Source organism: Echiichthys vipera, assembly GCF_963691815.1.
Source record: "Echiichthys vipera genome assembly, chromosome: 15".
NCBI classification, from domain to species: domain Eukaryota; kingdom Metazoa; phylum Chordata; class Actinopteri; order Perciformes; family Trachinidae; genus Echiichthys; species Echiichthys vipera.
This window is the reverse complement of record NC_139840.1, coordinates 19,206,958-19,260,173: the sequence shown is the minus strand read 5'-3', so window position 1 is coordinate 19,260,173 and position 53,216 is coordinate 19,206,958. Positions and strand designations below refer to the sequence as shown.

At 40.3% G+C, this 53,216-nt stretch overlaps 4 protein-coding genes across 5 annotated transcripts in view; 2 read left to right on the top strand and 2 right to left on the bottom strand.

Annotated features, from left to right (window-relative positions):
* Positions 1–4,395: 4,395 nt before the first annotated feature.
* Positions 4,396–8,966, top strand: LOC310958149 (DET1- and DDB1-associated protein 1-like). The gene is made up of 5 exons (XM_083928980.1): positions 4,396–4,700; positions 5,976–6,056; positions 6,229–6,280; positions 6,494–6,555; positions 6,676–8,966. Exons 1-5 carry the CDS (start codon positions 4,692–4,694, stop codon positions 6,778–6,780), a joined length of 309 nt encoding a protein of 102 aa, XP_083785106.1. The 5' UTR covers positions 4,396–4,691; the 3' UTR covers positions 6,781–8,966.
* A 795-nt stretch (positions 8,967–9,761) lies between these two features.
* Positions 9,762–22,931, bottom strand: ano8a (anoctamin 8a; the record flags this gene model as incomplete). Its single annotated transcript, XM_083928886.1, has 18 exons — positions 9,762–10,511; positions 11,036–11,146; positions 11,487–11,618; positions 11,737–11,928; positions 12,065–12,202; positions 12,536–13,033; positions 13,957–14,031; positions 14,133–14,188; positions 14,451–14,577; positions 14,948–15,100; positions 16,015–16,176; positions 16,527–16,654; positions 16,776–16,892; positions 17,001–17,097; positions 17,254–17,392; positions 17,977–18,109; positions 19,391–19,501; positions 22,727–22,931. 18 exons carry the CDS (start codon positions 22,929–22,931, stop codon positions 9,861–9,863), a joined length of 3,225 nt encoding a protein of 1,074 aa, XP_083785012.1. The 3' UTR covers positions 9,762–9,860.
* An 8,284-nt stretch (positions 22,932–31,215) lies between these two features.
* plvapa (plasmalemma vesicle associated protein a) lies at positions 31,216–36,679 on the bottom strand. 2 transcript variants are annotated; one of them, XM_083928734.1, is made up of 6 exons: positions 36,018–36,679; positions 35,446–35,509; positions 34,603–35,324; positions 32,902–33,706; positions 32,200–32,257; positions 31,216–31,515 (listed from the first exon to the last, which is right to left on the bottom strand). In XM_083928734.1, exons 1-6 carry the CDS (start codon positions 36,411–36,413, stop codon positions 31,482–31,484), a joined length of 2,079 nt encoding a protein of 692 aa, XP_083784860.1. In that variant the 5' UTR covers positions 36,414–36,679; the 3' UTR covers positions 31,216–31,481. The 2 variants fall into 2 exon arrangements, with proteins under 2 accessions (XP_083784860.1, XP_083784861.1); XM_083928735.1 differs by having other exon boundaries at positions 34,603–35,321.
* A 12,270-nt stretch (positions 36,680–48,949) lies between these two features.
* LOC310957903 (nuclear receptor subfamily 2 group F member 6-like) overlaps positions 48,950–53,216 on the top strand; it is an 8,950-nt gene continuing 4,683 nt past the window's right edge. Inside the window, exons 1-4 of the mRNA XM_083928643.1 lie at positions 48,950–49,211; positions 49,576–50,397; positions 52,284–52,378; positions 53,013–53,101. Coding sequence (XP_083784769.1) covers positions 50,126–50,397; positions 52,284–52,378; positions 53,013–53,101 — 456 coding nt within the window. The 5' untranslated portion in view covers positions 48,950–49,211; positions 49,576–50,125. The remainder of the gene's footprint in view (positions 49,212–49,575; positions 50,398–52,283; positions 52,379–53,012; positions 53,102–53,216) is intronic.

The following is a 53,216-nucleotide window of genomic DNA, read 5'->3' as shown; positions in this document are numbered from 1 at the left end:
ATGGCACGCATTGATGTCTTAATAAAATGGTTTAAAGCCAAGTAGCATGCCATGTGGCCTGTAAGGAATTTGCCCTCAGCAAACAAACTACATTGTAATAATATACATTGTACCTAGAACTGACAAAATTACTTATTATTGTCAAATATAATTCAAATACAGGTTTATTAGTACAAATGTCTTAAAGCTATACCCAGGGGTGCACAATTGGCTTTTATCAAGATGCACATATCCAATTTCCTTTCCAACTTTCAAAACATTTGTGAGGACATCCTGGCAGAACAATAAAGGGGGTTTTACCACTCGACAAAGTGTTTGGTAAAGTAACATCATTTTAGGTTACACAACTATTTATAAATAGGATATAGTCTTTTGACTGTTGAGGGGCGCAGTTGTGCATTGATTAATACAGTTATCTCTTGTTTGTTTTTTTACATTATTTGGGTGAGTGATTTACAAGTTAAGCGGACTACTTCACTGATTTGTGACTTGTGTAAAATCGTTACAGTGACTGGATATCATATACCCTGAACCACCTTTGAGACAGAGCTTTTCTCACGCTGCATACCAAATAGCTTGTTTGTTTTGTATCTCTCGTTTAGCAGTCATTAATCTCAAACCATACCTGTTAAAGTATGAGCAATAAATCTTTTTATTGGTAAAGTATGGTGGTGTCGGTCGGTAAACTGCTGTAAACCGGGGTCATCTATGTTTTTAGGCCAAGGAGCCCTTGGCTGAAAGAGACATGAAGCAGGGACCCCCTACTATAAATATTGTATTCAATTGAGTCACATATTAAATTGGTCCTAACAGCTAGGACGACCTGAATACATAAATACTGTGTCTATACACACACAGCTTTTTACGGTGCACATAATACTAAGGTATTACAATTTTCTTTATTAACATATTAATATATTTACACATCATATTTATTCATCATATGCAGATAGCAAACATACATTTGAAAGGCACATTGAATTCCTCATCCCTCACAGGAAGTTACCAAGGACCAAGGCTGTTGCCTAGCAATGGAATTCCATTAAAAATGTCGTGTAAATGTATTCATTTATTTATTTCGCATATTTATCTTATAATAATAATAATATAAATATAAGAATAATAAAATAATACGTTGTAATTATGTTGATGTATATTTTTCAGACGTATTTTGAAAAAAAGGATAATTCAGGGAATTAAAGTCACTCCAGCATCAATCGTTTCAATTGGCTGAAAAGTCTGAGCCAATCAGGTTGCTTCTTATTCGCAGAAGAGGCTGGCAGACCGTTGACATTCACTGTTCTCATGTGTGTGTCAACTGTGTAAATATCTGAAGATGAACATCATACGCGCGTCTTTTTCCCGACTGCGTGGAATAACAAATGTCACCAGGTAACAGAGTTTATGTATTTCCATACTAGACAGACGGCAAAGGTTTGTTTACGATGCCAACCGACAAGCTAACGTTAGTTTAGCAGTGCCGTTAGCAGCGCGGCTAGTTAGCTAGTTAGCTAACGTTACTGATTGGAAATGTTGATAGTCAGCAATGTGTTGGGGAATTACCTTATAACATATAATGAACGACGTTTTTACATCTATAGTACAGTATTTTCTGTAATTGTAACAATATTACCAGTGCGAGTTAAAGCAGTTCAATGCATTTCCAATCTGAACTTCCATGTTGACAACCCTAACACCAAGTAGTAGCACCAAAAAGTCCTCTTTTTTAAAAATCGTTTAATGATTTTGAAAGGGTTGTACATGCTTTTATCGTCCAGACTTTACTTCTGTCATGCTCTTCATGTTGTTGTCAACCAAGCCTCCCTGTCACGCTTGCAGTTGGTCCAAAATGCTGCAGAACATTTCCTCCACACTAGCCTCCCTTCACTAGTTCTTGTACGTTTTTAGGATCGATTCTTAAGATGTTATTGTTTGCCTACAAGTCCCTAAATGGGCTAGCTCAGACCGACCTCTCTGTCCTATAAAACCACACATCCCATCTTGGTCACTCGGGTCCGCTGACCAGCTGCTTCTGGTAGTCCCAGAGTCCAGGTTGAAGCACAGAGTGGCTGTGCTTTTGCATGTTAGGCTGGCCCTTACACTGCCTGTTTTTAAATGCCGTTTTAAAACACACTTCTATTCCTTTGTTTTTAGCTTAGTATGATGGTTACCTTGCTACGTCTTTTGTCTGTTTGTTTTTTTATTGTGGGCTTTTGCTATTTTTGATTGTACATCACTTTGGTCAACTGCTGTTGCTTTTAAATGTTCTTTATAGATACATTTGATTTGATAAATGTATAACAACATATTGTCATCATGGCATAATGTTGATATTTATGAATAATATTTGTTCATAACATTTTTTATCTGTGATTTATCAACAGCTTTACTACAGGGAATCTTGCAGTAAATGGCAGCTCTCATCTTAGATTATTCAGCGGCTGGATTGTGCCCAGAGCAGCCGCAGGACCTCAGATTTCCAGATATGGGCCGCTTTCTTCTCAGGCTGAGGGTTTAGGAGTGTTCCAACAGCTTCCGTGGCAATACCAGCAGGTACGGACACGGAAAAGAGGCACAGAGTATCAGCCCAAGAACATCAAACGCAAGAGGACCCACGGCTGGATCAAGAGGATGAGCTCACAAGGTGGCATCGAGGTGCTTCTGCGGCGCATGTTGAAGGGACGGAAATCACTCTCCCACTGATGGATGCTGTTTGAAAACCTACAAGACTTTCAGAAAACCGACACTGGTTCAGAAATGCTGTTGTTGCTCAAGGTGCTCAGCAAAGACCTTGTGTACTGGGTTAACAGGTGATACTGGGTGTAGGTTGGGTTTGGCTTTCCCACTGCATTAATAATAATAATGGGCGGGAGGATGAAAACCGGCCTTCAAAAAACAAGTTGCATCTGCTTTGGGCTTTGGGTAGTTTCACCCAGCTATTTTTGATCCGTGAAGTTTTGTTCATAATCATTAAATGTTATCCGATGTAGGGATTTCTTTGTTGTGTGGAATCATTTGATTCAAATTCTTCAAAGATTACTGTAATCTTAATTGTTCTCAAATGAAAACACCAATTCTGGTTGACTTTGAAATAAAAATCATCCCTGCAGAATATACATGTATGCATTAGTAATTGAAAAAACAAAACTGTGCATCCCAAAGAGTTTGTGGACAAAGGATTTGTTCTTTGTTGCCCCAAGAGAAAAAGTTACACCTTCAAAGTTTGCTGCCATCTTCTGTTTGTTACAGAGTTGTAGGTTTATTCAACTGAAGGCAGCATAAAGAGAAAAGAGTTATGGAAAGTATTACTTTCAGAGAGCAAGTCCTTGTTCAGACCCAGAGTTCCTGAGCTGCCTTTGATTTAAAAGCTAAAAGTTTGTTGAAAATGAGAAGTTGTGACAAGAAGTCAACACTGATGCAGTAATCGATAATGTTATATGCCAGAATGAAATAGTAATGAAACATTTTACATCAGAAACATTCTCTCGGATCTTCACTTTATAAGATTTTGGGGGAAATTTGTTAGGAATTGATTAACCTACAGATTAAGTCCTTACGTTTATACAGTTTTTTGTATAAACAAATTTTAATGTATTTTAGGAAGCTGCAAGTACAATATATCTCTTTTAGTGTCCAGTTACTAATGCCGGCATTGTATATGAACACTTAAAACATAAACATGTTGAGTAATTACTTATGACATTTAGTCACAATTTTAATATCAATAATTTAGAGTTGCCTTGCTGCTGTTCAGCTTCTTTTATAAAACCAGTACAGACACTCACCAGTCCAACATACTGTAGAAAGCGATTTTTTTTTTTACAGGAAAGATTCAATATAAACATTACTGTTCCAGAGTTATGCACAATACCAAAAATATATTTCTAAATGTAGAAATAATAACATACATTAAAATGTACAAAAAACAATATGAAGTCTGCTAAACAAAGGGAGTACATTTAAAATGCCTAAATAATAAATAAACAGTTTTTGCCAGTTTCTTATTTTTTAGTTTTAAGTTTTCCATTGTGGTCAAATATTAAAATCTGAATCTTTAAAAATATAAAAAGAGGTTTGATAAGCCAAATCATTTATGGGTATACTATTTTGCTAAGATAAGGATCAAATGTATTATTCAATTTCATGTTCGGAATATTTGGGATTGTTGAGAATTAGTAATAAATCCATCTTTGTCAGATTCTGTAGAAAAAACTTGTGTTGTTTTCATCAGAGCTTCGTGCCACATTGGGAGTCTGTTACATAATCACCCTCTAGCCAATCAGCGCGCTGCTTTTTTCTTTCGTCACGCGTCTATCACGGTTTAACCAATGAGGTGCGTCGAATCCCGGAAGGTAACGCCCACTCGAGCAGACGAACAATAAAGATGGAGTTATGAACTTGTAGCAAGTTAGCTTCTTATAAAGAGCGTTTCAGGTACAGCTTTTTTGTGTACTTACATTTTACACGAGTGGAAGTTTCTAGCTGATTTAAGTGGCGGGATGCGAGCATGTCGAAGTAATACGCAGTTTATGTTTAACAGTTAGGCGTAAGAAGCTGTCGAGCGGGTAAACAAACCGGTGTCTAGGCTACGACAAAGACAACAAGGCTTAGTAGCTAACGCAACGTTAGCTAAAGCTGTTAGCATCTGCTTGTTTTCAAGTTAACGAACCAAGTGCGTGACTCGGACAGAAATGGAGAAGGTAGGTTCACTGCTGGGTGCTTTTAAATTGTTTACCGGTATATGCGTGTTAAAGAGTGAGTATTTTACGGACCTCCGTAGATATAACGTCATTGCTCATGTAGTGGCAAGTAAGTTACTGTAAATACTCTGTCATCTACCACATTATCGTGTTCAGAGATCTCTTACAAACGGGTCCTCAGAGTTACTGCAGGGGTCCGCAACATTGTAGTATTTCCTTCTTTTCGATGAATGAATAAAACATTTACACAACCTTAATGGTAGGCCATGCACAGATACAATTGAGCTGAAGGAGTCAACGTGCCTCCCACATGTATGTTTAACATTACATGTTAATAATAATCATTGTATCTTATTAGTATTCTTAGTATATCTTAGTATTGTTTACACCATTAAAAAAGCTGTGTGCATACCTTTAGGTCACCCTAGCTGTTAGGCGCAGTTTAATATGTAACTCACTATAATACATTATTTGTAGTTGGGGTCCCTACTTCGTCTCTCTTTCAGCTAAGGGGTCCTTGGCTTACAAAAGTTTGAAGACTCCTGGCCTAGTTAATTGTAACAGATAGGAGTTGTTCTTGACCGAACTTACGTTTCCCAGTTCGTTTCAGTTTAATTTTACTCATAGTGCCAAATCATAACAAAAGTTATCTCAAGACACTTTACATATATAGTAGGTCTAGACCACACTATGACTTATTTATCATTTACGGAGACCCAACTATTCATCCATGGGCAGTAACAAGTCAAACCATCTATAATAATTAAATAATATTATCTATATGCAGTATCTACTAAACAATTGTCCTGGAGAGCTACTGCCCTGCATGTTTTAGGTTTCTCCCTGCTCTATCACACCTGAGTCTAATGATTCGCTTGTTATCAAGCAGCTGAAGCTTGTCACAGGTTTGATAATCATAAGAGTCAGGTGTGTTGGAGCAGCGAGAAACCTAAAACAAGCAGGATTGAGCACCCCTGCAGCAAAGCCATCTGTCTTGACCGGTTGTGGAGAGAGAAAGAGACAAGCACACAGACTCAAAAACAGACAGTAGGACACATACTCAGACAGTCAGTAAGTCAGTCAGTCATAGGGATGCAAGCTACCCCAGGATTAACATTAACTGTTGTAATTTCTATAGTAATGTGAATATGACTAACACGTAGACATACACTAGAATGATATAAATAGTAGTAATAATGGAAGTTAAGGTTATTGCTGTGGTAGATGACCTAAACCCCTTGTGTTTTTGTTTATATTTTTCTTTTCTGCTAACAGTCAGATTTCCTGAAGGGACTACCAGTTTACAACAAAAACAACTTCAGCAGGTTCAATGCAGACTCTGTATGTAAAGCATCAGTAAGTCATCTGATTTGTTCCCAAAGTGCTGTGATAAAATCATGTTATCAGTTCATTATGGTGTCATTCAGGTCAGAAAATTCAATACCTTTTGTCACATGGTAGTACTACTTTTTGTCTGAGATAAATCAAGCCAATTTATAGACTGACACGGTTCTCAATACTGTTTTAGAACCGCCGACCATCTGTGTATCTTCCAACCCGGGAATACCCATCAGAGCAGAGTAAGTGTGTTGACTTTTGTAAAAGCTTACAGAACGGGAGATAGTTTTTTTGCTTTGTAAGTTTCAGACTTCCATTAGCAGAAATCAGCCTTAATTCCAGGGTGACAGTGTTGTCATTACTCAACAGCTCATTTCAACTGCATTCTTTCTTTTCTGCACCTTTTTAACTTTGTCTCTCATGATATAATCAGTGTCTGTGTTGTCTCTCCTCAGTCATAGTCACAGAGAAGACAAACATCCTATTGCGATATCTTCACCAACAGTGGGACAAAAAGGTAACGGTTTTTGTCTTCTAGGAAAATAGTTGGTGCTAATTGTATTTATATATGACAGAAGATACATTTTTGTTTTGTTGGTTGTATTTTGCTAAATGTGTTTCTTTCATACTTTATCAGAATTTAGCAAAGAAGAGAGAACAGGAGCAAGGAGAGGGGGAGAACATGGCGCCTCCAAGGAAAATTGCCAGAACAGACAGTCGGGAGCTGAATGATGATTCGTGAATTGGTGTGCTGTCGACGAACACCCAGCATAGACTGTCGTATACAAGCAAAATGCACACAGAATATGTCTGCAAACCCAGGCCGTGACACTGAAGCACATAAGGATCGATGCATCGGACATGACGTCACTCCAAAGCATTGGTCTTAATGTTTGACCTCAGATTTCCTTCTTAACCAAAACAATTTTCCCTTAGTCCATTTAATACTTTCACCTGGTATTTTCTGCCTCAGATTTCAGTCTTTGTAGTTTTAAAGATAAAATCCATCTACCTCCTTATGCCCCAACCCCTCTGATTTCCCTTCACCTATGCTCACAGTTTTTTTGAAATATGCAGCTGCCCCGCTGCTACTTAAGGATTTACAGCTGTAGTTCTTCAAACTCTCTGACATATGCACGTTTTGATTTAAGTCTACATAAGTGGCATGCCATCTTTTGTGGTTCCTACTTCATTAGGAATTCTTAGCTTTGAATTACATAATAGAAGGGGTCCTTTAAAGTTATTTTGAGCTCATCCTTTATTTACTGTCATTACAGTAACTGAAAATAAAACAGTGTTGTGTTCATTGCTTAGATTTAACCATCCAGTCAGGGTTTGTTGTGGACGGTTGCAGAAAAAGATGAGTGCTGAGAGAAATTGTGTTATTTCTCCTTATGAATAATGATTTATTGCCTTAAATGGAAGTGAGTGTTTTCACAATGTCTTGGTTTACGTTGTTGTTGTTCAGGTAAAGAAATGAACCACTGTTGAAGTGAATGGGTATTAACGTGTCTATAAAAACAAATTCAGGCCAATAGAGTCGTACTAGAGGGTGCAAAATGATTTTGTACTGTGTGACTTGCAGATTTTGTAGCCATATGCTCAGTAGTTGGACATCACCACTTTATAAGCAGTACGCGTGTCTTTGAAATTGCAAGGTTAGCGCAATATTTGATGACTGATTAGGTATGCTACTTTTCAAAAATGCATCCATGTTGAACAGTCCAAAAGTATTATAAATATGAACAACTCTCCCAGCCCTGCATGTTTTAGGTTTCTCTCTGCGCCAACACACCTGAATCTAATGATGTGCTTGTTATCAAGCAGCTGAAGCTTGTCACAGGTTTGAAAATCGTTAGACTGTGTGTTCAAGCAGGGAGAAACCTAAAACATGCAGGACAGTGGCCCTCCAGGAGCAGCATTGGGCAGCCCCGCCATAGACGATGAATTGGGTACATTTGAGACAAATGACTAGTTGAGTACAGCTCCTATATCTTGTCTGGAGCAGCTGCAGAGATAGCATTGACATATGACTGAGAGAGAGAGAGAGTGTGTAGCTCATGTTTACAAATATGTACTGAACTTTCCCAGGTCATGGAAATAACATATTGGAATTCTTAAATTTGGATAGTATTATCCTTTTAAATTCACAGTTTAGGTGTATTGCTGTGTAGGCTACTTATAAATACTGCTGTCAATCCTTGTTATAAATGTGCCATTCACACTCATTTCAGTGACATTGAGTAAATGCGTGTTTAGATTTACAAGCTTTTGACAGCAGAGCTAAATAAACAAGTCTGTTTGCTGCTCATGAAGTTGGTGACGCTCATCTTAATGAGTCATGTCTTGTGTATATTTATGTACAGTCTGTATGTTGTGATTGTTCTGACCCTTTTACCAGGCTTCAAGACAACAACCCACTCTGGTATTGTCTTCCCCAGGTTAGCCCTATTATTATTTCATTTTGTATAGTCAGTTTGTTCTTGTACATTGGGATACAAGCCAGAGTTCAGTCAGTACAAGCAAAAGCATTATGCTTCATTTGCTTTGCACCTTTAGAAACCTCACTTTTTGCGCATCTATAAAGAGTAATCTGCTGCAAGGTTTTTTTTGTCACATTCTCAATAATGCTTGGCATGACCGGCAGAGATGAGTCTGTGTACATTTTTATTTTTGTTACATATTGCTTTGAAGATTACAGAGTATATGTGCCGTTTGGCTGCTTATGTAAGTAGAATACATCCTGTAAGTTTGTCAAGTATGACTTTAAACCAGAGACATGCAGTTTTATTTTCCCTGCTCTTCATAGAGGAGTGTGCTACTTCTTCTTTTGTCATATGATTTGTATTCCATCAACTTATTAAGTTTGGAATGTGTTTATTGTTAAATACTTTGAGTTTATTGTATAAATGTATTGTCAATTTCAGATCTCGTTCAATAAAGACTAAAACTTAAAAGTTAAGAGCAACATTTTTTGGGTGAAACTGAATACATTTTCATAATGCTGTAGTAGAAATTGAATAGGAAATAATCATCTGGCAATGTGTGTCAAGTGTCCATGTTCTGGTCTCACTGTTAAAACTTTCCCTAAAAATGTAGTTTACATCATAACAACCCACCATTCTTATTTTTTACTGCTACAAAACCAGCCAATGCTTTATCTTTTGATAGATGTTTATTCAAGTGAGATTTATTTGCATCATAGAAGTACATTCACTAATTTATGTAGTAAAATAATTCATAGAAAATCAAAGTTAAGAAAAATAGAATATTTTTGATGGTCACAGTGAATATAATCTGACCTATTGCAGAAGAATACGATGGCTTTGAAAGTGCTTCACTACGAAAAAGATGTGACGGACATGTAATGCATGCACGTGACGCATCATGCATTCAATACTGGCATTAAAATGAGAAACAATCCTGGAATGGAAAGCTGCTGTCCATGTCCTTTGACAAAAAGGCTCATTGATTGATTTGAAAAAAGATCATTTGCATTAATATAATCTGTTCTGGTGCAGTTGAAAACCAGGCAGTCATGCAGTATTTTGACCTTAAGTAAAAGGTTCTCAAGCCCCATTCAAGGAGTCACACTTACTGTACATATTTTACATGGAAGCTAGATAATCAAGTGTTTATAGATACAGTATAATACTTTGTGCAAAGTAAGTTGCATCAAGAGTGAAAGTCTAATGCTCGCTGACCTTACATGTGGTCCTTGTGACTAATGTATTGTCTTACGGTACAGGTGTGTCTCTGTTGCCTGAACATTTGTACATTGCTCTCCATTCATAATATCACATTGGTATAGTAGAATATTTATTAACTCTTTAAGTTTTCTGAATCAGTCAATTGTTTTAGTTCTCCTTTATCTGACTCGTTAGAGGATAGTTCCTCCAGGTTTGTGTTTAAGTCACCCCTGTTGGGCAGAGTGTTAGCAGGCTGGGGAGGTGGTTGTGTCCCATTCACGCATACCACAGTCCCCTCTGATTTGCTGAAACTGAACAGCTTCCCAGGACTAAATGTCCTATTGGGGGACTGTGACCTCTCCTGGCCGCTAGGTGAAACAGAAGAGGTCGCTATTGAGCCTGGTGCTCCAGTTGCCACTGCTGGCTCTTTCTTCACATCAGGTGATTTCAAGAACTTCAGAAATCCTGGGAGCTTTGCCTCCCCTCCTGTCGGGGACTGGGCTGGTGAGCGTGAGTTACCCGAGGAAAACTTCCCCTGGAGAGGGATGATCTGCTTTAGCTTCATCACATTGTTGTTTCCCAGGAGAGAGCTGGGTCTCTTAGGCTTGTCTCCTGCCTTGCCTCCCGTTGCTTTGTCATGGTGGTGCTGGTGCTGGGTGTCTGCTCTGTGGTCACTCTCCTGACGGGCCTCGGCCTGCAGCTCAGCCTGACGCTGATGCTCCTCCTCTTCTCGCCGGCGTCTGAGCTGATGTTGGAAGTGCTGCTGGGCCTGCTGTTCGTGCTTCTGAATGGGGAGGCGTGTTCAAATGAAGACACAGAAGAGACGAGAGAGAAAGAAAAAGAAAGATAGCAAAAGACAGTGAAATAGGGAAAGAGAGGAGAAAACTGGATAATGAATATACATTATAGAGTATACATTTCTGTGAGGTAGCAGTGCTAACAATTACAGCTTTCTTAACATCAGAGAGTTTACTGAGAGGAACTGTGCCTGGTTTTTCCTCCATCATGTTGCATCTTAACTGTAAGTTGTCGTCATATCCAGCAGAAAGCTCACACAAACAAGCTACATTTACACTAAATGTGCTTTTCTACCTTGACAAGACATGATACAACGCTGCAGACAAACATAGTCAGACACATACATTTATTTCTTATGGACAGTCAGAAAAAGCTGCACTAGTGTACATTTTTGGACAATGTACAGACCCAGGGACACAGCGGTACGTATTTAGAAATACGATATAAATGTGCAGCCAGCAGCAAGCTTTACGTTGGCCGAAGGACTTTCAAGCTATGATACAACTATACCTTGAAAGCTTCCCTTCGTCGGTACTCTAGCTTGGCCATCTCTTCTGCAACCCAGCCAGGGATATCAGGGATGGAAACATGGATGATGTACTTTAGGAGGATTGCAAAGTGCTGTAAACCACCGAGACGACAAAGGGACAGGCTGAACACACATTTACATCAAGACACGATCACATTCTGTTTCTGTTTAGTTTTTCACAGACCAAACATCACATCTCATACAAATTTCAAAAACTCTTGTGAGGTTTTGAGTTCATTAATGAACCTGGATAGAAAAATAATATTTTGAAGGTTTTACAAGGTCACAACAAAAAGTAGCAGGCCATGCACATTTTCACTTCTTTTCGTAATACTAAAAAACATCATTTTGGGGAATTAAACTACAGTCTCTTAAAACAACAATAGTCATCATGGACAAACCTGCATGTACCGTACACAGTGCAGTGCCTACCTCCAGTAAGACGATGGAGATGATGGTCATCTCAGGACTCAACCAGGGGAACAGACGCTGTAGCTGCCCACACTGGCCAATCAGGTAACAGTTAACTATAATGGCTATCAAGCCCATGGCCTCCATTACAGTCTGATGTTGAGGGAAAGAGAGTGAGAAATACACTTACAGGCTATCAGATGTCCCCCAACATGTTGAACGCAGCCTGGAGGGCTTTTCTGACATTTCCCCAAAACAAAAACACACCGACCTGCCATTGTCCAATGTTCTCCACCCTCTGTCCAAAGGGTCTCTGTAGGCCGGTACACAGCTTCAGGGCGTCGCTGCGGATCTCGATGATGTTGTTGATAAGAGCGCACATGGCTGCCAGGGGAAACGCAGAGGAGAAGAGCACCACATAGCCGAACTGGATAAACATTTCCTGGTAGTCCTGAAGCGTGTCCTGTTGGGGATCAAACCCCGTGGAACAATATTAGTATTTTCTTGGGCACACTGTTGTGAAATTGGATGTAGATGATTTTGTGTGATGCAAGATACTTGCTAAAGTAAAACTTGCATTTATTTTCCTTAATTCTCACCTCATATGTCTGCATGCAGCTCTCAATCTCAGCCTGGGTCAGAGTGACAGTTTTTGGTTCTTCAGGTGGATCAATCCATGATTTCTTTTGCTCTCCTTCACTAACGTTCTTTCTTCTCTGACAGAGAGAGTCCGAATCCTTCGAGGGACACACAGGCAGCAAAACATCTTAAATTCTGCAGCGTTGCTATGGATCATTTCATTTTGATCTGTCACTGTAAGATCAACATGAATGGCATCAATCTCCACAGACATGATATAACTCAACATGTGAAACTTCATGAGACAAGTTGAACTGTACTGTAATGAGGTGGAATTATTTTAACATAATGAAAGATTTCTGTCTGTAAAAAGTTGAAAAGGTATGACAATTTTAAACAAAACCACTGGTTAAGCTGGAGATTTGTTGATAAAGAAAGTGAAAACACAAAGTTAAAACAATAGGATGATGAATCATAAACAGACCACATACCTGAGCCAGCGATTCATAATCACTGTCCTCATCACAACTGTCAAAAACACTGGACGGGTCCATCCCTTCCTCTACCATTGTGGGACTGTCCTCAAGGAAGCTGCGATCCACCACCTGCGCTTCTGCCATGACATCCTGGTAGTCGACCTTCTCGGTGAAGCTGACTTTACGTTGCTTCAGATTGCTGTCGCTCATGTCCCACTCTTCTTCTGTCAGCCTGAATCCGGCTTTCAGATCCCCTCTTCTCTTCTGCTCTTGGTTACCGTTAGCAGTGTGAGTGACAGGGATCCCTCTGGGACCCAGGAAGGAATAGGCTGTCATTGAGGCCTGGGCCTTTCCCAGAGCCAGGCGGCCGTACTTGAGTACGATGGTTTGGAGGAGCTCCCACAGCACCTTAGGGGTGAAGACGCCCAGTTTGTTTTGTTCGTAGATATAAGGCTGAAGGACCTCTTTGATGTTCTGTAGAAACTGGCGGAAGATCAGGAGAGTGGCTAGCATCTGTGAGGAGCAGGACAACATCTGTTACTGTGCTGAATTTTAGAAGGGCAAAAGACACATGCATTCCAAAAGTGTTTAGCTGACATGATATTCAGTCTGACCGAATGTACAAACGCAGGTCACTGCCCGACATGGTCCCAGGACATTTACAACATCTCACAAACCACACGAAATTAAAGCAAGACTGTGTCATTTTTGAAAGATGAAATATCTTCCTCTTACAAATGAAAAGTGCTAAAGCCTTATTTGGTGTGTTATGGTAGCTAATTCAATGCTACATTGTTCTGTAATCGACCATTTGCTACTTATCTGGTGTGAAAGCAGCCTTCAGCTGCGGCCATTAGCTGGCTTACCGGCTTACTATTGTACATACTGTAGAAACTGATCAAGGGAAAGATTTGCTAGTGTAACTACATTAGTTTCCTGCTACAAGTTACATTAAGTTCATGATTAACATTATGTATACTGTAGTATTTCACCATTGTGTAGCTGGTCCTGGATGCTATCAGCGTTTACGGTAATGTTAGCAGCTCTATTCTGCTCTTTATTAGATGACTCCAGCCAACGTAACCCAAGAAAGAAAAACACATTGGCACAATGAAATAACTGAATTATCTTAGAAATTTCCTTATCATACATGTTCTAGGTCAATTTCTATATTTGCATGTCTTCTAAATGGATTATGAACTTGTGGGGATGTTGACATTTTGCCTAGAGTTGCAGCTATAGCTTCAGTCTTTGAGCACAATAGTATGTCTGTTGCCATCAAGTGTGTATTTAAGCCTTTTTTTTTTTTTACAAGATTCTTGTATTGAAACAAGTCAGCTGAAAAGAAAGACAGTGTTTCCAACCACGTCATGGAGCTAATTTTAGCCTCAATAGTTTATCTTCTTCTTTGTGATACTGCAATCAGTTTTTGTTACCTCCTTCAGTCGCTCCATGTCCTTGAGGTAGAATCCGATGTAGAAAAGGCTCAGGTAAGAATTGATGAATTCAAACTAAGAACCAACCAGAGAACATTAACAGGAAGTCAAACGCCCACTCAGTCAAGAAGAAGCATCTCTATTCTTCCACACACAGAGGAGGATGCATGACTTACAAAAACCATCTTGATGATGAGATTATTCTCATAGGCACTCTGAAGTCTGTAGTTCTCTGCATGAAGACATAAAGAGAAGCATATGTCAGTGTGCAGCTGAATGAGAAACAGGATGAATGAATGAACTGCATCATAGATCATTTATAGAGAATACAAAAGCATCATATAACAGTAATCGGTTAGCATAAAAATAGACTCGCTAATTACAATCACAGGCAAAAATGTTCCATTTTAATTGAATTCCTCATTAAGTCACTCCCTCTTTATATATCACAGAGTATATTGTAACTATTGTGCCCAGATGGTTCATTCTCTCACCCATGTCATTTAGCCAGTATGCAATCTTCTTATAGACTTCATCACAAATGGTCACAGTGATGGCCAGAAGTATCTTAGGAATGAATCTCGTGATACCAGGTAGCTCCTGAATCTTCATCACCACTTCCTGCAAGGTGCATTAGAAGCATGATACATATTTAATAAGTCCTATTCATCAATATCTATTCCCACAGCTATTTTTAAAAAGGCTATTAAATGGATGTGACCTGGCAAGATGTATTATTGATTGCGCTTTGTTTGAACTGTTTTGAAAAATAATATGTTTCGCACATTTTCAAACTAAACTGTAGTTTTTCTGGCATATAACAAACTGTAATTCCACTTTTTCTCTTTTGCTATTTTTTAACTGTCGGGTGATTATTGATCTTTCCAGTAAGGGTCGATTTACCACCCTTATCACCCCTTTTTATCAGCCCCAGATTGTATTAACTCCATTTCTTGTCATTAAACATGACTTTGTTGTTATCGGTGCAGACCTGCAGTTCCAGGCAGAGGAGCATAGCGAGGAAGACAAAACAGAGACAGAGGAGGCAGATGGGAAGGCTGACCAGCCATCTGAACAGAGCTCTCTTCCAGGGTGGGTAGTAGAACTCCTCACAGCCCGTTATGGGACTGCAGCGCTTCACTCCCTGCAGAGACAGCAGAGGAAGGGAAAACAAGAAACCAAGGACAGCATTATAGACTTTTTTGCATGGTTTCAACCATTTTAACTGAAAAATGGATTGGAAATGTCAGTGCAAAATGTGCTCCATAATAACTTGCTTGCTTCCCTGATTGCATTTCTTATTTTTTGCTGTTGCATGCAATGCTTTTGTGGAAAATATCAGACATTAAAAATAAAACACCAGGTTGCCTGTTGTTTACCTCAATCAGAGTTGTTCTGTTATTTCAACTTTCTACAGGAGCTGCACGGATTCAGAATCTACATACACAACACACCGACCAATCCCACACCAGTGACTGCAGTGTAACAATTTCTACATCCTGTACTCACAGGATTTCATCACATTATTCTGAACAACCATGCTGTTTGCCGGGTGTGCCTCCTCAAAAGTGTCATCGCCCAACGTGGGGCTCGAACCCACGACCCTGAGATTAAGAGTCTCATGCTCTACCGACTGAGCTAGCCGGGCATACTGGGGTCCACAAGTGTCTATATCCCGTCTCCCAACTTTTGAAGGGGGGCGAGACGAAAGGCTGCCTGCCCCCCTCTTCTCTGAGAGCGTGGTATGGACTCACGCCTCTTGTAAACACAGTGACACATTTCCAGGTATTGTGTGCCGTTCCACCCACTGCAGTGTTTTACAAGAAATGCATTACATACACTGCACCTTCACCTGAGGACAACAGATTTGCTAAATTGAAATAAAAATCTGTTGATGCATGAAACTTTGTGAGAAGTTTTCAGCTCTATTGACAGGTGACTTCGAAGGTAAATCTGAGCAAATACAGCAGGATGTGAATACAACCTTTAGTACGACACAACAAAACAGCAAGATGCTTTCCCGTCCACACCTGCTCAAACTGCAGTCACAATCCTCACCCTGAACTGTGGCCTGGGCTCCTCCAAGGACTCTGCGGGGGTGTCCAGGGTGCCCCACCTGTAGGCCAGCTCCGCCTCTCGCCTCTTCCAGCGCTCCAGAAACAATGTTGCCCACACAACATTGAAGAGGGCAAAAACCACACAGCAGATATCCTGACTGGTCTGTGAGCGAGCATGAGAGAATCAAAAGACAATTATATAACCCTTATGATTATGCCATGCAGTTTTCAGTTGCTGAAGCCAGTGTACTGTCTCATCTCATCTCATCTCATCTTCAAACGCTTATCCGGGGTCGGATCGCGGGTGTACTGTGTGCTGCTTCAACTTGTTGTAAACCTTCTTATCTTTATAATAATATAATAATATCCCTGGCATAAAAATAACAACAATATTATAAGACTACATATCAGCATCTGTACTCATACTGTATAGTGTAACAGTAAAATGTTGATCTTCATTAATATTCCAAGTGCTTGTATAACGTATCTTATTATAGAACAGGTTTCAAGTACCTGGTCAGCCTCTGCCAGTATCCAGAGCAGAAAGCCGATGACAGCAGGGTAAAGCATGGAGTTTGTGTAGAAACCCAGCCAGGCAAAGTACATGCCGATCTTCACGCCAAAGTAATCACAGATATCATCTAGAAAGCAGATGAAATGGTAAACAGCTTATAGTGAGACTCGAAACTTAAACTATTTTACAATGATCGGGCCTGCTGTTATCAGTGATTTCCTTCAAAATAAAATGTTTGGATTTCTCACCCAGGGGCTGCCTTTCACACACAGCCTGGACCCAAGATGTCATCAGCTGGTTGAGGATCCTCTGCTCGTGGAGAGGAAACATTTGATGGATTACCCCCCGAGCTTCCAGCTCCGGAACTAAAGATGACACATCATGAAACATTTGGACATGTTTTGGCAAAATTCAAATATAACTTGTACTGATGCTTTTTTAAATATGGAAGAGAAAAGCAACAAACAGCATACTGATTGGCTGTCCCTCCAGGAAGTGAATGTTGTGGAGCATCTCCCCCTGTTTGGCCCGCAGATTGTCCAGCCAATACTTTATAATTCCCTGACGCTCCTGAAAATCAGTGCAGTTATGGTGAGAAAGAAAAGTCATAACACTTCATTGTTTTTAATTCCTGAAATATAACAGCAAAAGACAGACAACAAGAATCTTCAATCATACAACAGCCTTGGCAAACAGCTCACATAGCCAGAAGTTTGGACCTCTAACCTGTGAGGTAAAAAAGCACAGCTCGCTCTCTATGTTCTCATAGATGTTGTCTTCCTCACAGGAAAAGCGCCGCATCCCGCCGCCAAACTGCGGTTTGACGGCCTTGTGCATGCCCATCTGCTCGGCTCCCCGCAGTAAGCTGAGGGTGGGGACAGAGGGGTAAATGAGCAGCAGGATTAAACCTGATGGAGCACTGACACTGTGTTGGCGCTGGACTGCAGATGTTTGATAGATTTATTGCATTAAGGGGATACACACAACAAACTGTAACTGGCTGATTACTCTTAGTGGTCTCTGAATTCTGAATTTTCTGAAGCATGCTTAAAAGTAATAGTTTGACAGTTAGGGAGATGCACTTATTCACGTTCTTGCTGAGAGTAAGATGAAACTATTATTATTTCCACTCTCTTGTGTGTGCATGAGAGTGGAATCAATCTTCTCAGATAAAATGGCATAACTGGAGGTTTGTTTATAACCTGCCTGACTTCATTCATTCTAGAAATTTTGCTGCACCCTGTGAATGTGAAGTTTAACACTGAAGAAAAGTGTTTTCAACAAACAAGAATAATATGTATATGCCTAACCTCAGTCCTTATATCAAGTAATAGCAGTAGTCAGGACGAGCCAAAATGTCTTCACTCAAAACAGTTCAAACAGAGAAAGAAGCACAAGAGCCCACACATGCATGCACACACATGCACAGTTTGAGTTTCGAAATCTTACTTCTCAAATGTCGTCGTGATGAAGAAGGCGTGCGCCTGGGTGTGTTTGTGCTGTCGAACCTGAATGCTGACTTGTGGGATTCCAAGACGAATCTGATTCAGGAGCCACAGCATAGTGTGGTCATCTATTGTATCTGGAGGAAGAAAATCAAAATACATAATATGAAACTGCAGTTTCTTTCTTTCAACCGCTTTAATTCCTCACACGTTTGCAGAGGCTGGACCAAACCCATCCGTCACCGCCCTGACAGAAGCAGTGGGGCAGTGGTGACAGAAAAAGGTCACTACAATTAAATCCCTGTCTAAATATATCACAAATGTTTTTTCATAGGTTGAGAGGACAATATCTAACCCAGACTGATTCCAGTCTGATCCAACAGTTTCAGCCAGCTGCAGCATATTGTGCCTCAACATTTTAAGGTCATTTTATACCTAAAATTAAAAATAAACAATTACTGAGACTTTGGATCAGGCATCTACAAAGCCTTTAGTTCTGGAGTAGTCTGCGTTAACAGATGCACAGTGGTGGCATCCTGGCATCCGGGTCTCTCAGCCTGTTGCCACATACGGGGCATAGTGTCACCCAAAACGTTGAAATTGGTTTAAGAAATACAAACAACCCATATCGTTTTTCCCCCGTATCCCAGAATGTTAACTGTCATTTCTCCAGCACTGACACAGTGCTGTGAAGATAGGTCTGGTAATGTGAGACTAGTTCTTGAGTTATTTATATTACATACACAGGTCCTGTATGGGCTGAATGTTAGTTAGCAGCATAAGATAACTATTTTCTGTAAGAGACCTGTCCATCAGCACTTTGTATGTTGTATGGTTTCAGATTTGTAGGTAATATTCGTTATCATAAACCTATATACTATGCCATTTAAGGCTACATGTTTATCGTTTTAAAGTAACAGTCAACCAGAAATGTCTGCTGACACTGAAATTTGAAGTTGCAAACACTGTAAACAAGTTAAAAGGTCTTGTTGGTGTGCGGGAGTTGCAGTATAAGTTGAATCACTTAAAATAAGTTTCTGTTTAAGTCAAAGTACTCAAATGGTTTGAAGTGTGAGATCTTAAAGCATTTTTAATTTCTGTTAAGGCATGCAGGCAGTTGAATTGACAGTTTGTATGTAAGCGCTGAAAGCATTTGAACTGTCAGTGTCATCGTTAGTTTGATTAAACGCACCCAATCCACATTAACTTGCCCACATTAGCAGCTCCATAAGATACGAGAGAAAGGGTCGATCTAAAGAAACAGGTTCCGTAAATGGATCAGATCTAAATGTCCCCAGAGAACCTTTTAAGTCCTAGTCATGCGTCTGAGTGGCTGGCTGACCACCAAAGACATTTAATGGAGATGTACTGTTCTCTCTACAGGACAAACAGTGAGGACGGGCTGGCGCTCACCGTACCTGGGAATGTCATCAGGATATCACAGTTTTCGGTTGGCACCATCTTCAGCCAGGACTTACGAGACATAATGTAGTGTCTGGCCTGCAGAAGGCGCTTCCCAAACAATTTATCTAAAAGGAAAAGCAGCGGTTAATGAAGTTTGAAATGATTACAGCGAATAAAACGGGTTACACGAAGTCTGTGTGTGTGTGAGAGAGAGAGAGAGAGAGAGAGAGAGAGAGAGAGAGAGAGAGAGAGAGAGAGAGAGAGAGAGAGAGAGAGAGAGAGAGAGAGAGAGAGAGAGAGAGAGAGAGAGAGAGAGAGAGAGAGAGAAAAGGGGACACAGATGGCAATATTTTTTCATCAGGGTGATCAAGGACACAGATGACAGGTTAGTACTTAGTATCGCTCTGCCACTCTTATCATTGATGTATCCATATTTTCTTTTATTTTGCTCTGTCATGTGAAACTAGAGAAAAAAGAGAGATATGTCCAAAGTAATTGTTCAGCCAGCATGAAGGTCGACTGTGCTGCATCAGTCATATGACTCTGAACAAATGCTGTACACAAATAGACGATCTGTAAACTGGGTGGTGTGTGAATTGCCAATACAAAACTGGCGTTTCAAGTCCGTCTCTCAAACCATTAAACGTAGGCAAAGCAGCAGGCCTCCGCAGCAGTGATATCCCACAATACAGTGTGAGCTCTTATCATTTTTACAGCTTCTTCTTCTTTCACACGTTGGTTCTCGCTCTCAAGTCGCACTCTCCATCTCTCGCAGGCACAATAGACCAGGCGACTGACCGATCTCTTTATTGTTCAGTGAATCGCCCCGCGACACTCTCTCAGTACGTGTCCGTGATACCACATTCTGCAGTGAAACTGAATTATCACATCACCTACTCTCAGCACGCCTCATCCCACTTGCTGAGAGTCATCACTGCTGCTGTCATCTCTCTGTCATAGTATTGTGTTTTAGACCAACTCAGTGTCTGTAACGGACACTTGATGTACTGTAACTATAATACATGTCAGACAGCAATAAACCAGGATCATGTCCTGCTCTAATCATGCTGCAGATGTTTACAGAAATTAAATGAGATATATAAATCACTGAGCAATTCCACTAATTCAACCATGTTTGACTGTGTTAAAGAGTGTGTGTGTGTGTGTGTGTGTGTGTGTGTGTGTGTGTGTGTGTGTGTGTGTGTGTGTGTGTGTGTGTGTGTGTCTGCGTGTCATAATGACGCAATTCAAAGTCAATGGATGTTTTTTTCTTTCACTTGAATCTGCTGTATGTTTATGCATCCGTCAGAGTTATTGTCTCTCTGACAGTCAAAGACATCACAAGAAATGTAGATACAATATATCTCTCGTGCAAATCTCTAGGTCGCTAGGCAGCGACAGGACTTCAACATAACCATATATGACATGACTGAATGTCCATCTGCAGAACAGCTAGAGTATACTAGACATTTTTTTATTCTTCCTTTTAAACAGTTGTGGTAATCTCTAGACTCGGCCACCATCTTTTAAGTTACCTCACACGGTTTAGGCAATACATTATAGCTATTGCTTAACTATTGTAATTGCATCATGTTTTATTTTTGCATTGTCAATTTATTCTGTATTGACTGATTCAAAGCTATTTCTAAGTTAGACCACTCTCAGGTTAACCTCCTAAATGCTGTCTAACATCCACTTACAGCTTGACATATAACATATAACTTTAAAAAAAAAAAACAGAGCAATCAATTCTCATCTTGAATAGAGACAGGCTTGGATATTGAATGATAGTGATTTTGTCATATATGTATATGATTTTTCCAATATCACTCAGATGATTGATAATAAATTACATTTATTGCAACTTCATGACTGTCTTGTGAACCTAATTTGGCTCCTATCACAATTTTCAATAAATGTCTATGAACTGAACAACCATCGACATCCACCCAGGAGTTCAACCTAACTGGTCATAATGTAACAAAAAATATCAGCAGTGGGCCAACATGAAAAAGGAAATTGATGTTATGAATAATAATTATTATTATTATTGTTATGAAGGTTAATCAAATATTTTAATCTCCATATCACTCACCACAGTGCACCCCACTGTATGTGTCACATCTGGCAGAACCACACTGGGTTCAACACATCACACAATATAGGCCTACATCTACTTTTAGCATAATCATTTTCCCCTACATGATTCACAGATGAGTCACAGATTTGGGGGTGGGGTGGTTGGTCTGTTGCCTTTCCCAACATGCAATGGACGGTGGCCACAATGTCCACTTCACCTCACTTACATCTTGGGAATAAACTGGGGAGTGGGGCATCACCACAGAGAGCACAAACTGTAACAGCCAGAGAGTTTTCAGCGAATTCATTAACAGCTCTTTCACTACAGCTGAGGGAAGGTGTGATAATCTGTCGTAGCCCCATAGGCCATGATGAAAAACAAAATCCTCATGTAGAGTTCAGCTAAACCCTTATCGCAAAGCCTATCATATCACACTAACATTGTTGAGACAGATGTAAAAGGGGGCATTAAAGTGTAATTAGTATGTTGTAGATCAAATCACATGTCCTCATCCATAAAACGTGGTTGAGACCGGTTCCAAAAGGTTAACATTGGTTGGCTTGAAGTCAAAAATGCAAATTAAAGCAATAACTGCAGTTGTATCACTCAGACTAATATTGTAATGGTCATATGGCCGCATCCAGATAACCAGACCTCTGCCTGAGTCTCAACTTTTCAGGGGGCCCAGATATGGGCAGGGGCCATCTCAGAGCCCCCAGCGAAGTAACATAAATCCCTTTTGTTATGTTTAATAATCCTCATAATGCAATTCCAGAAATGACCATAACAGCAGTCATTTGCTTACTCACCACTGAAATATTCCTCCATCGAAAATCCTCAAGTCTTCAACACCTGAGACAAAACGGACACAGCTGATATCTGAGCCTGCAACACAATCTTTACTCTACACCCAAAGTGTAGTGTGGCACAGATGATGCCAGATGACTCCTGCATGCACCTGTGGACCACTACAGCCTGACTATTCCCCGGGCCTGTCTCATCGGAATGCGCACTATGTAGCGGGAAAAGGGAAAGACGCACAGACATCAAAACCCACTCACAGATTGACCCCATAAGTGTCCTGTGACTCATTCAGTGAAGTCTATCAAGCATCAGTGACTGCACCATATTGCCCATGCACCGTTGCCTAATCTCCTTTATCCCCATCTTTTTTTTTAAGAACACAAATACCCACCTTCCTCAGATCTCCATTGTGCACTCTCGGGGAACACACTGCATTTTTAAAAACATTTTTCTCTGTGACACTCACCAAGCACCCCGGATGGCGTTAAGGACGTATGCTGCTGCTGCTGCTGGTTGTTGTTGGTCCTGTCCTGCTGCTCGCTTGTCACAGTCCTCTCCATCCTCTCCCCTGCCCCGTCGCTGTCGTCGACGTCTGCGGTGCTGCTGCTGCTTCTGCTGCTACTGTTTACAGTAGCGTCGGTATCAGCAGCTCCGGTGCTCGCCGCTTGCATGGTGGTGGTGCACAAATACTCCAGGCGGTGAAGGGGTGCTGGAAAACCGCACTGCACAGACTCTATTTTTTTATTGCATGACCGTTTCATGTAAAGGGAAACCCTACTAGTGTATCTGACAGAGGAGGAGGAGGAACATGATCATAGCATCTAAACACACGCACTGGTCGTGACTGGTCGGTGACGACAGAGTTGAGGGAACACCGTGCAGCCTACAGGTCTGCACATGCACAACTGCGGGTGCTTTAATGGGTCGCCCATGCCTATCATACTGACCAGTGATCCGGGTAAATCAGCCACTAGTGTCCTGCAATGTCTTCACACAGGGCCTGCAGCTATGTGTACTTCAAGAAAGTCCGGAAATCTATCTATGCCACTAAAATTGATAGGCTATTTGGCCATTTTTGACACTTCACATATTTGCTTTTCACATTATAATCCGACCGCACCGATACAGTTCACTCATTAACATATTATAGACTGTCTCACAGTAACATAAACATTCTAAAATGTGTCCCAGTATACTTCCTCTTACAGTGCGAATAATGACATCAGCTGACAGGAAGTTAACAAGGACCCAGGCTGTTGCCTAGCAGTGGAATTCCATTGGAAATATCTTCAGTGTTTTAGGTCAGTCTTAAAGTAATTTTGCTGCTACATTAGTCTCCACATGTTCCTGCCCCCAGGCTCACTTTTGTTATTTGGATGAATCATCCATCCATCTATCTAGAGTCTGATGAGCAGTTAGGTCTAGATCTATGCCAAGTCTATCTTTGTGAAACTGGCCCCTGCACGCTACAAAAAACAAAGTGTAAAAACGAAATGACAGGATGCTAGGCAACCAGTGGAAACAAGAAAGTCACTTTGCACCATGTTTGTTACAAAACCCCCACAACACCACAAATCTTGCTTATTTGTGGTGTAGCCTAAACATCCTGCACATACTCAGTTTGTGTAAAAATGAAGCATACAAAAGGGGTCCAAGAGTTAGATGAGAAGAGTCGTCATATTATATGAAACTAATATGTTTAGTTTAGCAAAGCAGAGAAAGACTACGACAGTATAGGCTATAAGCTGCCATATCTCAGCTTTGGAGGTGCTGTGGCCGTGTGGCAGATTTTGTACTAACAGAGCCATAGTAGCCTTAGTGCTAAGCTAAGCTTACTGGCTGCTGGTGTAAAACTTAACATACAAAGATGTTGAGAGTGGTATCAATCTCCTCGTCTAACTCTTGGCAAGACAGCAAATAAGCCAATTTTCCCCAAATGTCAATTGATTTAAGCAGTTAATAATAGGCTGTGAATGTCAGTGGTACAGAATTACCAACAAATGTGCAACTAATGAAATTGCCAAAACCCACTGACATTTTTTTTAGGAGCCAGGGGCAGTTTGCTTTGTCTGGTTGGTAATCCAGCCTTGCATGTCATTTCAGAGTTTAAAGGATCTATGCTTGGCCCCTGCAGAAGTGCTGCTTACAGCGTTCCTGAGAACCACTCATATGAATAACTTATACAGTATATACTATATAGTCCTATATAGTTAGAGGACGCTGCAGCAGCGTCACCTATTGGCCAAATGGCACCAAACTTTTATATTGTCACATAAGCCCTGCATACACTTAGACTCCTTGCTTTCATAGTTAGATGATGCTGTATGTAAATGTGCATATCTCAGCAACATTTCCTATTCCTATTTCCAGCAACAAAATGAATAAAAACTGAAATTTTAAGTAGAGATAGTAGAGAGAGAGACTAATTTGATTTCTTGGGATCAATTATTCATTCACACCTTCTGCTGGGGCCATCACCCAAAGGCAAGTCTGTCTGCCTGTCACAGTTTCTTACTGTCATGTCAGGAACACAGACAAGTTCTGCTGCAGGTTTTTCTGTTGGGAGAAGGTGTTTCGCTGCTTCAAGCACAGTGAGAGGTGAAGACGGACAGGAGAATAGATCACTGGGACTGTGGGCAGGATTCAATTGAGGCCTGAGTGAAGAAAAAATTTATCAAATCCTTCAAAATAATAAAACAAAGAAAAAATAAAACATTAACTTCCTTTACGTGACATTTTGCAAGTAAATATACTATGTGGTTAAAAAATGGAAACACAATATCCCGCCACATTCCAAAGCTTCCTCTGAATTAATATTGGTTTTATTATCCAAGAAATTCACCTTGCGTGTATAATGTTTAGAGTGTTATTAACTTTATGCTTTGTAAATTACCAAACCCTTTAGACCTGTAAAAAGAAGAACCAAAGGGACATTTATTTACACATTCATTCCCCTCTAATACACTGCTATGGACACTAGATGGAAGCAGTACACAGTTTATCACTTAAAGCCATAAGAGAAGAGTCGGGCTGATGCCATCTTATTAAAAACGATGTCTTTTAACCGTAACTATGAAATGTAAACACTATTATATTTCTGTCAGGACATTAGATGTGGACTGTAGGATAAAACCTTGTCTCCCCTCTTTCCCAAGATGCAGTTTTAAAACTAAGTTATTTTTTATATTTATGTCAAAAATCCGTCTCAGGTGGCTTTACAACATTTAAAACAATGTCAAAATTTCCTGAAAATGTAATTACTTAAGCTGAAATAAAACCCATAATGTAATCATTTGTCCACTGATGTAATAAAATGCCTTGAACGATACTTATTACAGATTCTGACTGATAAGTTAATAATGTTTATGATGATTTGAGGATTTTTTTTTATTAAGATGTCTTCCATTTATGCAAATTTCTTTTGGTTAGATGAATATGAGAAACTTGAGTTGTGCTTTAAAAAGGGAACGTTTTTTGTAGCAAATTTTCTTGTTAAAGCGTGGTAAAGAAGAAGTAATATGTTGTTCAGAGATCCAGCTGTATAATAATCTGTATTTTGAATGTACTGTATTATGTGATGGTGTCTTATAAACCCATGAGGGTTGGGGACTTTGTGTGCAGGACACAAAAAAACAAAAAGAAAAATGAAATAATGTAGAAAAGATATGCTATTTCCTTGAAATGCAAAATGTGCAAGTGTACAAAAAGACTGTTAGTGTCATGTTCGCTTACTGAAAAAAAACTTTAAAAAGCTTAATGTAGAATTTGAAATATACAACAGATAGCAAGTGGCGCGCTGTTATCAGGCAGAGATGCATTAAACTAAAACCCCTACGGGAAATGAACCCTCCCATACACAAACTGAGAGGTCGTTGTGCAAGGATGGTCCATTAGACCACAGTGGATCTGAGATTAATCACCAGCAGAAAATGGCAAGAGCTGCAGATGAAGTAATGTGGGCAACACAGTCGGTTCAATCTCCATGAAATGTTTTTTTTTTTTTTTATCTGAGTCATCAGTGATTCTTATTAAAAACATGTTATTGCAATATCAGGAAATCACATTATTAGTGGAGTTATCAGGATGTCGTAAATCACAGAAAGGTTTAAGGTCAAGAGCCGAGGTTCTGGCTTCTCGTAAATTACTGAGGCAAATTATTGGGTATTTCTCACATTCAAATTTTGAGAACAGAAACAAATCCTGTTTCCATAAAATAACAGAGGAAGTCACACAAAAACGCTTTATAAATGCCTGTTAGTGTAGAGTTTTTTTCTTCTTTCTAAATCATGCATCTATTTGCATTGTGTCAAGTCCCTGGACCTCTCCAGCCTTTATGAAGCCCTTTGCCTTTTGTTTAGACTTGTTTTTATAGTTTATACCTGAAACTGCTGGAGTCAGTTGACCTTCTAAATTAACCCCTAGAAATTTAAGAAATCACCCCTGACTTTTGAATTGAGTTTGGGATATTCCCCTTCTCTTGGTTTCACTCTCCGTATTACTCTGTGGGTTTTATATAAAAAGAGGACTGATAACCTCTAAACTATTAACAATCAGGGAAGAGAATAACTTCTGGTCCCACGCACAATTATGTTGAAATCACAGGGTCAAGAGTGCACACATCCTCCTGCTGAGCCAGGTTTCTCCCATCACCTCCCAGCTGTCAAGTGGGTGTTTATATACACTTTGTGCAATGACGGATGTCTCTCAGCAGGGGTGAGGGATTGAATCCAAATAACTGCAGTGGCTTCAGCTCCATTGCTCTCTCTTAGACTAGATGATCTGTAAGATCCCTGCCTGCGGTGTGGCACCATTACGGCTCTCAGTATGTGATGGATAATCAATGACGTGGATAAATAGGATATTGTTGGAGCAGGTCAGGGCTCAGAGCTCAGCTCATGACATCAGTGGCGTCAGCAACCACCGTGATACAATCACTAATATGAAGATGAAAGCTGTCTTTTTATCTATTTGAAGAATTATGAAGCACCTAACATACTGTATATAAAGATACCTAACACTTCCATAGGTGACTTGGCTGGGAACCGGAGGGTCGCTGGTTCGAGTCCCTGTGTGGAGCATGAATGGAGCGTGGACTGGTGGCGGGAGAGGTGCCAGCTCATCTCAATGCCGAGGTGCTGTTGAGCAAGGCACCGAACCCCCAACTGCTCGGGACGCTGAGCCATTGGCAGCCCCCTCGCTCTGACATCTCTCCATTAATTGCATGAGTGTGTATTTAGGGCCTGTGTGTGTGTAACATGAATAATATAATAACAGAGTGAAAAAATTGAATTTCCCTTAGCGGGATAAATTCTTCTTCAACAACAAAACATTGTTGTTCAAAATGCAAATAGTACCGGTATTAATCTATGCACATCAGTTATTTTGTAACATTAACTGCAAAATAAGAAACCAAAGTATATCAGTATGTGATTCTTTAACTCTCATATTGACATAGTTTTAAACTAGCCTCAATATTACAACAGCAACATTAGACAATTATGGCTTTTGGTTTTGGTGTGCCAAATGAAGATTTTCTGTGTGAAACAATGTCTGGAAGCGCCACGGCATAACATTTACAATGTTTAAAACAAATGATGTCATTGTTCCTCAGTAAAGTTGTTTCCAGTGTGTTTAGTTTTACGCTGGTACTTAATGTAGGTACGGTTGAACATAAGAAAGGTGTTGGTGTAAAATGTGGAACTGTTGTGTCTCTTACATTAACATTGATGACAAAATGGTTTGTTTTTTAATTGTATAGTTGTATATTATTATTAAATTCGATTTTCTGATTTTTCATTTAGCAAAAAATTCCTGTCAGCCCCAGCTTTACTGCGTGTAAGGCTAATTATTGTTAACATTGTAAAACACTACGATAGTGAATATGGTTAACATTAAACCTAATAGACATCAACATGTTAGCATAGCGACTGTAAGCATGTTAGCACTTAGCTTGGCTCAATAGAGCCTCACAGACACTAAACTAGTTTTGTCCTGTAGACACTAAACTAGTTTTCTTCAAAAAATGGGTATTATGTACGACGATTTTGTCATTTATTTTGTTAATTATACATTTTTTTTCTTTCAACAATATCCTTAATGTTGCCTAACAGAACACACAAGACTCTCCCAGGTAATGTAACAATCATATAGCTTTATTTTAGGACTGCCAGTTTCAGTTATTTTAACTTTACCTCAGAAATCACATTTTATCTGTCATGTTAGCATAGCTAATGGCTCTAAATACTACAACCACCACTGCAATTGCTGCATTTAACTAAAGTTGAGCCCAAAATGAGAAGTGAACCAATTTTGGAGGCAAATTTAAATTCACTTTCCCTCGCTTTTATCCATTAACCAGATATTTTGTAACAGAGTTATCATATGTTGGACTGATGATTTAACTATGAGTCTCCCTGAACTGAGAACCATGGGTCTCGTAACGTTGTAAAAGGGACTGCAATAAGCCTAAGAGTACGCTGTATTCTGTTATGAAGACATCACATGTGCAGGATTTGCTCATGAAACTGACGCTATATTAGGTCTGCTCAAACACGGGTTACATGAAGTCAAACACACCCTCTTGAAGCAATTAAACAGATCCTTGTTTTCCTTTCCATAACTCTTCTGTAGAAAGAGGTCAAGGTGAAAAGTCAGGGTCGAGCTGAAGGACTTCAACACAAAAGGATGTCACTGCTGGGGTGCATTTTCCCTCCCAGCTGTTTCCAGTGCTTACCACCCTCCCTCTCCACACTATAGTACCAGCAAAAGAGAAAGGGGTTTTGCCCCTTGATGTCTTTCTTGCATGTCATGGGACTGAGGGAGGTCAGGCAGATAGGAAATGCAATTAGAAGTCACAGTAAAGAAGGAACATTAGCAGCTACAGACAAAAGAGTTCACAGTCCTGCAACCCCAGGTGAGGAAGGAGGTCGTAATCTTAAGCACCCGTTCCCTTTCCTGCATCAGGAGGGGGACGGAGGTGTTCAGGTATGCTGCGACACAATGGCCCCAAGTCTTCATCAGTGGTCTCAGTGCTGTCCACAATGCTGAGGGTCAAGATCACAAAAGAAAAGCCAGCAATGAGGTTATTAATGTGTCATTTATACTCAAACTGATCATGTACTGGACGATCCGGATCCCAGTGGTACAAATGGCCTAAAAATTGATCCACTTGAAAAATAAAGACAAGCATGGATAGGCGAACAAATAATTAGTTTTGCTTATTGTTGGCAGTGTTGCAAAGGTCTTGCCAGTGAAAATATTAAATAGTCATGTCAGTAATTTCACAAGCCAATTGTGTTGAGAAACATGTAAAAGCTACAAATGGAAGAAATAATGTGAGCTTCAACATGTGCCTCCCTTCTACAGGGGCTAATTTGTATTGTGTGTGCACTGTGTAATGTTTATCCAGTACAAGTTTAAAATAAACATGGCCAAAGTTTTCATTTTCTTAGTGCTTATTAAAATGTCTTATTTTCCACTAGATGCTAACAATTATTTTAACCTTATTTGTAAGTTGGTATTGTTTGTTTTGACTGGACCTACACTACGATTTATTTTGTCTTGTACTAGTTAAAGTTACATTTACATGTGATATTGATATAATTATAAAACTGTAACTTAAATAAATAAATACATAGATAAATTACAGGGGGGTTGTTGAAGCCTCAAAGCATAAAGTGCATAAGTTCATCTCCCCGTTCTGGAGCCTTAACTGTTTCTGTTCAAACCTTGTCTGAACCCAGACATTTATAGCTTAACTGTATATTTTCTGTCTGTAGATGAGTTGTTTGGTCTTCTCCATATAGTGCAACAAAGTGAGTGATGAGTGAGTTATCAGGGTCCCCTGTGTCAGTTAAAACAATAGCCAATTGCGTCAGTTGTGTACGGGGAATAAAGAAATGCCACGAGTCGACAGGAAAATGCATTGAGATGACGGGAAACGGAGCAGCATCATCGTGATGGTTTTCCAGTGAAGATTTAACATGTCCTGTATCTCAGACAATCCAATAAAGAAACTCCCTGAAGCATCCAACCAGTTGACCTTTAATATCCTTGCAGCTACCCCTGCAGTAAGCTGCACATCCCAAATGTGGAAAAACACTTGATGTTAAACAAAGGATATCCTTTAGACAGGAAAGAGCTCTGCCTTCGCTCAGGACTAAGTGCTGTATTTATTAATTGGCGCCAAACACAATGCAGTCTTGGTTCTTGAATTAAAAGTGCGTTCCCATCCTTTCACAGTGCAATGAACAGGATGTTTGTCTTTTCTCATTATGGTTTGTTTCCCTGCGCCATGGTAATACTGCACTGGTCCAAAGTAAAGTAAACGCACTGAATTCTACGATCCATGTCCGAAATATGACTTTAAACTCTTTAACAGAGACGTAAGGAGCGTGCTATTCATATCTCAGAAATGTTGGAACATAGAGGGATTCATTTGTACACTCCAACAAACAACCATGTTTATATTTTTCTATATTAATATCCGTCTCTTTGTTTTATAAACCAAACAAAGATTAAAAATACAATATGTCTGCTTTTTTTGCTATTTCAGGGCTTGTTTTGGGAAAGGTCAGCGCACTCATCAAATACCACCACCAGCCCCCCACCCGCCCATGCTTTATGAGATATATTGGGATTTTATTTAGGCAATGGATATCCGTGTTTTCTACAGTTAAGTGATGGCACATTGTTTTTAACAACATCGTGTTTATAAGAATGCTTCCAAAAGTTCCTCAGCTGACCGGCTGAGAGGTTGGCAGGTAAACATAAACACGCTGGAGGGATTAAATCATGCTGCCAGTAAATCTTAATTAACCACACAATAGGTGACGCACAAAGGGACAAACAGTTGTTTCCTGGGTCTGTATTGGATAATATCTTAAACAGATTTGTTTATAAAGAAGAGACAGGCACAGTTGATGTGCTTTTGTTTAAACAAAGCTTTAATTTTTCTGTATTTACAGTTTAAATGTACAATATGGGCTTATTCATACTTGAAGATACATATTAACACACAAATTTCACATTTTACATTCAAAAGTGCAATTGTTATTGAAATAACTTTTCTAAATGCATATTGCCAAACATAATAAACTGTGTATTATAAACGGTACATTTATTGATATAAAATATGTGAACTCAATATGAGAAGCTTGCATTTAGTTGTGCTTAATAAATGCAGTTAAAGATAAATCTCTTGATTTTTCTCATCAAGGAGGCTAACCCAACAGCCTGGACAGATCTTGTTTCTCCCTGGAAAAAAAGAAAAGAAAGTAAGAGAGAAAGTTATTTCTTGATGAACTTTAAAAAAAAAAATGTTAACGGATACTTTTGGTGGTGTTTTATATTTGTCTTATTGTTAATTAATCCCATGAAATAAACCAAAATAACAATGAATCCGTCTGAATAACAAGTAATGTGTCGTCAAAGCCTGATTCTGTTTATTATTTTGGGCTGTGAAGCTAAATCTTTGTCCCAAAATAATTTAAAACACATCAATGAGTATTACTATTAATCACTATTACACTGGGGACGTGTTCGTTCATTACCAGTCAATCTTACACATACACCATCCTGTAAATACTCACTAGAGCACCTTATATGTTTGAATCTGCAGCTGAAAATAGTGAAACATTTTATTAAAAAAAACAAACTAAAGTGCTCAGCTGTCTTAGAAAATGGAAGAAAATATATTATTATTATTATTTTTTTTAATATTTACGTCTTCAGTGGGAACTAGTGGTTTTGGGGAAGAGGGGAAATATAGAAATCAAAGTATACGGAGACAAACTAATGCTGTTGATTGTTTTATTTTTCTCCGTGTCATTTATTAACAATATTTATTCAAACTAAATATTGCTTTGTGCACCCACTGTTCTGCCTGCAACACTTTCACGCTCACTCTCAACCTACAGCTAAAAGAAGCGTAATACTCACTCTGGGGCTGAGGGGTTGATGATGCGCTGAAGATCTTTAAGGTGCTGAGCCACACTGACTGTTGGTTAGACATAAAAAATGTGTCATTATTTAGCCATTATGTAGTCAATCAAGCTGCATTCAACACTACAGAAATGCTAACAGTTCTACTGAGATCTACAAAGGTTACAAACATCAGAGTCATTCTTTCAAAGTTTGATCAGGAATTGTTATAATGAAGTTTGAAATCAAATACATGCTTTGAATATAAATGGGTGGTTGCAAACAGATTACTCTTGATGTTTGTTTAAAGGTTCAGTTCACCCAAATGATTCATCTATCTGTTAATGCAGGTAGTTTTGGTTTTATTTACCCAGGTTTTGATTGAAATAAATGCCTGAGACAGGTGGTGAATGGGATTTAATTTGTTAAATAATTCACCAGCAGCTTGTGCCTCTGTTACTCTGGATAATCCACTTTCCTCCAACCATTCAGGAAAGACACTGTATTTTCAATGTTTTAAGACAAATACGTTTTCATTGACGGGGACAGAAATATCAGAAATTGATTTTTCAAAACCTGGACAAATGAAATCTAAACCATCTGCTTGAACAATACAGTACCAGTCAAGGTTTGTGTGTCCAAACTTTTGACTGGTACTGTATCTTTACTGAAAAAAATCCCCCAGAATGGGAATAATAAACTGCAGATATATATTCTTACTTGAGCCACCTCCCAGTCCACTCGTTCTTCCTGTACCAATAGACGATCCGCTATTCCCAGTTGATGGCACTTTCCCTGTTCCACTTCCTGACTTACTTTGCCCCGTGTTACTGCTCCCCCACCAAGAAAATCCGGAGCCGGTTGACCCACTCTTACTAGTTGATCCAGTCGATCCAGTCGAACCAGAACTTGAGGGGCTTTTCACACTTGATGTTGGCTTATTTGAGCCTATCCCGCTTGATCCAGAGGATGTCCCCAAGCTTGATGAGCTTCTCCCACTCAGTGCTGGCTTACTTGAACCTGTCCCACTTGAGCTAAGATTTGGAATTGACCCTGTTGATCCAAGGCTTGAGGAGCCCGTCCCAGTCGATCCTAGCTTATTTAAAGTTGACCCAATGGAGCTACTCGACCCAGAAGACGAGTGGGAGGTGCTTGACGAGCCCGTCCCAGTTGATCCTAGCTTATTGAGAGCTGACCCAAATGGGTTACTCGACCCAGAAGACAACAGGGACGTGCTTGAAGAGCCCGTCCCAGTCGATCCTAGCTTATTGAGAGCTGACCCAAATGGGTTACTCGACCCAGAAGACAACAGGGACGTGCTTGAAGAGCCCGTCCCAGTCGATCCTAGCTTATTGAGAGCTGACCCATACGAGCCTAAGCTTGAAGTCAACCCACCTGACCCTCCCCTAAGAAGCTGACCCCCACTAGAAGAGCTGGATCCCCCACCACTGAGCAAGCTCCACCCAGGCTGAGACTGTGTGCCTAACCGAGAGGTCGAACCTCCTGAAAATCCACCAAATCCTGTCTGAAATAAAAATGAGAGCAATGTTAAAATGGGGAACAACTGATTGGAAACCAATTACATTTTCTGTTTTAAGACTCAATCCCCTGATCTTAAGAACATCATAGAGCTTCATGTCGAGGTTCTTGTCCTTACACAACAGCAGACACTTAACAGAACTAACAGAACCCTTTGCCCAGTTCTCCCCCTTCAGTACTCTTGTTCTTTACTGGAAGACAATTTCCCTCCCACACCTCCTCCTCTGCACTTAAATTTGGAGGATTTCCAACCACCTGTAAGGCAGCTTTGATCTGATGCACCTCATGCAATGTGTTAATATAGCCATGCACTAAGATAAGGGACTTGTAGATAAGATGAGGATTTGTTAGGATGTAAATGTTATAAAAGAAAATATGTCTTCTGATACTGCAGAGACGGAGAGTATTATTGATGATAAAAGCTCAAATTTATGCACAAAAGAGACTCAAGTGCGGCACAAATGTATGCAGCTCTTCACATAAAACAGGGGTATTAGGGTCGGTCAGTAACAATGAAATGTAATAATAACCTGTATAGTCCATGTATACATTACATTGTACTATATAAGAGAATCTCCAACAACATTTCTTTCATGGGCTGCTGCTGTTTACAGCTCACAATTAGTTCCCTGAATGAATTCTCAGTCTCTTCCATTTGAACTGCCTTCACTAAAAAGAATAATCAATATTGTTCAGGATATTGAACATGATTCTTCTTGGTAACCATAGGTCTAATCTAAAGCAAAATCTTAAATATTTAAATCTTGAGTAATCAAAGGCTAAACGAAGTATACAATAGCCCCTAGAAGCCATGCCGTTGATTATACTTCTGCAGAGCTGCAAATATGTTACACTTAATCAGTCATAGCACGTTTTTCTTACCTTAGACGTGCAGGACATGTTCAGCTGCTTGATTTGCTCTGTCAGGTGATCAATCGCTTTAGTTTTGTACTTGACATTGTTGTTCAGGACCTCTATGTCTCCATTTAACCTCAGCTTGTCCATCAAGAGTTTCTCCTTGTCCTCGTCGTGTTTCCGCTGAAGCTTGTCTAAGTTCTGCTTGTGCTGCAGGATCATGCCCGTGCGGTTCGTGCTGCACCAGCGGTAGTCGTCAGACAGTCGCCAGTTCTCTGCCTTGAAGCGGCTGTTCTCACCCTGGATGATTGACACCTGTTCTCCCACATTATTCAGGTAACGCTGAAACTTGTCCTCCACTTCCCTGGACAGGCTGGTGCAGTTGGTGCGGATCTGCTCTAGGTGTTCCCTCTGTTTTGTACAGGTGAGCTGGAAGGCGATGTGTGAGGGGAAGAGGGAACTGATCTTATTTAAGAAAGCCTTAGAGACATTAGAGATACCCATCAAGGACTGGGCAAAGTCGTCTTTGCATTTTTGTCTAAAGAACGCCACTTCCTTTTCATGTGTGGATTTTTCCCTCCGTAGACGGATGACCTCCAAGTTAATGTTGTCTCTCTCTTTGGCAGTCTGGTCCATTTCCATCCTCATCCTCTGCCCTGTTTGTGTGAAGTTGGACTCCACAAGCTCTAACCTGGCTTTCAGTCGTTCAGTCAGCAGCCCACAGTTACAGTTATCTGGAAGTGGCGCTACTTAGAAAAACAATAATGGACAAAAGAGAAAAATAATAGGCAAATATATCTTTCTCAAAAGCATTAAGTGTCCACAGTTTTGACAGCACAAGAGTTTGAGAAAGAGAGATGTCCTACTTACATGTTTGGCATCCGGCATTAAAATTTTTGCGGTTGCAAATGAACAACTCGCTATAGCACTGTTGCTGTTTATATCAGAGAAAGAGACGAGATTAGAGTTTTAGTTATTTTTGTTCTGGACCAGTTGTGAAATAGAGAAAAACAGGAAAAACAATTGATCATTTACAGTTTACCTTGAGCACCAAGATTCTTGCTATAGTCAAGTGCTACTCTGCTGGGTTACTATAAAAGAATATTGAACATTTTTCTATTTATTGAAAAACACTTAAATACAATTACATTCTATATACTGTATATATGAAGCACCTTTTATGAACATTTTAAGAGTCTCGACTAAAGCCTCACAGGTATATTGAAAGCATTTTTCCTTTCATCTAACTTTGCTTGCATTAACAACAGTTAGTTTAACCATACTGACACAAACATATCCACACCTTCCTTTCTATGGCTATTGAAAGGTTAGGAGTTTAAGTCCAAATAAGATGTTGAAGCTAAGTCACACATGAAAAATGAACACTACTAACTGGAACGTGCATTTTAGATATATTCAAAAGGCTTAGCTGAGTTTCTCACCAGCTTCTTGTCAATATCTTGGATAAGGACTGAGGAGATGTTGGAGAAGTAGCGGAGGCTGTTGAGGTCCCAGTCGTTGCGGGCCTTCTCAGTCAGGGTGGTGTTGAGAAAGTTGGTCAAGTTCTTCCTCTGCTTCCTCAGGGCGACATTCTCTATGGAGAGTCGGCTGAAGCTCTCTTCCAGGTCCTGGATACGAGACGTGGACGCCGAGTCCTGCGTCTTACCGTAGACCAGAAAGAGCACAAGGCTAACTATGATAAGAGACTGAATGAGCGAAGAAAAGAAGAAGACAATGCGCATGTAGTAGCCGCAGCTCTTGCCCTTTGAGCGGTACTGCATCTTCTTTAGAGCCTGCGGGCTGGATTTGGAGACCTGGGAGTAGCCACTGCTATACATGCTGATGGCAAAATGAGGGTCAGAGAGAAGTGGCAAGGCTGGCCGAGTTCAAACAAGGTTCATCTCTTAATCAGACACGATAGACACGTTCCTCCTCAGCACTTTGCGAGACAAATGGACAAATAATACAATGCTGAATTATTTCAAATCAGCCGGTGGATTTCACAGTCCGTTTCGTGTAAAGCTTGCGCCCCTTCCTCTAACAAAGCCAAACGCACTACAGATGCAGACCAGACATTTCCTCTCAGAAGTGTTGATAGCATGAGAATTGGTCAGATTGTGAGTGTGTTGTAAACATGGTAGGGATTTATAAACTCCTCTGGGCACACACTTCCCATCATGGGAAGCTTGCTGCTCCATTGGCTGCCCCTCCCTGTGCAGAGGTTATCAACACACACACACACACAAACACACACGTGACCAGTATGCATGCATGTGCAGTACAAGGCTACCCCCCCCCCCCCACACACACACACACGTTTTTATTACCCTGATTTTCTGTTTGACCCATTACAGTGTTAAAAATGTTCCCAGTTACAGCAAAAAGACAGGTTTGTGAGTCTCAAAGCTTTGTTATCCTGTTTTTAACTGTGTGTCTATTTTTATGTACATTGAGAGCAAATACCTCCAGTATATGTAAACACTTACTTGCTTAAGTGTGTACTAAGCTGAACAGATCACTGTAGGTGGACATCGTTATTCATAGCTTTATAAAATACACAGGAATTTCGTACGTATCACACACAAACTATCTGCGCATAGACAAACTGTAAGCAGTGCTTCTTCATTCGTCATATCATGTTTCTGTATTAATGATTACAAAATAGAACAGCGTTATTTAGTACCAGGTGACATTTACACTGACAACACCTTCTGCTTTCTATTGTGAAAACAGACAGGCCGTTAGGACCTCACGGGACTCACTGTGCCAACTTTTTTTATGGGATCATGAACAGTGTTTTCCGGTGCACGGCAGGCCAGGAGGACAATGGCTCATGTTGTTCTTCTGACGTTCTCATCTAGTGGCTCTTTGATGCACAAGTCTCACTCTAACATGATGACGTGGGTAAGCTGTCCCCAGTCTCACAGGAGACACACACACACACACACACACACACACACAAACACACACACACACACACACACACACACACACACACACACACACACACACACACACACACACACACACACACACACACACACACACACAATTAAAATGAAATAGATGAGCCTGACATTAACAGCCACAACTTTTTCCTGCCAGGCATTGTTGACGTGCCAGGCTTCATCTCGACAGGAAGCAGTAATTCATAGAGGAACTGTTGATGGCCAAACCCGCAGCAACTTTTTAGACAAGATCCTAGATAAAAGACGCCAAGAAGTGCAGGATATCAGAGACAAATACAAGAAATAAATATTTACAGCGTTGATTCAATTTCAGTTGAGGTGGGTTGTTTTTATCGTCACTTCTAAACACAAGGTATTGAAATTTTTTTGTTTGTTTTTTTAGATGCATTTCCATTTTGGATCCATTCTGGAATGTCGCCAAACTGGCTGACACAGCAGTGAAAAATCAATAAGCTTGTTGCATAATTCATACACCTCACAAATCTTTTGTATCAGTTAAAGAGTTCTCATGCAAGAAATATATATGATTTAAATTAAAGCAGCAAGCAGCGATGAACAGGCCCTTGGAGCTGGCTGATGTCTGAAAATATAACTATTGGGAGGAAAGAGCACACTTCTCTATATTTACCAATATTATTAGTTATGACTAAAACATGTGCAAAATTAAACACTTGATTGCAGGACACCATCTGTGCATTTTAGAGATGGAATACATTTTGTAGCAGACCGAAAACTGCAGAATATACTGCCTGTAAGACTGTGTGTGTGTCTGTAACTTTTGCAAGGGAAGAAGAAGCTTCTCCATATTGAACAACGTTACTAGTTATGATCTTATATACGTGAACAATTAAACACTTATCTGTGTGTTTAAGAATGGGGTTCATTTTGCAGCAGATTGAAAATGTCAGAAAATACAGCCTTTAAAGACTGTGTCCCCCTATTAACTTTTGCTAGGAAAGAAGAAACTTATCGATATTTGATTGATATACTTACCAACTTTACTATTTATGATCTGAAACAAAACAAAAAACTAAAACTATGATCCGTGCAAAATGAAACACTTGATGGTAGGACATTATCTGTGCATTTTAGAGGGGGGATACATTTTGTAACGGACTAAAAACTGCAGAAAACGTTGTGCGGGCTTTAGATGCAGAGGACCCAGAAACGGTTTCAGACAGAGGGCATATTAGACAGGTATATTCATACAGATAGTGTGAGAAAAATTATGTAAGCATGTCAACATGATCTATTAGAAAAAAAAATATGAACATGAAAATTAGCGTAATATTGGACCTTTAATATCTCAAAGATGCTCTCTGCTTCAGTCTACCACCTTAACTTCCTACTGTCTTTGTGTGCCTTACACTTTGAGCTACTTAAAAAAAACTTCTACAAAAACAAGTAGGCGTATCGTCAAAGGTTTAACAGTGTCATCATCTGAAACGGATATATCCGGTAAAGAAAGGATATAAGTGTATCCTGTATAAAGGGTGGCAGCCAATTGTGCACACCAACTGTGCTCTCATGCACTTTGAGATGGAAGCTTCTTACAATGTGTGCACCTCAGCAAAAGAGAGCTGCAATAGTACATGTGACAGTAAAATGCCCTGTTGTCATTGATCCCTAGATGGGCCTTTATATGGTCACATACAGTAGCTACTGTAGGTGTGTAGCATCTAATCCTGTTGATGTTACACAGTTTTTGGAGTGACCTCTGGTGTCACAGACTGGACCAGGTATTGAGGGAACAGAGCTCTATTGTGTTGGAGGTGTTTGGGGATGAAATGTTCTCAAGAGCTCAAGTGTTTACTGGGATGGTTTCCTGTCTGCTGAAGAGGTCTGTTGAGATGTTCTTGACCTGGCGTGGGTGGTCTTTGTTGAGCATGAAGTCGATTTCCCTGAAATTACCTTTACACTTCAGGCTCATGATGTCATGCAGCTAAAAAAAACTGTTTTAGAGTTCCTCACAATCAGTTGAACATGTAAATGATATTTGAAGAGAACAATCTGAACTTTTAAAGAGGGATTTCACCAAACTATTAGACACACTGAACAAATTAGACATTAAACGATTCATCAGTGGACCCCTACCTGCAGTTGACGGGGGAGTGAATACGTTCAGTTGTCTACTTGGACTGACTACATGGCTTTGGGACTACTGGACCACTACTCATCATTGATCATATTTACCACCATAATTATTATCAGTGTCATATTCTATCACCTTAGCTGTGCTTGTTTCCATTATTCTGCTGTATTAAGTGCTATAACATATAAGTCATGTTTCCATTAAAGTAACTGTTACGCTTTGGTTGCTTGCATCTCTGGAAGTGTGTCTGTCTGTCTCTCTCTATCCATCGGCCCGTCTTTTCTCTCTTTCTCTCTCCCTTTCTTCCTCCCCAACCCCTCAAGACAGATGTCCGTCCTCCTCAGAGCTGGGTCTGTCCAAAGTTCCTGCCTGTTATAGTGAAGGTTTTTTGTTGCCAGCGTACTCTACAGAGGAATTGTTGGGTCTATGTAAATCATAAATAAGTCATAGAGTGTGGTCTTTACCTACTCTGTAAAGTGTCCTGAGATAACTTTTGTTATGATTTGGCACTATAAATAAAATTGAATTGAATTGAAGTGAATTGAAAGGCTTTCCAAACTCTGCGATGAAAGAGGAAGGAGGTACGCCATCACCAACAGGTCTGTCTCAGGACTAAGGGACAATTTTCTTATCTCGCTTTCCAACACATCTGCCCCAACCCAGTGAGATGCAGGGCACAATATTGATGAGAGGAAACCGCTTCACTGACTCATTCTCCCCCATCAACGCACCCTCATTTCATTTAATTTCTCAATGACATATTTCCTTATATGTTTCATAATCAGTGATACAGCGACGCGTTTTTCCTCAAGAGAAATACAGAATACAGTAGTTGTAGTTTGATTTAAGGTGGCTCGTATTATTCACATCAACTTATGTACAAGTAACATTAAAGAAAACATTCGAGGTGTTGTAAAAGTGTATGTGGACAGACAGGCTGTCACCCCGCTGCAGTAGGTGTGTGTGTGTGTGTGCATTTGTGTGTAAATTGGAGAGAGAGAGAGAGAGAGAGAGAGAGAGGTGAAGGTGCACCCTCATTTCATTTCATTTCTCGATGACATATTTCATTATTTTTCATAAAGATGTTTTCTGCTAATTTAATTAACTTGTCTCTATATGAGATAACCACATGTAGCACCTTTTTGTATATTCTTATGTGAAATAAAAACATGACAAATGAAAAGTAATGTATATTCTCCTTTAATTAAGAACTTTGTAAAATGAACAAAATATGCAAGGATCAGAAAGTGTTGGTAAATGGCTGCTGTTTTTTTCGACATTGCAATAAAAGAAATACAGAACAATATAACAATAGGTCATTTTTATATCCTTTTAAAGATATAAAGTCAAATGGTTCAGCCCTTCTAGCAATGCAATAGGCTTAAGGGCTTTATTGTATTTAAACTGATAATACTTTTTAAATTGTCACACACACACACACACACACACACACACACACACACACACACACACACACACACACACACACACACACACACACACACACACACACACACACACACACACACACACACACACACACACACACACACACACACACACACACACACACACACACACACACACACACACACACACACACACACACACACAAACATTTTTATTATACACAATATACATGTCCAAATTTGTATTTGTATTCCCCACTGTTACCTGGTAACTCATGTTTGGATGAGTGATCACAGTTCTTCTATTTGATACAAGACAAGTGTGTTTCAAGTAATGATCATAATGATAGCAGCCTTTGGACTGATGGCACAGACAGAGGACAGTCTCGGTGCAACATCATACAGTCTGTCTGCATGACACAGTGTTAATTGTCATGGAACACTGCCACCTAGTGAGTGATCGATAAAACTGCAGCACAGGCCTATGCAGTCTATGCAGCATTTAGCAATGGATATATTTCGTGAATGCATTATCCTTCACTAAAAGCAGTGACAACATGGCAGCACATGGGGGATGCTATAAACAGCTGTGTCCTGTTTTCATCATGTTAAAAACTTGGATTTACTTGTACTTTATGGCTTTTAATGTTTAAAGCAGATTATTTGTGTTAAATATTTGCTGGATCCAGTCTCACATGCAGGTTATGCTCCTGAATTGTTAAACTAACGATAGTCCTCCAAGTATGAAAAATGTAAACTAACCTAGAATCTTGAATATAATCATTTTACTTTCTTATGTACTAGGTGTAACAGTAGTTCAAGTTCCAGGCCAACATTAACAAATGCTCAGCAAAGTAAACTCAAAGAAATGGTTTCATATTTTGGGAAATACCCTTGTTCATATTCTTGCCAAGAGCCAGATGAGAAGATTGATAGCACTGGAGCCATCTTAGCTTAGCACAAAGACTAGAAACTGCTAGAAACATAGGTAAACAGCCAGGCGGGCTCTGTCCACTAGCAACCTGCCTACCAACACCTCGCTCACTGAAAAACAAGTTAACTGAGTAAAAAGTTGTACATTTTATTTTATTTTATGATGTGTTGTGTAAGAAAGTAGGGAAAGGACCATTATAACACCTTTTTACGCCCCTGGCCCAATTTGGCGTCGCAGTTGGTGTGATCCCATCGCAAGATGGTCTTACTTTTGTCTCTCTTAACTCTTGGCTTTCACTAATTAACATGTTGTATACACTGGAGATCAAAATTAGAGAACAAAGTATTAATACTTGATTTATTCTGAAATATCGTTATTTTTTATTGTTCTTAGCCATTACTTTGTTGCCAGGGATTTTCCAGAGATGCGCTATGGGGTTTAGATCTGGACTCTGGGCTGACCATTTCATTGTTTCAATATTCTTAGCTTCAAGGAACTGCTTAACCTGTTGTGCAGTGTGACAGGGGGCATTCGGCATGTTTCCATTAGCCCTTAAAAATGGCCTCCCGGAAGGTTTCAGGGCACACCCTTTGAAATGGCCTTTCACTCGCTGTGTTTTCCATTAAAAAAAAGGCCCAACTCCTGAGGTGATGTATCACTTTGGATCACCGGTGATCAGCTGATCAGTGATACAGCGGTGCGTTCTTCCTAAAGAGAAATACAGAATACAGTAGTTATAGTTTGACTTAAGGTGGCTCGTATTATTCACAACATCAACTTATGTAAAATATCCGAGGTGCTGTAAAAGTCTATGTTGACAGACAGGCTGTCACCCTGTTGCAGTAGGTGTGTGTGTGTGTGTGTGTGTGTGTGTGTTTGTGGAGCTACATCCAATCAGCAACCGGGTATACCTCAGGGGACCAAAGCTTTCTACCTGGTCAAGCGGCCTCCTGAGCTACTCACATGCAAATTAGGGGGCATTTGTGGCAGATAGACCCGCCTCATTCAGGGTAGTAGACCATACTGGAAACGCACCTATTGTCTTGCATGAAAATTGCAGCTGATTGGGAGAAAATTAGAGTGGAGATATTGCATGTTGTTGAAGGAGGTTACCATAAACATTTGCATTCACCCTGACATGTAGATTTACAAGAGGCCCAACTCCTGCTGCAGAAAACATGACATAAAGTTGCTAAAGTTCAATTTATTTGGGTCTGATGGGAAACATCATGTTCGGCGTATGACGGGGAAAGACTAAGCCTAAAGTGCGCAGATGTGCTGAAGTCATTCAAAGCAGCAGCCTCTACACTTCCTATACATTTTAATCATATAGCCCTAAGAAAACATTGTTTAAATCTTCTTTTCATACACAATGGTTACTGTTCTCTATTTGCCTTGGTTATTTAAAAAAAAAATGCCAGTAGTGGTATAGCCACAGCTGATAATCTATCAAATTCTGAACAATTAAAAATAACAAAATTTCTGAATAAGTCAAGTATTTACAATTTGTTTCTCTAATTTTGATCTCCAATCTGTATAAAACAGAGACGCAAAAACAGTTGGCTCTAACAAAAAAAATGTGTTGGCTGGGAGCAATAACTTCTTGGAGTCTCTGTTGGTTGCCTAGCAACTGCTCAATAATTGTATTTCCTAAGATCTCTTACTACGCCTAGAAAATAGACCAACTTCTGTTTTCTTTTTACTCAAGCACTTCTGACTCTACTGACCTGCCATATTGCTTAACCTGCCTTTACGGAGCCAGCTTCCTGATGACAATGCCAAAAAAACACATAGAATCGCACCATGAGGCTTCCCTCCGGAGATGTTTGGCTAATTGGTCAACTGTTCTGAAGGATCTGGTTACCCATATCACAGCCGTGTGCTGTATCAGATGGATAGCCTGAAGAAAAAGGTCTCTGTTACTGAGAGAGGGGGAAGTGGTAAATACCGGAGTCAACCACCAGACAAAACAGAGACAAATAAACATCAAGGTGCTAAATAGCTGCGTGTGCCGAGTTTGTGTTAAGTGAAGAAAGAATGCACTCTTTTGTTACCTATGCTCCAGCTCCTGAGTGGGCAACGCCCTGTCTGACAAATTTAAATGACACTCTACTGCTTCAATAGGATTCAAAAATTCAGACGCTCATTTATCATGACAATGCATGATGAAATGAATTTTCTCAACTGGCAGCATGATGTGCAATCCTCTCGGATCATTTATTCAGGCTCAAATTCAATCTCAAAGTGAAAGGCTGGCTGTAACCAGTGGCTCCTGTGGTGATGTGATAAGGACTGCAAAGAAATTCTCCCTCATATTGAATTTATCTGCTGTCTTTTTAATAATTTGTTTCTTGCTGAGCCAATTGAGGCAGCTAGGCCATTAACGGGTAAAATAAGAGGGATTTGGGTCGCGGTGATGCGATGTACAGTGGCTTTCTGCATTCTCCCATCAGGCACCACTCATCAGAGGTGGCTGAAAAGACCAAATGATGAATCTCTGAGAGCAAATCCCCCTCTTCTCTCGGTGTCCTAGGCCTAGCAGATGTTTTCCCTTTGACCTACACAAAAGGCCTGTGTTTTTGTTTCCAGGCTTGTCCATTCCTCAAAGGTCACAGGTCACTCTGGTCTCAGGGTGAAGCTGTCACAGCAAGTCTAAACATTTGACAGCCATCAGAGCGTGGTGCAAACACAGTCCCTGCGAGAAGGCTGCCCCATGATTACTTTAAGTAAAGACCTACTTTCCATATGCTGATGTGGTTGAGAGCACACACTAACGCCCTGAGATTGAATTACAGTGTTTGCGGGGGATGCCTCAGGGAGAGGGCTGGCCTAACTTTAGACACTTGGACACACAGGGGGTTGGGAGGTTGTGTTTGTTATGGGTCAGTCCACTGTAACAGACTTTAAAGGTTAACTTAAATGTTAACTGAATCAATCCGGCTGTTAAGTCGTGACGTAACGCCCTTTCAAAATATGATTCCCGGGTCCAAGCCTTTTATTTCTACAACGCCGCAGTGCCATGTTCCCCATTGTTTGAACAGATCTGAGTTTTTAAAAAAGAACGTAATTGTCATTTTACCTCTTTCTCATCATTTAAAATGGTGTTTAACAGACGAAAGAGGTGATGTAATGGTTCACATGTTTGACCTTTGTGTCTGTTTTGCTTCAACGGAGCATTTGGACCCAGAAATCTTATTTTGAAAGGGTGTTACGTCAGACTTAACAGCCGGATAGCTGACCGAGTCATGTTTGGGCCTGCCCAGAAAAGCAAAAGGTGGGGTTTAATGACCCATCCTGTAATCTTGACTTTAAAAGAAGTCTGACAATGTAAAGCCCAACAAAACTAAGGGTTGTTTCACATATGACTGACTGATAGGCTTTCTAAACATCTGCACATAATTTAAAACAGAAATGTATTAATGCTTTTATGCCATGAAAGGTTAAATTACACTAATTAAACTGGGGTCTGTTGAGTAAAAAAAGGCCCTGATCCAGTCTCAAACATCAACTTATATGGTCAAACTAAATTCTAATTGTGAAGAAATTAGACATTTGGATTTACATATCTATGAAATATGGCTTAGATCAAACAATTGCATGTGCATGAATATATGAAAAATGTACCTTATATCACCTTATGGACCTCTTTTATACTACAAGGTGAACTCATCAAACCAGCTGCTTGACACTGGCTCCAGAGTTGAAAGAAAGATAATGTATACTGTATATTCACAGCAAAAGTTCACGTCCTGTGATCCCAATCAGGCACACTCAAACTAAAAACATAAGCCTTTTAAGTTACAGCCACAACTTGTTAATTATATTCCTCAATAAAGTAAAAGACAGCTGGACAAAGACACAAAGTTTGGACAATGGCAAGTGAAGCTGCGTCCTCTGAGTGCTCTGAATACATTACAGTGCTGATGCTGCTCCAGTCACAAAAGAACAATACCATCAAGACAACGTCACAAAGCTGGATGTATACAATCAAATCAGTCAGACCTTCTGGCAGGGCCATGGACAAACATGGCTGTGCATACAAATGTGTGTATAGGTGCTTATGTATTTACACTCACTGCTGGTGGTGCAAGAAGACTCAACAGGTGTGGGAAACCAGAAACAGAAGTGAGACAGAGTGAGAATTAGAATTACAGAAACCTGAACTAACTCAGGGTATAGTTTTTTATATTTCAGGGTTTGAGATATATGTTTTTGACCAAATTCTGGGTTTAACCATGTGCTGCATGACTGCTTTGTTGTTGGCTGAACGCTGAAACAAACCTTCAGTCGCCAGTTTATTTGGTGCAGTCTAATACAAGTGCCATGCAATACAGCTTCATTAATGTTATTTAATGAATTTCTTTCTTTCAGTTTTGTAATTTGGGTAACTGACCCTTTAGTATATTTGATCTAAAGAGTGTTTCCAAACTGCAAGTTGCTGTTGAACTGCTTCATCGTCAGCTGTCTCTGTGTGCGTAATACTGTCTGTCTTGTTGGGTTGGCAGACATAGTTTTGCAGTCTTGCATTTCTCAATTCCTCCTTGGGAGCAACCGCATTGCTGACCTTCGGTTCAAAGGCCACGTCACTCCCGCCCCCAGCGATGTCTCTCAGACAGACGTGCACCACCATGAAGTGGAAATGATAGACAAGTCCAGCATCTCTTTGAATCTACTGTTTATCTCCGTTAAATGGGAAATATGCAGTCTGTTCATATGAGTACAGTGTAGCAACATAGAAGAAGTCCAGTATAAAGGGGTTGAAATGCACAGGAGCACTGGAGCGAAGCTAAGACAAGATTAGGCAAGCTTCTTGTTGCTGGGTAGCAAATTAACTGACTGAAATAAAGGTCAATATGGACTTAACATTACCGTCAGTATGATAGCATTGCTTTTGTCACGGACATGTGACTGCACTAGAACTAGGTATTGTGATTAGATATTCAACTTTATATCAAAAAGATAAAATGAAATGACTCTGAGATGATATTGACTTAAAAAAACAAACTACAAACAACAAAAATGACTCAAATGTACTGTTTTAGGTACAAAACTATTAATTGACAGCTTTGCAGATACGTATCTCATCATCTCACAGACAATCCTTTACAAGCAGCCTCTATTTGACAAGCCTAATCTTTCCCAACACAAGAAGTGACAATAAGCAGGCACAGGGGCCTAATTAAAGGGGACTTTCATTCAAATTAACACACACACTCTCTCCCTCTCTCTCTCACACACACAAACACCCACACACACACAACCCTCTGATGACCCATTAGCTGCACAATGGCCAAGACAATGCTTCTCAGTCACGCACACATATTCTGTTCTCCAGGGGGTAGAGCCGGGTTCAGATTCAGGAATGCCATAAAAGTGTTTGCGGGGCGGAAAGAATGCCTCTAAAGATCTCTGTAAACGCTCTCTAGATAAGACAACAAGTTGCATATAGTGAATCTCTCAGGTGACTTTCATCTCGCCATATCCAGGACTGCAACCCCCATAGAGCTGCACGTTTACAAGCAGATTCGTCACTTATCTCTTAAAGCTCTTATCCAAGCTGCTGCTGTGCATCCTCTCCTCCTCCTCTTTATCTGCATTTGACCCCAGGCTGCTTTAACATAGCAGGGGTGTGAAAGTCGGTCTGACCTCTCGGAGGTAACCTCGAAAACACAAATCACTGTGTGCTCTTACAAAGCGCAGAGACAGAGGGCCTTGAGCAAATGAGCGATGACCACGAAACGGTAACCTTTATTTCCAACACAATAAGCTGGATCTCAGGCGGGCTGCTTGCACACATACGTGAGATCAAAGGGTGTTATCCTCCCTTTGAGAAATAAAGCTCACCTCCGCTGATTTGCACCACTTATTAAAATCGCATACAACAATGTCAAAACTTTCATTCCAATTGCTTTCTAAAAAAGACAAAAAGGGGCTTGGCTTGCTCGAATTTGTGGGTAATCTCGGGCTTCAGGGTAATCTGGTATTGTCGGGGTGTTTTTTTGAGGCCTTGGGGTCATGCTCTCTGCATCTCTGAGGAGAGAGATCCTCCACATCCTTCCTGTGCGAGTGTGTTTGTGTGTGCACGCTGCCCCACACAGCCCACTCTCTTTGCTCTTTGACTCCAATGGCCATATAAGGCAGCCAGCACCATGGAAACCGCAGGGCTTGAATAGCAGTGTCAAATCCCTAGGAGCACACACACACACACACACAGACTGCCCCCTCCCCCTCTGCACACACACTCTCGCCCTCCCTCCCTCCCTCATCTCTCTCTGATCTCTCTCTCAGACACACACAAATAGGTTGGATGAAAACAGACAAGGGAAAAAGAGATGGGCGAAGATAGATAGAAAAAAAAAAGGCAAACGCTGAGAAATCCAGCCCGTCTCCGGCTGTGGCCATTTTATTCAATCATAATTTGATTTGTGGACTCTGAAGCCTGAGAGAGAGAGAAAAAGGGAGGAGGGGGGAGAGAGAGAGAGAGAGAGAGAGAGAGAGAGAGAGAGAGCAGCACCCGTCCCCTTCCACCCCCACCTCCTGTTCGCCTGAGGCATAGGATAGGGAAAGGCTTCACACATGCACTCACACACACTCACTCACAGACGAAAAAGCAGCACACACAGGGCTAGGCCGCAATTCATTAGTTCTTGGTGGGCAAGCACTGACAAAAGGCTGGAGGAGAAAAAAGCCTGCATGCGTGCCTGGAGAGCAGCCACAGGAACTACGGAGGGCTGAGCACACCGACACTCTCCTGCTTCCTTGATTTATTTTTTGTGTGTATGTGTGTTGTTTTGGGAAAGGAAGCAGCACAGAGGAAATCGTCACACAACCGAGCACTAGAGAGAGAGAGAGAGAGAAAGAGAGAGAGAGAGAGAGAGAGAGAGAGAGAGAGAGAGAGAGAGGGAGAGGGAGAGAGAGAGAGAGCACTTCCTTGTGTTGAGGATCTAACTCGTGTTGTGTATTTTGGAGGCGAGGGTGCCTTGGAGAAGAAGAAGCGAGCTCACAACCACATGATGTTGATGTTGTTGTGTGGACATCAACTTGGGTTTTTTTTAATTTTTTTTTTTTACTTGATGTGGAAAGCCTTCGTTGTGAGTCACAATGCTGCCGCCGCTGAGAGGATTACAGCATAATAGAAGAGCTGTGTCTGTGCTTTCACCCTGGCTGGATGGAGGGGAGATCTAGAGCAAGAAGAGGATTTATTATCCAGTAAGACACAGCACATTAAAAAGGTAAGATTGACAGCATTTCTAGAAGGATATAGAGGTGAATCTTATGGTAGACAGCTGCTTTAAATGAGGAATGACATGATGTGAGAGCGAAGGTAAATTCAGTGTAAGGGGTGCTTTAAGAGGGTTGGTCAAAGCCTCTCCGGGCATGTGCTAAGGCGAGCTTCACCGAGGTCCTTTTTCAGCCATTACTGTTGCTGCTACAGAGACAGAGCTGCTGCCGAGTGTGAGAGGGGAGGACATTTACACCTCATGTCACATTTTTGCTCGCACGTCTTTCACTGCCGTCGCTTCTCTCTCTCTCTTTTTCTTTTTAGGGGGATTTGCACTGTTATGTTTTGACCCATTGTTTCCTTTTTCTGTAAAGGTTCCCCCCGGGGTGAAGCAGCAGCAGCAGCAGCAGATCGAGCAGGCTCCTCTTCTTTTAATCTCAGGAAATCGATTTTGAATAATAATAATAATACATAAAAAAGGACAAAAACAACAACACAGAGGATACCAGTTGGAGAACAAGAAGAAAAGAGGAAGATTGAAATCCACAGGAATGCAAAACTAAAAGTTGCCACACTGAGACTGTTTCCAGGTCATAGTGGAGTGGGAGGAGACTGAACTGTGTTTTTCTGGCAATCACCTTCCTACTCAATGCTGTAGCCTATATATTTTTTTTTTTCACCCTCATTGACATCTGCTTGTTTAGCCAGAGGACTTTTTATTTTCTCAGTTCATTTAGTGTAGTTTCATTAACACATGAGAGCACAGGTAAACAGGAAAATACTGATTTTCTCCGGGTGAGAGAGGAGGGGAAACACACTTTTTTATATATATTTATATATATATATTTATGTTACCTTGACAGCAGCCAGACATCTTTTGGCTGCCTGTCCCATTTTCTCCTGCCGTGGTTCGGTAACCAAGCGATGGCCATGGTGAGTGGGGGCTGGGGAGATCCCAATGGGGGCACCAACGGGCTGGGGGACAACAAGAGCTACCTGAGGGGAGAAGAGGAGGACGGTTCTCCGCAGGCTGGAGGAAGCGACATGGAGGCCGGAGACGACGACAAGTCCTGCGTGGTGGACTGCGTGGTGTGCGGGGACAAGTCCAGCGGGAAACATTACGGCGTGTTCACGTGCGAGGGCTGCAAGAGTTTCTTCAAGAGGAGCGTCAGACGCAACCTCAGCTACACTTGCAGGTGAGAGAGGCATTGTGGGTAATTGTTAGTCTGATGATTACACATACAATGCATACAATGTAACCGACACCATAGCTCCACTTGGTTATACAAATATAGATAATTGAGTCATACATATGGCTGCTGTCTTTCTGATGTAGTTCCAACAACACGTGAGTCTTGTGTCAGTGTTGATGCACTCTTAACAGGGAAAAAAGGGTCAGAGACAGATTGTTTGATCCTTATTCCAAAGTTTTTTTTCTTCAAAATTTGTCTGGGAATACACATTATCACAAATACAACGTATTATTATTATTAACAGAGATACATTTATGAAATGAATAAATAAATACATTTACACAACACTAATGATAGACAAGGTAGCCACTAAGTAGCCATGCACAGATACAACTGAGCTGAAGGATTCAATGTGCCATCCAAATGCATGATTAACATCAAAATATGATGTATAAACCTGTGAATATGTTAATAATGATCCTTGTAATATCTTAGTATTGTGTGAACCATAACAAAGCTGTATGTATAGGCCTTTAGGTCGATTTAATGTGCAACTCATTTTAATGCAGCATATGTAGTAGGGGGTCCCTGCCTTACATGATTTATTACTGCCATTTGTTTAGTTTTTACTTAAGTTCTTTTTGAAAAATATTTTTCAAGCAAAATATCCCTGAATGAATCATGCATAAAGAAAATGTATCTTTGTGCAGATCTGTTACAGCCGGGCAACGTGTCTTCTTAATGGTGTCTGATAGAGCTGAAATAATTAGTCAATTAACAAAAACTAGTCAGCAACTGTAACTTCTACTATGCTAATCATTTGAGTCATTTTCCAAACTAAAATGCCAAGCATTGTCTAGTTCCAGCCTCTCAAATGTGAGAATGTTCTGCCTTTTTTTTTGTCTTGTATGATAGGTCACTGAATACGTTATTTTTGGTCTCTTGGTCAGATAAAACAAGTGAATTGAATATGCTTTCTCCAGCTCCAGGGCAAACAACTGAAACATGTCGTACAAAGAACCATAAATAAAGGTGTCCCTATGATCTAGAGCTATATGCATATCCACATTGTTGAATTAAACAAAGACTGTTGTCATTAATTATATGGAAAGATAAACTGTAAAACTATATGACTGTATTGGTTAATGTTCCATAATTATGATATTGAGTTTAGGGCTGCACTTAATGATGATTTTCTTTATATATTAATCTTAATTTAAGTCTATGAAACGCCAAATAGTGAAAAATTGCCTGTCGCAATTTCTCAGACCCCAAGATGTTGTCTTCCCATTTCTTTTGTCTCACAAAAGTCCAACAGGTAAACATTTAATTTAAAATTATATATGAAAAGAAAAGCAGCAACATATCACATTTGAAATGATGCGAGGCAGAGAATCTTTGGCATATATTGCTTTAAAAATGACCAAAACTATTAACTGATTATCAAAAAAGTGAGTTTTTGAATGAAAGTGTTTGTTGTACACTATACGTAAATAAGTTGAGATTTTGGGAAGTAAAATTGAACGATACAATCTACTTTCTAAGCATGATGATGTCACCTTTAGCCATTTGTAAATATAATGCATATATAACAGCTTTTTCATTTTTGATTAGATTCATATTATTACATATTGAAGATTCAAATGTTTTTCAGACTTTGCATCATTGAGCAATAAAGTAGATTTGTTACACATTTGTCAGTAAGTTTGCATCATCTGCATGAAAACCAGAGTAAAATCGGAAAAAACACTTGTCGAGTTGAAAGCAGATCACACAGTCTGACTATTGAATTAGTGCTAAATGATTTGTTTCAGTTGCAAAAACTCTAAATAAATTCAGTAACAATCAATCACCTAATGGTCGCGTAATCGTCTTGTTTATGTTCTCAGGTCAAACAGAGAGTGTCAGATTGACCAGCACCACAGGAACCAGTGTCAGTACTGTCGTCTGAAGAAGTGTTTCCGCGTTGGCATGCGCAAAGAAGGTATCTGTCCACCCCGATCCATAAATCCGCCATCCATTTTGATACCTTGAAAAAGGATCGAAGGCACTGTTTGACACAGTTCCATTTACAAATACTGCGCTTGAATTTATATATAAAAAATAAAATTGATATTCCCTTCAGTGAAGAGCCTTGGTGAGTGGTTCCATTTCTTCAATCAGCTTCTCTCAGAACATAAAAAAATTGCCTTTGTCATTATCTTGCCTCTTTTGCTCCATCAGCTCCATAGTGCAGAGAAAATGACACACATGGCTGTCTCTGCCCTATCATGGCGAGGCAAACCATGCGTGTCAGCTCAATGCCATGTACTAAGTGGCTTAATCTAGTGCCTGTAAGAGTGACTGAGAGGGATACAGTGTTAAGACACCTGCGTCCCAGAGCCTTAAGCCTCTGGTTGAAGCTACAGAAACCCTCTGCCTTGTTGGCTTGATCAGGAACAATCCAATATGTAGATTTCACCGTATGTGGTGGAGCCCATAGTGAGGCATCATTCAACGCCATTCTAATGGATACACAGAAACAAATAATGTAGTTAAGGTTTGTGATTTGTGTTGTGTCCCCCTCATACTCACAGATCGTAAAGCATGCTAATGAGACACATTATGGCTCCCTGCAGAGGGATTGCCTCTGCTTGACCACCCCCAGAAAGAGGTCAGAGGTCAGGGTCAGCTACAGAGCAGCATTCCTGGGCTTGAAATGGATTCTGTATCCTGCTCAAGGACACTTAAGCATTAAGCAGGACAGATGCTTACCACATGAGTTCATATTCCCAAATGAACTGTCTCTATTCAGTAGTCGGCCCCGCTGTCTCGCTTTTGGC

Coding starts and splice junctions, on each gene's coding strand:
- LOC310958149 (XM_083928980.1), top strand. Junction 6,281..6,493: donor GGAATACCCATCAGAGCAGA/GTAAGTGTGTTG, acceptor GTCTCTCCTCAG/TCATAGTCACAGAGAAGACA. Junction 6,556..6,675: donor ACCAACAGTGGGACAAAAAG/GTAACGGTTTTT, acceptor ATACTTTATCAG/AATTTAGCAAAGAAGAGAGA.
- plvapa (XM_083928734.1), bottom strand. CDS start 36,413: ATGTATAGCAGTGGCTACTCCCAGGTCTCCAAATCCAGCCCGCAGGCT. Junction 35,510..36,017: donor AAGATATTGACAAGAAGCTG/GTGAGAAACTCA, acceptor TGATATAAACAG/CAACAGTGCTATAGCGAGTT. Junction 32,258..32,901: donor TGGACTGGGAGGTGGCTCAA/GTAAGAATATAT, acceptor TCTAACCAACAG/TCAGTGTGGCTCAGCACCTT.